The following is a 70,781-nucleotide window of genomic DNA, read 5'->3' on the forward strand; positions in this document are numbered from 1 at the left end:
CTTATAACCGTACGGATTACACACGTGTGCCCGTGGCCACGCCAGCGGTTGTAGCACGTGTGACCCGCGGGGTACTACTGTACTCCGCTACGGGCGCGTGCAAGCCCGGTCGCTACAGTAGTACCCGCTCTTCCGTCCGGTTCACATCTCCCCGGGATGGTCGTGGTACGCAATTGTACTACAGACCCCCTTCCTTATTTCGCGACACGTCCTCGTCGCGGCCGAGTTGTGCCATGACAGGCTTGCAGAGAGTTCTCACCGTACGGAAAAACCCGCGCCGACCGCGGGCGCGCGGTCGCGTGGCGGCCACCTCCACTGGGGAGCCTGTGGAGTTTTTGGTATTTAACCGCGGTGATTCTTCCCATGCGGTGGCGGATCCCCCCACGCTTTCAACATTTCCCACAACTGACCCAACGCTTCTCCCCACGACTACCACCAGCCATACTCTCCCTCACACCTCATCTCCCGATTTACTCCCTTCCCCACGGATGGAGAACCACCGAACGGACCGGGGGCAGCCCTCCTCTGAGGGCTCCCCCTTAGCGACGCCCGCGCCAACTGTCGCTTTTCATTCAGTGCGGCAGCGGAGTGCCGGTGATCTGCCCGCTGCCGCTTCCACGCCTGCGGAGCGCGGGCCGCTACCAGTCCCGCTGAGATCCATCCCGGTTCCCCGCGTTGGCGGTGCAACCGCGGTGACGCAGTTGCCCGACCGGGTCGGAGCCGGGGGACCCTCGGTAGTCAATGAAGATCCACATCCGACACGCCCCGACCCCTATGCAGGGACGTACCCGGCGGCGGCCATTCCGCCCTCCGGATGGCTTCGTAACGGTGTTCGTGCGGTCCGAGGCCTGCTCCCCGGGGCCGACATGGACCATCGCACGGCTCGAAGTGGGCGGAACCCCTCACGGGGTCAACCGCCAATCTCCGTCGAAGCCTACGTCAATGCGGATTATCCGGACGCGGCAAGATTCGAGGCGATACCGAGGCGGCGGGGCATTCGTACGCCCTCCCCTCGCGGTCGTATCCGACAAGAGAACCGCTCGGCAGCTTGGAGGACGCGCTGTCTCCACGCCCTCCACCGGTCGGTGACTGTATCCGGCTCGGACCTCCTCTATGTCCGCTGTGCGGGTGAGGATGAGTACCATTCGCGGCTGCTGAACCTCCTCGGGAGATTCGGCGGGGAGGTGGACCCCGCACCTCGTGTGCAGCTAGTGGCCTTCCCCCGGCCCCTCGACCGATGGTATAGCATCGCCGACCGTGTTCGGTGGGGGGAGAACTCCGCCAAGGAGAGTCGCCTGCGGTGGCGCCGTGGAGACGACTACTTCCACATGTGGCACCGGACGGAGTTTTTCTCGGTGCCCCCGGCGTCCCGGGGGCGACTGTACCCCGCTTTACCGATGGACTGGCACACTCTCGAGGCCCCGCAGTACCTCTGCGTTCCCACCCCCAGCGCGCTGGCGTACGTTGCCGCGCGCTGGATGGCTCCCGGTTCGCTCGGGAGAGGCTCGACACCTCAGACGCGACGGTTGATCGACGCGATCTTATTGTCCGAGTGGGCGGTGTTGGCGCTACTGTGCTTTCTGCACGCCGCGCGGGACGGCCTCCCGTTCTTCACCAAGTGCCCGGATCCCCGCTTGGCGAGCCGGAGCTCAAACGAGCCCGGAGAACGGGGCTCACTCTTCCGACTGTCCTCGAGGCTCTTGCAGCTCATCCGGTCGGTCGGGGTGGCGGCCATCCTCGAGGGCACTACCTTCGACCTGGTTGGGGCCGAGGCTCTGCTCGATTTCTCCGAACGGTTGGACTGGTCCCTCTCCGAACGCGGCGACTTCGTCTGGTACAGTTGGGCCCGCGGATGTTCCCTGCGGATGCCGCACTGGGAGGGTGTGTCCACAGAAGCCGACCAGTGGTATGAAACGTTACCGGACACCGGTACACCGTCGTACGGGGCGGTCGTCGCCTCGGGCGACGGGTGGGGCGCGGCGGTTTCCTCCGCCGGACGCCCCGTCGAGGCGTCAACCGACTCCCTGCCGGTGACAGCAATCCCGGTGTTGCCACCGCAGAGCGAGGTCGTCGCGATTGACCCCGAAGCCGGGACCACAGAGAATCCTCCGGTCGGTCCCTCAACACCGCCCGCCGTAGACGTACCCACGCCCGCGGTATCCCCGCGCAGGGTTGAAGGGGAACCCGCTGCGGAGCCGACACAAATGGTGCCGCTTCACGTGGCGCCTGTGGTAGAGCCGGCGGCGGTAAACCCGACCGGGGTAGCCCCCATATCGGTACCGGGCTCCGGCGCTCCCCTCGTCCGCGACAGGAGCGGGACGGGGACTCAGATTCCCTCGGTGGCTTCTGGTGGGGCCCCTGCGGACGCGCAAACCGAGGAGGTACCCGCCATTGCCCCGGACGCGCAGGCTGCCCTACGCGCGCTGCAGATGGAGTGCGGATACGCGGGAGTGCCCGTGCCGCCCACTCTCGCAGCAGGTTTGATGTCCGCGCGCGCTTGGCTGGTCGAGGTGACCCAGCTCAAGGCGCGGGTGGCGGGCCTCCAGTTTGCCATCCGCCAGCACGACACCGGCGATGACCTTATGCAGGGTGAGACAATGACGCGTATCCGCGCCGCTCAGGACCACCTTGCAGTATTGAGTGCGCAGGTGGCCAACAAGAGGCCGTATGGTGCGGTCGAGACCGACCCTGCGACCGCGACGCTTACGGGGTCTGAACCCTCCGCGAAGCGCCAGCGTCGCGATTAAGGTCGTCGGGGGCGGTGAGGGTAGCGAACCGAAGCCCCCTTCCTTTACGGTAAAGTAGTCTCCTCATTCTTCTTCTCCTAGCTCCCCGAATGGTCCTTGTTGGTCTCAGTGCCCCGCCGGCCCCTGCGGGCCGCGGTGGATGACCTCGCGGTGGGTGCAGCGCGGTGCTGCGGAGGTGGTTTCCCGTCCCTGCGCAGCACGAGGTGCCCATCCCCACCGACGGTTTGCCGTAAAATCGGCGTTTTTCTTAGTAAAACGTGCCTGAATTTTCAGTGCGGCGGGTGGCGTTTTGCTTTTTTGACGAGCTCCCCTTGGGTGCTCCCCAAAATCGGTATTTTTTTAAACCGCCGCCCGGGCGCTGAGGGCCACACATGCGCGGATCTGGGGTCTGTACCCCGTTTGGTTGCGGTTCACACCACTCCTGGGCTCCCCACAGGGAGTTTATCCTTGACGGTTTGACGGCGCCGGTACCCCCATGCCCGGGCTGGTACCTTGTGGGCGGTGCCGTCCTCGAGAGGGGGCTACAATTTTTCCCCATCCTCATGGCGGGCAACTTGTCGCCCCTGACTGTATACAGTAGTCCCTCGGGCGACTGAGAGAGAACTCAGTCGCGGGGGTACTGTAGGGTGGCCTGCTTCGCCCATGACCGTACGGGTTGCCGGCTACCCCCGTGGGGCGGTTTTCGCCTCATGCGAGGGGTATAGCCGCGCGTAAACAGCGGGAGAAATCCCCAGTTTCGACTTCACCCCCGAAGGGCTGGCCGTTTTTCCAAGATCTCCTCTTAGTTTTCCTCCATAAATTTGCGGAGGCGTCACCGCACAGTCCGCCACGGTACGTCGCGCGCCCTCCTGGTGGGCTACGCGCATCTGCCATCCGAAAGGTAGGCAAGAACCGCTCGGTAGACCACTTCCCAGTGACTCTGGTTTGGAAACTGGAAGAAACTGCAGGAAACGAGTAGAAACCGTTCTGGTTTCCAAATGGGGTCTTCCATGTTTTGACACCCCCGGGTCGGCAACGACCTCAGGAGGACGAATCCGTTCTCGGAATGGGGCTACGATTTTTTCCCTATTTGCTAGAGGGAAAAACGTAGCGCTTTTTCCGGTACTGTGTCCTCGTGAAGGACCGGGCGGAAATTCGGGTCTGCAGGGGCAGCGGAGCAGCCCGCGTCACTCAAACCGTACGGAATGGCCAACCAATGTCGTTAGGCGGCTTCCGCTTGCGCCGGGCAAGGCCTAGCCGGTCGCGCGGAAGTGTTTTTCCCCCAGCCCCGGAGGGCTGGCCGTTTTTCCAAAAACGGCGCTCTTTCACCCGCGAGACAGCAGGGTGTGTGGCCGCCAGCATGTCCGTGCGGTCACCGGGGAGCTTCCGGCGGCGGTAGGCTCTGCCGTTCGTCCAAAACCGGTCGGTAAGTCCTGCGGTTGCCACTTTCCGCGGAGGCGCGATTTGGAAACGGAAGGAAACTGTAAAAACGAGCAGAAACAGCGTTTTTACAGTTCCGGTTTCCAAATCCGCCTGTGCCTTCCCAAAGTCGGATTTCCGTCTTGGGACCTCCGGACGCGGGCAGACCCGGGGAGTACAATGCCGTTAACGGGAGGGAGCTACAATTTTTTCCCACCCTTCTAGGAGGAAAAACGTAGCCCCCTTTTGGGCTTAATTAAAAGCCGGCGACCGGAGTCGCCTCCTTGCCGTCCAGGGCCCTTCCGCGCCGGGTTAATCTGGCACGGGGCAATGGTTGCGCGCGGTCGCCCGCGCGCCATGCGGTAGTGAGTAAGCGGTTATGGGCGGCCTGTAGCACGTCCCCCTCCGCGCCACCCGGGGGGCATCCCCACCAGCGACTCAGCGGGGAAATCGGCTTTTTCCTTAGTAATTTCTGCCTGCTTTTTCCTTGCGGCGGGTGGCTTCTCGGCGGTTTGACGAGCTCCGATTGGGCGGTCCCCAAAATCGGTCGTATTAGAAACCGCCGCCCGTGCTCTGAGGGCCACACACACCCACTTCCTGGCTCTGCTACCGGTTCGGTCGCGGTTTACCCCGCTCTTGAGCCGCCGACGAGGGCTCGCCTTGACAGTATTTCCGCGTCGGTACCCCCCCGTTCGGTCTTGTCTCCCGTGTGCTAACCCGGGCTCGGAAGAGGGCTACACTTTTATCCACCCCGAGGGGGGTGAGACGTAGCCCGCTCGAGGGTTTCCTTGGCCATCGCCGCGTCGGGTCGCCCCGCGGGCGGGTCCATTCCATCCGCGCCGGGTCTGTCCGGTGCGGTTTTAGCGGTGGCGCGCGGTTGCCCGCGCGCGCCAGAAGCAGTCGATGAAGGGTTGCGGGAGGCCTTCGGCGGGTTCCCAGGTATCGTCCGCTGGGGTAAAACCGTACCAGCGGACCTTGTACTGGCCGCCGCTGCGGGTCTCCCGGTGGGCGACCAAGTTGTCCACCACGTACTCGGCTGGCGGTTCGGGTGTTCCCGCCGGCGGGTCCGTCGTCGGTGCGGCCACAGTAGGGTCGTGGGGTCCCCGCGGCATCTTGGTTACCCGATCGATGCTCACGCGGTTCGAGACCCCGTCTTGGTCGACGACCACTGTGGCCTCCGTAGCGGATCGGACCCGAAACGGGCCTTCCGTTTTCGGTAAGAGCTTGAGGGAGGGTCCTCCTCCGTCGCTTGGCAGGTCTCCGCGCTCGGCGCTCGTCAACGGCCGCGGTGGACGGTCCACGTAGACAAAGTCTCCCACTGCGATGACCGGACGGAAGCGCACCTTCTTATCGAAGTCGGCTTTGTACCTCCTCTGCGCCGCGGTTAGTTTCACCCGCGTGCGCTCGAAGGCATCCCGGAGCTTCCGCAACGTCGCGCGCTTGTACTGTACCGGGGTCCGCGGGTCTTCCGTGGGGGATCCGGCGTCCTGCGGTACAGTACCGGGCAGTGCCAATCCGGCCGGTGGTCGCGTCAGCACCAGGTCGAACGGGGTTGTCTCCGTTGACCGGTGGACCTGCGTGTTATACGCGAAGGTCAGGGGCTGGATGTACTCGTCCCAGTCCCTCTGATGCTCCTCGACATAGTGTCGGAGGTGCTGCACCAGGGTGCGGTTGAACCGTTCGGTTTGCCCATTTGTCTGGGGGTGATAGGCGGTAGTCAGGTAGTGCCTCACCCCCAGCAAGGCGCACACCGCGTCGAAGAACTTGGCGGCAAATTGTGGTCCGTTATCGGTTAGCACGTAACGAGGTGCGCCGTATACGTAGACCCAATTGTCCAGGAAGGCGTTTGCCACAACCGATGCGGTGGTTGTCCGTAACGGGATGCTGCGCGTCAGCTTCGTAAACCGGTCGGTCATGACGAGCACGTGGCGATTCCCGTGCGCCGTCTTCGGTAAAGGACCCAGCAGGTCCATGGCGACAAAATCCAGCGGCCCTGCCGCTGGGAATAGCTTGAGGTCCTTCTGATGCCGCACCAGGGTTCCCCGGGTGGCGGCGCACGAGGCGCAATTCCGTACGGTACTGAAGGCGTCGTTGGCCATATGAGGCCAATAATATTCCCGCTGGAGGGTATAATACATCCTCGTACCGCCCGGGTGTCCTGCCAGGCGGGGATGATGGGCGAGGTACAATATCTTCGCCCTGAGCCGTTTCGGTACAACCCGCTGCAGGGTCCCATCGAGAGGGGACTTGCGGACGACGAACCCGTATCGGTCAACGTCGTAGCGCGAGTCCGGATTCCCCACGGTCTCGGCGGCCGCCCTACAGAAGGGGTCCTCGGCCTGTTCTCGAAGGAACTCTTCCACCGTTACGGATGAGACGTCGCGTTCTTCGGGTATAACCGCGAACGCGTGCTCAGCTCTCCTCGGGTCGACGGGGGTCTCCCAGTGCACGGTACCTTGGCGGGGGTTATGCTCCTCCTCTCGCCATTGTACCGCGAAACACGGGACCTCGTCGTCGACCGGTTTGGAATTTGCGCCCTCAACTCGGATGCGTGATACGCCATCTGCGAGTTGATGCTTGATACCCGGCCGGTACTGTACGTCGTAGTCGTACTCGGCTAGGCGGAGACGCCAGCGCGCTAGCCGGCCGGAGCTATCCGCCAGGTTGAGGACCCATCGGAGGGCCTCATGATCCGTACGGAGGTCGAACGTGTTCCCATACAGATATGGTCGAAGCGTGAGTATACTCCAGACGACAGCGAGGCATTCCTTCTCGGTAGTTGTATAGTTCTTCTCCGCGTCCGTGAGGGCGCGGCTCCAATACCCGATCGGTAGGCGGTCTCCGTTCGGCTGCTCCCGTAGTAGGGCGCAGCCGACCTGGTACGCGCAAGCGTCCGTATCCAGGGTATACTTCTTTCCGTGACGGGGTAACGCGAGAATTGGTGGTGACACGAGGCTTTTCTTGAGCTCCACGAACGCCTCGTATTCCTCATCGGTGAGTACCTCGAACTCGAACGGTTGATTTTTCCCCGTCTTCCGATTTAACGGTGCGGCTATTTTTGCGAAGCCCTTCACGAACCGACGGTAGACATTGCACATCCCTAAAAAGGACCGCAATTCCGTCTGGTTCTGGGGTGGTCGAGCGCGCTCGATGGCGACCACGCTGCGGCGCTCGACCTCCAGACTACATGGTCGAATCACGTGTCCCAGGTAGGTGACTGAAGTGTCAAAGAAAGCGCACTTTGACAACTTCAGCGGCACACCCGCATCCCGCAGCAGGCGTAGAACCTCGCGGACGTGTGCGAAGTGTTCCGTTACGGTCTTGGAGTAGATGATAACATCATCCAGGTACACCAGTGCGGTTTCCCATTTTACCCGCGACAGTATAATGTCGACGGCCCGCTGGAATGTCGCGGGGGCATTCTTCAAACCGAACGGCATGCGGAGGAAACAGTACAACCCGCAGTGCGACGCGAACGTCGTCTTGTCGCGGTCCTCCTCAGCGATTTCTACTTGCCAATACCCGCTGTTGCAATCCAGCGTGGTAAAGAAAGTAGCGTCGCCGAGGGAATCGATGCACTCGTCCATCCTCGGCAACGGATAGGAATCCCGAACGGTGACTGCGTTGAGCTTTCTGTAGTCGACACAGAACCGCATGGTACCATCCTTTTTAGGGACGAATACCACAGGGCTTGCCCATTCGGCCGTGGCGGGTTCGATTACCCCTGCCCGGAGCATGCGGTCGATCTCCGTCTTCTCTTTTTCTCGTGCGGTTGGTCCGGCGCGGTAAGGCGCCTGGTAAATCGGGCGAGCACCGGGCTTGAGCTCAATCCGGTGCTTCGTGGCCCCGATTTTTCCCAACCGGCCGGTCCACATCCCCTTGAATTCGGACAGTACCTCGAGGACCTCCGAGCGCACTTCCTCGTCCTCGGCACCGATATGGACGTCCTCCCGCCAGGAATTGGGGTCCTCCTCAGGGGCGGCGGTGTCTTCGGGTTTATCCGGTCCGTCCGCCCCGAGGGGCGCCCTTGGCAGCGTGGCTTGTTCAGCCACGTTCTTGTCCGTGCGGTTGTCGATGGATTCTCCCGCGCCATTCCCTGCGGTTGAGAGGTTGGAATTAAATATCCCTCCCCCTTCCTTAGCTTCGGCCGCTTCCGCGGCCGACTCGCCAAGGGTCTGGATGTGAGTGGTCGACGGTAGGGCCAGGCCGATCACGGTATGCTTCGGAATGTGCACCGGGCGGTGCCCGAAGTTGCTGAGCATTACCGAGAACGGTTTTTCGGGGACCACGGCCATGACCCCCTGGGCCATGAGTGTCAGGTTCTTGTGCGCGGTTTTTGGGGGGTTCTGCAAAAAGCATAGACCCCCTACCGGCGTGGCGGCCCCCACGAGGGCCTGCGTCATCGGGGGGATTGTCACCCCTTTGACGAGGCGGATTTTCCATGACGGTGTCGTGGTCGGGAATGCCGCCTGCTTCCGCCCGGGTTTTTCCGACGGCGGTAGGTGTCGCACCGCACTCCTCGAGGCCATCTTGCCGTCGTGCCTCGAGGGGGTTGTCCCGACCAACGCCACTGGTGGCGCGTCGTGGAACACGACCTTCCGTTGCGGTGGGAGGATCGCCTTGACGTGGTGATCGAGAAAGGTCGTACCGAGGATACAGTCCACGGCGAGGCTCGTCACCACCAAGAACGGGATGCGCGCAATAAATTCATCGATACGGATAAACAAGGAGATCTCTTCTAGAGCTTTCATTGCGCGGTTTGACGCGTCAATGAGCGCTGGGCTCCGAACCGGTTTTATCGAAGGTCGCCATGACTCGGCGACACACCGCAAATGGATGAGGTTCGGGCCGGCTCCTGAGTCGAGCACTGGCGTGATGGCGACCATCAGCGCCTGCTTTTCGCCAACCGTGGCGGAAACCTTATAATTCTGCTTCTTGAAGAAGCAGATGGCCCGGATTTCCGTTCGGTTCCCCGGTTGCGCTTCCACTGGCGCAACCGGTTCGGGGGTGCCTGAGCTCCTGAGGCTTGGCACGGGGAGAGACGTCGTCGCCTCTACGCGTCCTCCCCGGCTTCCCCCGTGAGCAGCAGGTCTTCGCGGGTTTCCTCCGCGGCTTGCACCACGTGGTCTTCAGTAGGGCCGTGGTGAGGCTCTTCTATCACGTTCACGCCCGCGGGGGCCGTCGGACGCTGGTTTCTCCAAGCGGACGGCCCCTGGCGGTTGAACGGGGATCCCGGACGGAGGCCCTGCCGGATGCGTAGCTTCTGGTAGTTGGCCTCTCGTGCCTCCAGAAGCTTGGCCCGCGGGCCCGCATCGGCAACGACGGGACACTCCTCTTGTCGGTGCGTAGTGTCAAGGCAGAACCGACACGGCGGCGGTCTGGGGAATCCCCCACTGGAGAACCGGATCCGTGGGTTCTGCCCCTGCCTCCCGTACGGTCCTGCGCGCACATCGCCCGGGTTGGCGGGCGGACCCGCGGCGCCTGATGCCGAGGCTGCCGGCGACAGGTAATAACTCGTTGGCGGCGAGCTTAACGAGCTCGGCGTCGCGGTGTGGTCCGTCACGGCCAAGATTTCTTCTGCCACGGATCCTCGTGCTGTCGGGATGTCGGATGCCGACTCAACCGACAGCACGGGCCGTGTCCTGGCGGTACGTTCGAATCTTCTGGCCGCTCCGGACGGCTCCCGGGATGCCATGGCTGACATCTCCTGCCGGCAGGAAGCCCGATTGGTTTCCCCGATCGCTTGCACGTATCGAGCCACGGATTGGTAATCCACATCCGGGTGCGTAGCAAGGTAGTTGCGGACCTGCGCGCACCTGGCGGGAAGTAACCCCTCGACGAATAGGGACTTCAACCGCCGGTCGGAGAATACCGTACTGCATCGGAGGGCCTTGTCCCAGAGGTGGTTACTGTAGACCTCCTCCGTCATGTTCGAACTTTGACGGAAGGAGGTCACGTCACCAACCGCTTCGGAAATTACCTCATCGGTCGCATAGGTACGCAACAAAAAGTTGACAACCTGCGGGTACGTCCTGAGCAGTTCGCGCCGCTCCACGTCAACCGCCATGGTGTTTCCATTGAGACGGGACTGGAGTAGGGCGTGAGCCTGACCGGTGAGGTAGAATTGGAAGCACCACACGGCGGCTCCCTCGGTGATCCCGTTGTGGTCGCACGCCATCTTGAGGCGTGCGAGGAATCCCAATACCGCAATCGGATCTTGACCACTGAACGTGTGGGACCTCATCTGCACGTCCAGTTTCTTCCGGTAACGGTTAATGTGCCGCGCTACTGTAGAGTCGTAGCGCGAGCTACGCCGCTCCAGGCGGTAGGTCTTGTAGTTGACGGCCTTGGTAAACAGGTCATTGAGCAGCCTGATTACCGTAGGCCGTCGCTCGTCGCCCCTTGGCGCAGCCCGGCGGTGTCTGCTTGAGCGACGACGCTCCTCACCCGACTCGGTACTGTAGTCTTCCGAGTCGGACGGTTCTTGCCGGTGACGGTCTCGGCTTCTATCGCGGCGTGCCCTGTGGCCCCGTCTGCGCGAACCTTCCGAACCGGATTGGTCGTCATCGGAGGGGTATCCTCCCGCTCCGGCATCGCGGTATTGCCCGTGGCGTGCCTCGCGGTTATCGCGGTATCGCCAGCGGCATTCCTCGCGGTTTTCATCCGTCCTGTGACGGGGGTCTTCTGCGTCGGAATACCGAGTGTATTCCGCTTCGGTTCTGCGCGTGCCGGGTGCACGTCTTGTGCTCAACCGGCACGGGTCCCGATTTTCTGTCTCGGGGAGCCCCAGGCGGTTTCCTGTCCCGCGGGGGTCACCTGTACCGGCGAGTATGGGGAGGACATTTTCTGTAGTCCTCCCTGTAGCACCGTGAACGGTTGGGAGATAGATGGCTCTACCCTCCGGGTGAGGGTCCATCCTATCAATCCCGGGTACGGCGCCGATCGGATCAGCGATATAATTGCTTGAGCCCGGAACGGTTTCATGGCGCGGCGCCGGCGGCGGTGCCGCGCCTCCCGTTTCGGTTGTAAATGTCGTGGCCAGACGAATGGCCACGGCGGAGCTAATAGCTCCCTTTAGAGCCAATGAGGTGGGAGATTCGTCCTCCTCCGCGGCGAGCGCGGCCACCACCTCGTCGCGTACGAGGGGGCGATCTTCTCGTCCAGCAGGGCGCGGAGCGCGGCGTCCGCTTGCTCCGCCACCAGCCCGGGTACCGTTCGGTCGAGGCAAACCTGGACGACCTGGGGTAATTCCTCAGCGAGGAATTCCTCCATCCAGGTTTGTAATCGCGGGAGTAACGCGTCGTACAGTACTTGTACGCGGTTTCCCCCACCAGCCGGTAGCCCGGCGGTGGTGTCCGAGACGGAAGGGGTCTTCTGGCCCCTGGTAGACGGCGGGCCTAGCAGGGCTTCCGGATTGTCGATCCGGGGGCGCTGTGCGCCTCTGCCACTGCGGGTACTTGCTCGCCCGGAGGCGGTATCTTCTCCGGCGGAATCCGCACGGTTCATCGTCGATGATCACTGGCGATCGACGCGGTGATTTTCGACCTCTTTCAATCCGATCGGTAATTGCTCGCGCTGGCGATCCAGTGCGGGCTCAACCTCTGTAGTTAGCCCCTCCACAAGAGTACCAAAATGTGGTATAACTACCTTCGTCCCGACCACTCGGAACGAGGGGGGTTAGAGGTAAGGGAGCGCGCGCCGCTGGGTAACCCACGCGAGCGCAAACCGCACGGAAGGACTCGAAAAGAGGGAAGGCTCACGTGGCCGGTGACGCGCAGCCGGTCGGTGGTGTTAGATCCGGACGGCCGGTCACGGGTTAGAAGCCTGAGACTTAGAGGTAAAACCGGACGGAGTTAGCAAAAAGCCGTAAAGGGAAGGGAGGCGAGTCTGCCTCCTCTTTACTGGGACGGGGCAGGTGCCCCCGGTCTTAGCCCCTAAGTGGGACGCCAGGACACCTGTCCCGCTACAGTAGCTGTTACTTACTGTATACCAGCTACTGTACACAATTAATAAATTCGTGCCATTAACTACTAATTACTACTTATAGCCGTACGGATTACACACGTGTGCCCGTGGCAACGCCAGCGGTTGTAGCACGTGTGACCCGCGGGGTACTACTGTACTCCGCCACGGGCGCGTGCAAGCCCGGTCGCTACAGTAATACCCGCTCTTCCGTCCGGTTCACATCTCCCCGGGATGGTCGTGGTACGCAATTGTACTACAATATTCATCCTTCGTAGAACTTTTTATGAGCTGTCTCGCAAGATCCCCGAGCAGCTTGGCATTGACTTGAGTCCGGTTTTTCGAAGCCTGTCAAACTCTTCGAGGAGGTCGGCTTGCAGCGCCATTACCCAAGCAGACCTCTTCCGACCGCGGCCAGGCTTGGCCTTTAGATACACCCTTCTGAAGCCACAGCTTGTAACTCTGGTAATTGAGCGCGGCGCGCAAGTCGTCTCGTCTGCTTCAAGGTACTCGAGGTGTGCTTTCCATAAGCGACTTGCCTTAGAATTGTTCGCCTTTTCGTTGCCACGGAACAGATGGGGAAACTGGCGGACAGCTTTTGAGGCAATGTGTTGAGAACCTGCCCTGGAGACCTCCTCAGACATCCACTTGACAATCCTAACGCGATTTGATCGCGTAAGCACACGTTGGACCGCTCTTGTGCGGACCGCCGAGGGCGCGGCTGTGTTGGGCGGCGGTGCCGGAAGGCCGGAGTTGGGTTGGAGTGTGGCAGATGTAGGCGGATCCGCAGAGGAATGATGTGCATCTACAGTAGCTTCTTGTGTTGAAACTGCGTCTCTTTCGTTCCGCAGGCGTTCGGCATTTTGGAGGGAGGCAATAATGGGACATGCTGATACCGTCATGATACGCAAGCTGGATCGTTCGGACGGCGGGGTGCAGCTTTGATGTAAGAATGGAAAAGGTAAGCCTTTATATGTGCATAACCGAAACACCACAATGGCGTTTTGTTCCAGATTTGGGTTAGTATCTGTCAAAAATGACGCGCAGGACAGCGAATTGGCTGCCTTCTGAGACTGCACTATTAGATGTATGGTTTGCAATTATTGCGGACCGCAGTAATTGCGCCATCGGCGATAGGCGAGAAACATGATTTACTGCGGTCTGCACTAATTTCGAACCCGCACTATATTTTCACCCGCACTATTTGCAGTACTCGGGTGTACAAGTCATCGCGTGATCAAAATAGTGGTACATAAATGCATTGAGATAGGCATTCTGCGCATTGCGAGTCCCCTGGTGATCATACAAAGTCTTTTTGCTTTTGTAAAAGAATGAACATGTGAACTAAACAAGCCAGAAGCACAGAAAGGGACGAAGTTTGTTTAAGGGTTCTTTCTCGCAAGGCCATCGTGACACTTGTCAACAGGCACGGCGGGACGGACAAATTCTAAAATTGAGAAAGTATTGAGAACCTTCAATATTTTGAGCAATGATTTAAAATGGACCTCTGTTTAGACCGAGCCTAGCTAGCTATGATGTTCATAGTTCTCGAAGTGCTGCCAAAAGCAAGTTAGACCTTAGTGTCTAGCCGACAATCAAAAATCCTCAATTGAGCACACGTGTTTTCCTCATTTGAGCCGCATGATCCGTATGGTATTGTAGTTACTACTAGAGGGATAAATGGCATCATCTAGTGCTCTAATTCAACATGTACGGCAAAACAGTCCCTGACAGAGCGGTTGCTGCAAAATTAACGCTCAAAATTACCTTGTTCCAGGCATACACTACAAACTTCTATTGACTTGTGCCTCTTGCAAGACCCACATCTTCCGTGTGATGCGTAGTTGCTGTAGTTGCCATCAATTTTGCGACGCTTTGACGTCCTAACTAGACACGGGCTCCGCGAAGCTGATTTTGTAGAGTTTGATTGTTCCCCAGACGAGGAACCTGGGCTGTGATTGCGCACTGTGGCGATGTTGTCGTATTTGTTGTCGATTAAGGCCTCTGAAAGAGCTTCATAGAAGTCACCTTCTAAAAACATGCACTGTTCCGCATGCACTGATTTGTAAAGCTTCCACGCGTCCACGATACAGTACCCCACAATTCCAATATTGAATCTCTTGTCCCATTTCTGGACGCGAATCATACGTTCGAGCTCAAGGTCATCCTAGCGGCACCTGGTGTGCTGCTCAATAATTGCACAAGTATCATAGTAGCGTTCCACGACTTTTGGCTGTCGTATGAAAAGCTGAACTCTACGTGGACCAGTGCTGGTCTGACGCCACCGCAATGGATCGCACGGACTTTCATCGGTGCTGTTGCTGTCAGTGGCGATAAAATATCGTCTATTCCGGTCCACCCATGCCAGTGCCATTAACAATTTTCCTATGTCCTGCATATCGCATCTTAGAGTATTATGCTGTCCCCTTCCGTCCATTTCCACTTCACTTTTAAAATGCATAAGAAAAGCCCGTGTGGCGGTCTTTACCACCCCTATAAAACTCAATCCAAGCTGTAGAAGCTATACTGCTGACTGCACAGACGCGAAGTATGTAGCATAAACACCCCCAGACGACTGAGAGTGTATGGGCAGTCCGACGAAGACCCCGTTCGAACGGGAAGACGGGTGAAGCACCAGCTAACGAGGCAGGGAAGCGGGCCCTGGTAGCGGTGTGGTAGAGCGGGACGGTCGGGGACGACGCGTACGCGCGGGCCGATCTACGCCTCGACGCCCCGGAGCAGCGCTGGGTAACGTACCAGCGCTGACGGGCGGAGGCGGATCTAGGCTCGCTCGGGCACGCGTGTGTGTCCACTACCCGCTCCCTTCCTCCTAACGCGCGCGAAGGCGAAGGCGCGTAGTTGGAATAAGCTGGGTGCACTGACCTTGGCGGTCGGTTGAGGACAAGTCCGTGCTTGTCCACCTCCGCCGCCGTCGGTCCGCTCCATATTTAATATACAAAACAATATATCATAACACTACCGGACCGAGGTACTGTAGTGGGCTACTGTAGTGCAGGTCGGCCTGCACTGCAATACTGTCAGCTATGTCGAGGCTGACAGTACACGTATTAGCCGTGGTGCGTGCGCGCTTCGTTCGCGCGTGGTACACGTGTGCACGTGTATGCGCGTGTCTCTTGTCCCCGTAGTGTACACGTGGACCCGCGCGTTTGTACTGTAGAGCGTCGGGCTCTACAGTATGGGATCCCGTTGTTGATCTAATCTAACTAAAAAAGCCCCAGGGGGGGTTATACCACGAAGTAGGAGTCAGCACATTTGACACGGTCTGAATAGACCTACGGGCTCACGAGGCGTTTGAGGACAGCTGTCCCGTGGTTACAGCTTCCCTCGAACGCTTTCTCCTTTTCGTCCGTCGCACTAGTAACTATTTCTATTCGTAGCATAATTCCGCTCTCCCCACAAGCCAGATTTTGAACTTCACATCCATCTTCAGCCTTGCGCTCGATACTCACGAAGTGTGGTAGGCCAATTTCAATCCAATCGCCGCCCAAACCGTACCATCGTATCATAGACTCATCCATGCAAATGTGGTCGGATGGTGTTACGTTTCTGTACCGGTTGTCGTTAAAAGCTGCAACAAAATCGTTGACAAGAGCCCAGCGATGTTGAGCAGAGCTCCATCCAGCCTCTGTTGGTTGAGAGCTAAACGTCAGTGAGTCGAATAGGGCTTCGAAGCGGCTTCGCCCCATTATCTTCGAAAGGGGAGGACGAGCAAAGTACTTGGAGGCCGATTTTGCTTCTTACAATCTCCGACGATCTCCTCTGGCGTATCGTGATATTAAAATTAAAATTCCAAAAAATCGTAGAACCTCACCACCCGATGTGCCTCTCTGATGCTTTGATAGCAGGTCATTCGATGCCAGCTGTACTATGCGCCCCAGAAAGCGTATTGGAAACATCGAATAGAAATAGTATTCTATTCCCTTCCCTGTTGGTGCTCCTCTTCCGCGTATGTCGGACCCATCAAAACCGGCCACCTCCCAATGTTTGACAGGGACAGGGCCGTTGATGTCTGAAAGTACTGAAGCCATGCGCCATAGTTTGTCATGGACCTCAACGGTTCCCTCATCAGAGAGACTGTAGTTGTTCGTCGTTGGTACTGTACTCGGAGAAGTGTGGGCGACAGTTCGGTGACGCATTGAGTTGGACGGGACAGGTGTATATTCAAACTCTGTAATCAATGGTGCTGAGTATCACTGTCATGTGGGAGCTGCTGGACATTTGGTAAACCTACTTGTACAAAACAGCCTGCTTCGCCGTTTGGGGGTGGTGTTTGAGCAGCCTGAATCGGTGATGAAGGTACAGGTTGACGCCCAATAAAGTCTGGCTTTCCGTCCGGTTGGATGGGAATTGGGCAGGAACCAATCTTAACAAACCGCAGCTGAAGAGCTTTTCTTATTTTTTGTGATCCTACTGCCCATGCTCCGTCAATAAACGTGACACGATTTTTCCTGCCCTGCTCCTGTCGAATGTTTTCTACAACACCGGCCACTGTCCTTGTTATCCATAGGGAACCGTATCGACGCTGACACTCAGCGTCGCTGGTGACGTAGCGGGCTTTCGTGTGCACTTCTGCACCAACACTAAGGCGAGAGTCCTTCCCCATTTTCAATGAACGGCGCTGATCCACCGAAATTTTTGATTGCAGTCGTAAGAGTGGAAGGGTCTGAGGAACAGGTGGGTTTTAATATTCACGAGACTTCATCAGTGGAATGGTTGCACAAAAAGGCGGGGCACTGACCTATACGGTCTCTTGTTTATGTGGTGTTTCGGTATTGCTACAGTCTTTGCGCCAAAACTGTGTATTAAATCATGCAGTTTTTCCTCAATTGAGGAAAATTGTCGGCTAGACACTAGCGTTGAAGAGAAATGACACCGATTCTATTAAGTCCTATGGCATCTCACAAAAGATCATGCTATGAACCATGATAGAAACGGAAAAATCTGTCCTCCAGCACTGGATAACAGGTAGTGGGTGCCCCCTGGATATCGGAAACATTTTTCCAAGTGAGGATCGCCACACTTTATCTCTATACTTTCAGGCATTAGATCAATAGCCCTATGCTCGAATTTTGTGACGTTTTTTTGCCCCATTTTGGGGCAGTTTGACGCAACTCCTTCGTTTGACGGGGTAAAGACTGTGAGTAGATTTAATGGAACGGCCATGGCGCCCTGATCACGTGGATATAAAGCTCATCCAGTGAAGTGCAGTATGAGAGCAGTGGCGGGGTTTGGCTTTTCAGCTTAGGGCCGTTTGGAGCACTGGGCCAAAAGTATCACAAAAGGTGCTTGAAATGGTAATCTTCCTCTCCTACAGGGGGCTGCAGTGTTCTTACGAAATCAAGCCTGTACTTCGCAGGGAGAGCTTTCGTAGAGAGTTAGAGAGATCTTCCTTTGCAGGGGGAACTTTTACGGATGTTTTGTGAGACGTTTGTGAACCTGGTGTACCAACTCACTCCAGTAGTATTCCAACTCAGTAGTACATCTACAAAACTCACCTCAATGCACCCTTTAATGTGCGCAAAAATATATGCAAGCAGTGCCTGGAGCTAGGCCTCTCGCAACATTGAAAAATTATGCAAAGACTTAAACACTACGGCGTCTCAAACTACGCAGAATCTGTTCAAAAGAACGTTTCTCGGCGGTCGTAGGCTTCCTGCGCTTTAAGGTATCTCTTGAATGCCAATCGCTCCAGCTGGCAGTGCAAATTGCTTGCTTACAAACCTCGCACCATTTCACCTGCCTAGAACCTTTTCTTTCAATTTTCATCTTCCCGTCCTTTGCCCACCGCAAAGACCATGAACAATGTACACAATCGGTAGATGGACCAGAAATCTTCCTGTGCTGTATTCAACGATTGAACAGCCGAGCCTTAGGAGTTCCTAGATTGTATCGTTCCGCCGCATTTCTGGCAAACATAGGCTTGCAAGTCTTACTACCACTGTCCTCTTCTACATCCATGTCTACTGCATTTCCGGACTTGCATTCTTCAAACCACTCTTTGGCCAACTTGCGTGCAAATGCACCAAACGATTCGCATTGCGTAACCCTGTGGCGCACAGAAGCATAGCCATTTTTGTGAGAACTCTCAAACTCCTCGACAGACGGTAGAATATGCTGCGTTCTAGCTTTATGCAGGCGAAAGGCGACGGCTGCATTATTCACCTGCATTGAAAGCAGTCGCGCAATTATTGAAACGACTGTATTCTCACTTATATTGCTTCTTGCCTGTGTTCGAAGGTATCGGGAGGTCACGTTCACACCTCCCTTCAAATTATTCCCATAAACCACCGGTGTTAGCCGAATCATTCGCGCCGGCGGTATTGGTTCACCTCTGAGCCTCAATTCCTTTCGAATGGCTTCACTCAGTCCGTAATAGGACGCAAAGCTGTACAAATCTGAAGCTTGTGAGTTCTTCAACATAACGTCGTACTGCTGAGGAATATTTGCAGACTCTCCACCCACCCAACTGACACAATCCATGACACAATCCATCGAGATGGTGTAGCTATGTCGCAGTAGTTCTGCGAACGTAATATAGCAAACATAAAGAATGCTTCCATTAGTTATTGAACCTCCTGTCCCAACGACGTACATCCCTCTCTTGATACCAAGGGTGGCGGCATGGTGGAGAACTTGGCAGCAGTACGGTACAGTGGGAACAAGTTCTCTGAACAGAGCGGTGCTCTTTTCGCTCATACCGACACTGTCCAAAGCAACTATCGGGCCATACTTTTCACTGATGTCCTTTGCTGCCTCTACTGTTGAAACTGAGGTCATCGTCTTGACCTCCACCGCACAGATCTCCAAATTCTCTTCCTCATCCTGCATGGCCAGTGTGGTATAACTACCTTCGACTCGACCACTCGGAAACGAGGGGGGTTAGAGGTAAGGGAGCGCGCGCCACTGGGTAACCCACGCACGAACGCAGACCGTACGGATAGACTCGAAAAGAGGGAAGGCTCACGTGGCCGGTAACGCACAGCCAGACGGTGGTGTTAGATCCGGACGGCCGGTCACGGGTTAGAAGCCTGAGACTAAAATGGAAACCGGAACGGTGTTAGCACTTAGCCGTAAAGGGAAGGGAGGCGAGTCTGCCTCCTCTTTACTGGGACGGGCAGGTGTCCCCGGTCTTAACCCCTAAGTGGGACCCCAGGACACCTGTCCCTCTACAGTAGCTGCCACTTACTGTGTACCAGCTACTGTACACAATTACTTAATTTGTGCCATTAACTACTACTTACTAGTTAGCCACCGTACGGATTATAGACGTGTGCCCGTGGCCACGATCTCGCCCAACGGTTGTGCCACGATTTACCCGGGGCCACGCCCGGCGCTACCGGTTGTCCCACGTCGGACCCTTGCGGTACTACTGTACACGGCGGCGGGCGCGTGTACGCCCGCTCGCTACAGTAGCACCTGCCCTCCCGCGCGGTTATCATCTCGCCGGGGGGTTGTGATACGGAATTGTACTACAGCCAGCACTGCATCGGGACTGTCGGCGAGCATAACACATCGCCGGCTTTCTAGTAGTCTAGTGCAGCGAATACGCTTAATTCTACAGCAGAAGGATTCATCCCAAAAAAGGTTGAAGACCCAATGGGACATCTATATGAGCCCCGACTGTCCTTGAAGAATTCTGGAAGTGCTTCAACAATATTTTGCTCATTACGTGTTCCCTCTTTCAACCCCGCCGTAGCCACAAGTGGCTTCATGACCCAGGCGTCCAAAGACGCCTCACGAAATGCGTTGGAGACTGCGTTTGCAGTCTGCACCCCGATGTCCTCTTCATTCTCGCCCGCAGGGGAACCTGCGTCCAATTCGACGGCGTTAGAGACAATGACTCCCTTCAATCGATTGACGGCGGAAATAAGTTCAGACTTGGGGACGCGAGTATCCAGAGACCTTTCAAATACGGAGAGGATGGACTGTAAATCGCTTCTTGTGGAGTTAGATATACGTGAAGGTGTCATGTATGTCAGTCTATCTGCCGCAGCGCGTCGCGATGAAGGCCTTGGCTGGTCAACTAACTGCATACCGAGAGCGCTCGTCAGAGTGTCCCATTTCACCTTAATGCGCAAGCGCACTTCATCCGCATCCTGGCTGAGCTCTCTCACCCCTTCTGTGAGATTTTCGCCACGTAGCAGCCAAGCCATTCCCGCATTGAAGTGACGTAGTTTCGCGCGACAGCGGCTATACATCCATGCCCTGTTCTTGAGTGAACCTGAAGCCCGGAGTAATAACCAAATTTGGTTATTACTCCGGGTTTTCATACCTTCACTCAGAGGATCCCGTTAACGGGATCCTCTGATTGAAGGTATGTCAACGCCATGACCCTGCCAAGAACCTGCTCCACTCTATTCCTCCCGTTTGTGGCCGACACAGGGGGGAGTTAGGCGTCATGGCTCGCGTCCTGGGTCCCAAAACGGAGGGAGCTTCGTCATACAGAACCATTGTTTCTCCCAGCTTTGTAGTAGCGGCCTCATCGCGGTAACTGTCTCTGAACACAATTGTAAAACACCGAGACGGAAAGAGAGAGGAGTTGTTATGTATTAAAGCTGCTAAACGTCCCGAACAGCTCTCTCGGTAGACACAGGCGTCAACGGCTCGAGCACGTGACGCCCGGCTTGTGCCATTTCTCAAACGCGCAGTGTATACTGCACGACATCCCCTCCCTGATATCGCCATTCCCTTGTGGCGACGAGAGATGGGACCGTCACCAAAAACATATGGGTACCACATGTCTCTTTTGTGTGTATCTAAAATGCTAGCACCAAGAACGGTATAGACAAATTCAATCGATTCCCTGGAGTTATGTCCTCTGTCTGCTGCAAATATAACATCAGGCAGAGGCCTCAACGCACCTGTTGTCAAAACGACTTGCAGGAGCTGCGCCAGTCGCTCCCAGGTGTGTAATACCTTTTCGCCGCAGCGCGTGAAATGGCACGCCAGAAAGAAAGGGTTAAGAGCACTGCAGAGGGCGTTTCCGACGGGGCCTAGGCCCTTCTTCGGGATGTTTAGCTGTCTCAGATAAGTCAACTCAGTGACTCCACGGGACGCCATCCTCAGATGGTCGTTGTGTAATGAAAGAACAGTTGCCTTGGGGACGAAAAGGAGGTCTCGATTGATTGCTGCAGTCTCGGACTCGACTTCAGCAATTAGCGTAGTTGACCTGTTTGCAGTACGGGACCAACCAGTGGCCGACATGTCGTAGGTGCTACGCCGTTCTTTAGTTCCGCATAGAGCCCCCCAAACTAAGTGATATCGTTCTGCAGTGAGTCCAATTTGAAAAAAGAAATCGCCCTGGGACACGTCACAAACTGTAGACGGTGATTCGTCATAAGCGGCAGAAAGGTGTACCAAAATGACGGATCTGCATTAGATTTAGATTTGGATCACTAACTGCGAGCGCACGACGCTCCGCAGTACTGACGCGCGTGTCCACGTGTACCCCCATGTGTACGGGGGCACACGCAACCACATGCGCAGACGGGTAATACACGTGTAGGAGGCGCGTACCACCGCGCGCACAGTAAGCGTCGCACACATGTGCTGTCAGCCCCGACGGCTGACAGCATTACAGCGCGGGACGACCAGCGCTACAGTAGGTTACTACAGCTCACCGGTACTGTAGTATTATGATAGACGCCTTGTATATCTTAAATACGAGCGGGACCGGCGGCGGGGAAGGGGGACAAGCACGGACTTGTCCCCGACCTACCGCCTAGGTCCGTCCTCCAGCTTAACTAACACGCGCGATCCGCCTTTGCGCGCGTTAACCGGGACAAAGCGGGTAGGGGACACACGCGTACGCGAGCGAGCCTAGATCCGCCTCCGCCCGTCAGCGGTGGTACGTTACCCAGCGCTGCTCCGGGGCGTCGAGGCGTGGATCGGCCCGCGCGTACGCTCGTCCCTGACCGTCCCGCTCTACCACGCAACCAGGGCCCGCTTCCCTGTCTCGTTAGCTGTATGTTCTCCCCGTCTTCTCGCCCTCCTCCGGGGTCTCTGTCGAGCTAAAGCATACAACCCTCTATGTCAGGGGGGTGTTTATGCTACGAAAGGACGTGGAGAACGACGAGACCCAACAGCTCCTCCTTGATCGTGAGAGTCTTCTTCATCTGATGAAGCACTCTATTTGCGCCATACCTGAGCTTTTCAAGTACACAATCTGAGATTAAAGTCTTCAAACAGCTGAGAGGAGTAACTAAATCACCTTTATCACAATCCTCTTCAACGGACGCGGACCTGGTTGTGATTTCTGACATGATATTATTCAGAGCCGTATTAGCCTCCAATGCAAAACGCTTCTCTAGATTTTCGTTGACATCGTCCAGTCGGACTGAAATTTTCGCAAGGTGATCGTCATAAACCCAACCTTGTAGCCCCCTGGCGCGCTTTGCTTGTGACCTTGCTTCTATTTCCTCCGGGGTAACGGTGCTGCGCAAAATGCGCTCCTCCTCTTGTTGGACATCTTCCCACGGTCCCACCGCAAATCGCTCATCGTCATACTCGTAGAATATGCGACTATCCAGATCTTTGCACAGAGATGCACCTGATTCTCCGCCCGTGGCACCAAATGTCGCCATGTAGCCTAAGCTTCCCAACCCACCAGCCTCATGACGCGTAACCGTGCCTTCGAACTCCTCAAGCTCTTCTGACTGTACAGTACTGCCTTCAGAAAAATCTGGAATAAGGACCCTTCGGAGGAAGGACCCTTCGGAGGAAGGACTCTCTGTGGAGTCAAGGGAATCTTGGTTAACTAGATATGAAGGCAAAGACGGTTAATTATGCAGACGTAGGCTACCTGCAGATGGGGCTGTTCTATCACCCAATACAATATTTGGGAGTCTTTCAGAAGAGAGAGAAGCTCTGTTATCGTTTTTGAGAGATTCGGCTGGGGCTTTTCTGCCTGACCAAAACATTGCTTCCATATGTGCATCAAAGGACGGAGCTAATGGTACGGATGCGTTCTGTATCTGTCACGCGCGTGAATTATCAGCCATTTCCACATCGATTGGATTGTTTTGATTCTGAGCGCAGTTTCTGCTGGCCTGTTCCATAGCTTGGGAGGAAACAGCAAAGGCACCGATGTCTGGGACGATTTCATCTTCAGACAAGGGCTGCTGTTCAAACTCGACAGAACTTCCGGTGATCAGTGTGGCTTGAGGGCAGGGACTATGCTCATCGGAGCATATGATTCTTTGCGACATTGAACGGAAGTACCGAAAAGGATGGCAATAACGCCCAGAAACAGTGCTTCCAAGGCGATTTTTGATGCGATGCAGGAAGAGAGAGGATATATCAGGCACTTTTAATTATGACGGACACTCTTTAAGAAGATATTTTTGATAACGATTGGAACAGTCATCTTTCACGTCACAAAAAAGGATCCAAAAATTAAGGAGATCTTGTGTTTTTGTGATGTTGTAGACGAGCTAGGGATACTCACCCAGGACACGTCACAAATGGTGTCCAAACTCACAAACTATTCAAAAACGTGTTTGAAATAGGAGGCAGTGTTGTGCACTGTTCCATCAATTTAGAATGCTCGTCCATCGCTGGAAGTCCACTGTACGGCAAAATTCACCAAAACCGTCACAAATTTTTGTGACCCCCAAAACCACCACAAACGGGAACATAGGGATAGGTATGGAGATATTGAATCCAGTAGGACAATTGGGAGGGCCTAATGCAATCGAATGGGCGCAACTTCCGTGCGAAATTGGTGCAATTAGTCGAAAACGTGTCGCACGTGCTTGACTTACTACTAGAACTGGGCGGAATAGGGGCTCGCGGTCCCTAGATACTGTGGTCAGTTTCTTCTTTCCGGAAGAACTAAGTTTCCTATACACAATCGGTAGACTACAGTTTTGTGAAGACCAAGAATGGAACGATGCAACTTACAAGAGTGCCCGTAAAATCTGCGGTTTGAAGCCGCGTCGCGCATATTTAGACATCGCTTCGCTCTCATTACGTTATGAAGAAACATCTTGCACAACATCAGGATGTGAGAGTTTCGAATACAGTATAATTATAATTGAAACCCCAAAAAAGTCAATGAGGTACAAGGGTACGATCCACAAAAGCCATGTTGAAAAGCGGCTCCTTATTAGAGCACCTCCACCGGCGGAGCCTAAATCCTAAAATCGCCTGCCACATGTTTTACGTTTACTGGTCAGCCTAAATTCAATTTTTTGGGGCGATTCTCAAACGTTTTCTGCTCCACCGGTGATTGCTCATTTAGGAACACGCGATGCTTGCATCGCCAGAATAGTACCAACACGTGTGGTACACCTCACACGTGTTGTTGTGTCAAACAACCCAAAGAGAGAGGTCGGTATTTCTGATCGCGCTACCGCAGTGCAATTTCAGCTCCGCGTTGAAGCTAGACTCAAATGTCGTCGTCGGGGAGTGAGGAGGAAGTCTTTATCGCCAGGGCAGTCGCGACTTCTGCAGCAATCGCTAATCAACTTCTCGCACGATCGCAGGAACGAAAACATGGAGGATCCCTGCCCGGAAAAGCTCCAAACAGAAATGAGCTTCGACACCGCATAGCAGTTCAAATCGACCGAAACTACTTTTGTAGATTCACACAAGGCGTGCCTTTCTTTTCAGATGCGGAATTTGAACGACGCTTTAGAATGTCACGAGCCGTGTACGAAGAAGTTAGAGATGCGGTCTTGCAAGCAGACGACTACTTCGTTCAAAGCCGAGATGCCACTGGCAGGTTGGGAGCTACCTCAGACCAAAAGATCATGTCAGCGCTTCGACAGCTTACGTGTGGAATATCCGCAGACGCTGTGACTGAAATAGTCGGGCTAATGGAGTCCAGCAACGCTGTGTGCCTTAAGCGTTTCTGCGAGGCTATAGTTGATACATATGACGCAGAATGGTTGCGGTCACCGGATGAGCATGAGATTCAGGAGATTGAGGCTGCTTACAAGACACTGGGATTCCCAGGATGTATTGGCTGTCTCGACTGTGCCTCCTGGGAATGGGACAAGTGTCCGGTCGGATGGCAAGGAATGTACAAGGGAAAAGATAAGAAACCGGTCTATCTGATGGAGGTAATATGTGATGACCGTTTGTATATTTGGCATGTCATGTTTGGGAGTCCAGGTTCTTAAAAATGATATCAACATTATGCACCAAAGTCCATTGTTCAACTCTATGATATCAACATTATGCATCAAAGTCCATTGTTCAACTCTATCAGGACAGGGGCATGGCCCCCGATCAGACCCGAGACAGAGGTAGCTGGGATGAAACTGGATTGGTATTATTACCTTACAGATGGGATTTACCCGCAGTATAGAATCTTTATGTCATCAATAAGTGAGCCAGTCACGAAGAAGGAGAAGCTATATTCTTCATACCAGGAGGGAACACGTAAGGCAGTCGAAAGAGTTTTCGGGGTTCTTTTTCAACGCTTTCGATTACAGTACCAACCCTCAAGACTTTGGTGCAAAGAAGATATGAACTCGATCGTGAGAGCGTGCTGTATTTTACACAATAAGATTGTCAAGAGTAGACTTCATACGTACAACGGAACGGCAGCTTTGAGGTTTACAGATGAGGAGACTACTCTTCCAAGTGATATTCAAATTGTATCAACAGGAGAAGGAACTTATGAGCAGGCATCGTTCTGGCGCAAATACATTGATCCCTTTGAGAAAACTACAGAGCATGTGAAACTGAAGAATGCGCTCGCTGAGCACATATGGAATCACATTGGAGACGAAAGTGATTCAAGTCAGTGAATTAGTTGCTGCACTCTGACGTATGTTGTAATTTCTCAATCGCCCGTCTAGGTAAAGTACTGCGCACTTGTCTCATTATTCCGCCTGCACAATCTCACTATCGTACTCCCGAGGCGGTTGGGTGAGCATGTCAGAAAGGCTAAGACCACGTGGGCCAACATGGTACCATTCTGAGGCTCAGAATCTTCATCGTCAGTCATACTCTTTCCATTGCTTTCCACCCTCGCCCTTTTGGTAGTCTGGCCTGACCTCTCTGCGGGCCCAGCTTCATGATCTGAAGTTTGTCCATTTATGGTTGGGGCTGACGCCGGGGCTGACGTCTCGATATTATCGGGACTCGCTGCCTCTGACCGCTGCTCATTGACATCACGATTGGGAGGTATATCACGAGAGGCATCTCGAGATGACGAGCCACGGAGCTTGTTACTGCAGGTTCCTGCTATGCCCTGGGCATTATATCCCTCATTATCTGCTTCATTCATTGAAATTAAAAGCCGTTTGCGCAGCAGCCGCTTACCCATCATCCGTTCCTCGTCAGTTGCATCAGAATCCTTCGCAAAAAGTAGAGATTCAGCCATATTTCAGTCCAACCTCCTCTTTGCAATTAACAGTTCGCGCTCCTTGGTTGTCGCTTTGCGCTCCTGGGCGGCACTGTAAACTTCATTGAAGTTTTCTACGGACTGTGCAACCCTACCTGCACTTGATTCCATGGAACTTTTCTCATTCGATTCCTTTTGCTTGATCCTCTTAGCGGCCTTCCTCCCAATAGGACGTTTGTCACACCTCTCGACAGCAGCTGTATCAATACAAGCATCTGTTTGAATGCCGGACTCATCCGCCTCCCCATCCCCTGGACTCTGATTTGCCGGCGTTCCAACATCTCTATTCTCCGTAACGCCTCCAATTTCCAACATACTGGTGTGGGAGGATAAAAAGTCATAACAACTCTTGTATAGCAACGGTCTGCCGATTCTGTATTTTGGGTTACGGATAATGTCATACACATGAGACGTGAGGTCTCTGTCATTATAAACAGCAACCACACATCTCTCGACCTCAGCCGTTCCTGGCGCGCCAGTCAGGCTCATAGAGCTGATTCTTTTCACGGCGTCGTGGTAAGCAGTACAGAGTGATTTAACTTTGCTCCACATCTTTAAACAAAACTCTCGCGTTCGCCCGTTCCAACAACGTTCATCCAGCGGTCCTCCATTTCGACCACCGGAGCAGGCAAGCGGCGGCCTTTTATTGTCCTTCAGGAACTCCTCCCTTATTTTCTTGCTGTATACCGCTGACTTCATCCCTGCGCCATAAATAGGCGAGCCTCCGGCCACGAAAGCTGCCTTACAAAGGGCAAAAAGCTCCTCATCTGACCACGATAGACCCTTTCCCTTAGCATTCGCAGGTGACCGGGTGGACATGTTGTGTCTCAAGAGGTGTATTCGAGCTGTATTCCAATAAAAGATGGGAAAGATTGTGGGTTCACGCGCCGAGGGGATGAGTCTTGAGTTTCGATGCCGTCTGTCGAGAACGTCGGCGAAAGAAATAAAGTATAGCGAGCGCAGTGCTGCAGCTTCTCTCGAAAGTTTGCTACTTGCAGTGATCGGACACAGAACTCGTGATCCACGAAGTCGACAAAGTCGGCCGAGGTCGACCTATTTTAAATTTGTTTTATTGAAGCAAGAAATGGCCCCCAATGGTTAGGTTTGGGTGTCATGGTAGCCCAAAGTTTTCCATTTTAGGTCTGGAATTGGACCAAACAAAAAAGTTGGGAGCGCACCCCGCCACCCAGTGGGTTTGGTCCGTGCCGGTGGAGATTAAAAACACCAGGTGGCCCCCAAAAAAATCGTTTTACGTTTTAGGTGGCATGGGTGGAGATGCTCTGAGCCCATTACTATAAGTAAGAAACAATACGCGCTTCGTTTGACACGTGTTCATCATCTGAATGCGGCTGGAAGCTGGAATGGCACATTTGCACTATTGTAATACGTGTACACGTGGATTTATCGAGACTTAGTTGCAGCGGCACAATAATTACAGACACAATTACTGTAAGGTCGGATCATAGGGAATCTTGGAGCGGCCCTGATCCAATTCTAATAGTCTTTGTCTGTAAGCATTTGGCTTTCGCAACCCTAATTGGGTAGTTTTAGGAAAAAGTTTCGACCCAGGCGCACGGCGGCGAACACAGGAACCCAATGCAGATCCATTCGTGGGGTCAACACGCCAGCGCAACCTCTTCGAACAACTCAGCAGCATCCGTCGTATCACCTTCAACCATCCGCCACGCCTTTCGCTCCTTGCCGACTCACGCACGGACGCAAGAGGATCCAAAAGGTTAAGGCGTACGAGTTTCCAGAAACCTTCCCACCATGCCGGTATGTTTCTTGCTTTCATTTTTGAACTCGTGGCTGTAGGCGATTGAGGTCGTGCAGTTGCGACTACGACGGAACGGCGATATCGGCTGCGGGATTCTACATTTTCCAGGACGCGTGCAGAAGGCGAGAATGCTTCTGTTAGCTGCATAGCGGCAGAAGCATTCCCCGTCCCGTCTGGAAGGCCACAGAGCAGCTGCCGAAGCCCCACCCCCATGAAGAAGTTGGGTCGATTATCAGCTCGCAAGCGATCTAACGTTCCTCTTCTCATTCTCTCACCCCCTTTACACCTCAGGCCCTCGAAACCGATCTTTTGAACCCTGACCATGCGGTCGAAATGAAGAAGCACAAGCTCAAGCGGCTAGTACAGTCGCCCAACTCATACTTCATGGATGTTAAGTGTCCCGGTTGCTATGTCATCACCACTGTTTTCTCCCACGCCCAGACAGTAGTAGTATGCGGAGACTGCACCATGGTGCTTTGCCAGCCGACAGGTGGTAAGGCCCGCCTCACTGAGGGCTGCTCATTCAGAAAGAAGGTCGATTAAGGACAAATTTTTTGCTTTTCATGTGTGCTGTTCGGCTCCGGGAGATATGCTCACTTTTTTGAAGCGCTGGGTTAAACAGAATGGTCTAGACTTGCTGTCGGTTGTCTGAATGGCGGTCTGAAGAGTTTGTTGCGAGGATGTGATAGATTGTTCCACTCTACGTGGAGCTTTGTGTTTGTTAACCTATGCGTGGTCGAGCTCTTTATAGTCTTACTCCCCGCTCTTACTCCGCGCCCTTGTAGAGTATCCTGCGGCCGTACGGCTGTTTTAGTGTGGCATTGCAAGGACAGGCTGAATATTACGTAAAGAAAGGTCGAGAGGTATTGTTTTCACCTGACACCAGTTTCACGTGGAGCCGCGCATTGCTACGATCGAAAACAAAAGCGAATGCAAGCGTTTTCCTGAACATAGACGACGCAATACATGCTGATCTGACTTGCCATCGATGCAGCGGACAGAGCAGAGCAAATGCGGCGGGCGGCGGTACTACTGTATGAGGTTTACGCACGCCTTTGCAATCGTACAGGAAAGCAATTCACAGTTGAACCCGCGGCTTTCGGGCCTATCTGTTGCGAGTTAAGCAGTCGATCATGAATGAGTTGTTCTCAGCTACACTTGACATGTTAAAAATGGGTCTGTCCGAAATGCGTTTGTGTGCAGGCCCACCTCAAAGCGTGTCGGAGGTCCAGTTTGGAGAGAGTATAGAAGCAAGATGTGTGCAGAGAGTAGATGAGAATTGGAAGGGGGAATATATTTGGCGGTGACTAAAAAACAACGCGTTGCTCGCAGCTCAGAACATATCGCAAACGTGCATAAAAATATCGTGCTTGGTGGTTTAATTTTAAAAACTTTTCTAAGAGTTTCAGTCGGACAACACCAGTCACGCACCACTCTGCCCCGATAACAAGAGACCGCGATTGTCTCCCGCACTTGCCCACAAGCGGCACTTCCGGACACGTCCCAGCGATCAACACCTTTGTAAGTCGCAACGATTCTCTCCCCGAGCCTCAAGCCGTGCCACTCACCCACCTTTCCAAAATGAGCTCCCCGGCGTCCGAATTCAACGTGACCAGCAGCAAAGAGAAGCCGACAGCGTCCGACTCGTTGATGAAAGTAACGAAAGAAGCTACCGGCCCCTTTCTGTCCGGCGTGATGCAGGGTTTTGCTCACGTGGCGGTAAAGCGTGTGCGCGAGTGGCGCGAGGAGCGCCGGAAGGTGCGAGAGGAGGCGGCGGCAGCGACGGCGACGACGGTGGCGGCGGCGGCGGCGGAGGAGATCGAGAAGGCGGAAATATGAGGCTGCAGAAGTGAGCGGCGCGAGGCAAGGAGTCGGCTCGGGGTAGGTGGCGAGGAAATGTGACGGTGGAGCGGGCGAAGGGGGCGGTCAAGAGGATTCGGGAGGGCGGACGGCCGCGCGCTTTTGGGCGCTGATAGCGAAGTAGGCAGCGGCGATCGAGGATGGGACTATCACGAGCTCCATCCAGGTGGCGGCGCGAGAGACATAGGAGCGGAGGTAGGCGGAGACCATGGTGACTTGAGAGGGGAGGAATGCGAAAGCGGTGGGATTCGATGGTGCGAAAGAGGGCTTGGTGGTGGGCGATGGCCAGAAGGCCGCGATATGGGAGGAAGATGCATGTAATTGGGCATGTAATTGGGCATGTAATTGGGCGGTGGAATGAATTAAGATTTACTGATTTTACTGAGTTTTGTGTAATTGCGTGCACTTTTCGCAATCTGGTTGCGCTCAGATGTTCTGCTTTGCCAGTTGGCGTCGGTGGAAAGGGTTTCAAAACCCTTTGGTTTTGACCCCTGGTTTTGAAACAAGCGATGCATGCCGCAATGATTAACAAACGCTTCGATGCGCGGGTTGTAAGATAGGGTTACCCAGCAGGCGCAGACGATGGTGAGAAAGGTGTGGACGCGGGACATGCCGTCAAGGTTGGACACCGACCCGCCTATTTGGTACAGTATTCTGTGTGCATCAAGAGAGATGAGGACAATACACGTGTACGAGATGGGCGGGCCCTTTTGCTCTTGGCCGATTGTTGACAACGTTTGTCAACAGCTTTATATTTTCCTAAATTACAGCAAAAACTTCGCTGTCACTCTTGAGCATTGCAAAAATTGATCCTGTCTCCCTCCCTCTCCCCGCTGTCTGCACCCCCATCCTCCGCACCGAACCTCACTCTCTCACCTCGCCCCTCACCATGGGCAGGAACGACGCCATCGACACGATGGACCTCACACTGTCCGACTCCGATGCGGACCGCCCTCTGCGCTCGCGCACCTCCCGTGCGCGCCCGCGCTCGCGCTCGCGCGCACGCTCTGCTCCGCGCACGCGGTCTCCGCCCCCGTCGACACCCTCGTCTCCACCGGACGTCGTCTCCCGTCTGCACGACCTGCAACTCCCAGGCCGCCCGCCTTTCCTCATGCGCAACCTCTCCTACGTCGTACGCGACCGCCACCGCGCTCGCGGCGCCCTCTGGGACATCCGCTGGCTCACGCCCTCCGCCCGCTCCGCCTCCTCCCCGCGCCATCTCACCCTCACCCTCCGTCCGTCCAACTGCCGTCTGCGCTTGGGCGTCGCTGCCCAGCTGCTCCACCCTAACCGTCCGATGTCCAAAGTCTTGGAATCCCCGTACGTTCCGCCCGCAGCCCAGCTGCGCGTTTCGCTCGTCCTTCACACGGACACGGGCCGCGTCGCCTTCGGGCATCGCGCCGTCACCGTCAGGCTCTGGCCTGCTGAGCATGTTGAGAAGGGCGTCGAGGTCCAGGACGTCGCCGCCGCGGTCACCTTTGACTTGTCAGCCGCTATTGCGCTGCGCGGCGCCACCCCGTCCGCCTTGTCTCTTCTACTCCAGCTGACTTCTAATTCCGACATGGCGAAACAGGAAAATGCACATCCGGCTACTCTCAGGGGCGAGCTTCTGCTTATTGATCGTGTTTTGGGGGATAAACCGGTCCCGAACGGCCGCGTTTCAGTCCCGATGAGGTTTGCATCGGCCGACGCTTCGCCCGTGCCGCCGAAGCCACAGGGCAAGACCCCGTTGTCGAGAGAGCATTTGCTTGATGAAGACTCATCGGAGGAGATCACTTCAGGAGAGGAGCGGGTCGCGTCGACACGAGCGCCTCGTGCGTCAGGGAAGGCGCGGGGCAAGGTGCCCAACTCTTCGCGGCAGCCGGATGCGACGATTGTGCTTGATGTCAGGGGCGCTATTGAACATGCCAAACAGGCCCTGGCGTCTCCAGAACGACCGAAAGTGTTCATCACGTGCTCGTATACGTCCAAGGAAAACCCGGTCTGGAATGGCTTGGTCAGGCACGACTTTATTTGTCCGTGGTGCCATCGCAACTGCTATCGATTTCGCACTCTGCTCAATCACTTCCAAGTTGAGCATGATGATATGGGCTTCGCTTTGGAGGGACTGCCTGGTCCTGGCTCAGGTCCTAGCAACGCGCATGTGCAAGGAGTACCCTTCACGCTGAAGTTTGAGGTTTCGGCGACAGGTTCGCGCTCTGAAGAGAGGGTGCGTAGAGAATCGCAGAAGAGGAACGATGGAAAAGATGGCGAGCGCGGTCTGAGCCATCCGATGAGTAACGAGGATTTCGAGGATGTTTATGTGAATCCATATAAGTACCCCTTTTTCGGAACTTCAACTCTGGAAGAGAAAAACGAAAGCGGAACGGATATTGCTCGGAACGGTATGGCAAGGGTATCGCTGGCAGATACGGAGGGCAAGTCGCAGAGCGACGCTGAATCTGTAGAAACAGACGTTGAAGGTGATGACCCAACGAGGGATGTTCCTGATATCCTGAAGGAGGAGTTGTGGAATAGATGCAAGAATTGTCAACGTGGACAGCCCAGATCTAACTATTTCGCAAATGACCGACAGAGCTTTTGCAGTGAGTTCTGCGAAATCATTTTTGCCAAGAAAATGGAGGATGAACGCGGCACTCCGCCCGCAGAGCGAGGGCCTATGCTCGGGCTCTCAAGCCTTCCAAGAAAGCCTCCTTTCAACTACCAAGAAAAACTTGGCCATCTCCAGTTGTATCATGTTGTAAGTGTCTGCGAGGCTAAAGAGGAGCACTACGATCCCGAGGACCCGGACTCTGAGGAAGAGGTTGATCACTCCTGGAGGCTTGATCTATCCATGGAACGAATTCGCCATCTGGAGAATGCCACACCGAAGGAGAAGTTATTGTGGATGATGTGGAATAAATTCGCACACGAGAACTACCCCATTCCATCGTTGTACGCTGAAAGGTATACTAGGTTTACTCTTGAACTGTTCGCTCTGGAGTACGGGAAGCAGGTTGCATTTTACAAGCTCAGAGTTCAGTTTGTAGGATTCTTGCGTGCCCTGCATATACATGGATTAATTGATACCACGGCAATTTTGTCCATTATGAAGTGCCTTGACGGCAAGAAAAAGAGGCGTGATCTAGGCGTCAGCACGAGACCAGAGATGGCCCGAGATCCAAATACAACCGGTGCAAGCAGTCGGGGAGTCAGTAGACCTAGGAAAGGTCGACGGAGAAACGGGCGATCGCGACTCGGATCAGATTAAGAGTGTTAGGTGTTTGTGGTATGAGACCGTCATCACTGCTCCGCAACCCCCACCGTGATGGCAAGAGTTGAGCCCGATTGCCCGAGGCCTAATGCTTGGGCTTACGAGCCTGCACCTTGGTCCGAATCGAAACGATGACAGATAACGAAGTCGTTTGTACCATCAGCGATGAGTCTGACATCATCGAAAGTAGCGGCACCAAGGTACTTCGTAAAACCTACAATTGAGTAGAGCCTCTGACGCGAGGCAAGTCCGAAAACTGCAACGCTTCCGTCACGGCTAGAGCTCACGACCTTTGAGCCATCAATTTGCACGGACATGACTGCTGCTTCATGTTTAGGAAGAGTGCCCAACAATGTACTGTCGTTGAAAGACCACACCTTGAGATTTCCGGCGGCATCCCCGGTGACCAGGACCTGTGTCTCCTCCCAGAAAGCGAGCGCAGTCGTGTTGGAGTTGTGGCAAACCATAGAAAGCAAATGGAATCCGCGCTCGGCTTGATAAGCCAGAACCCTACCGCTTGTGGATCCCAACAGCAAATACCCCTTCTCTGTGAGTGTCATTGACAAGACGGGCTCTCCGACCCTTATCATCGATAGCTCCTCACCGGTATCCAAATGTGACACTCGCACCGTGCCATCAATACTCGCGCTGTATACTCTACTGTTCTTGACATCAAGACGTAAAGCGGAAATCTGGTCTATGTGAGTCTTGATTCTTACTTTGGGTAGAGTCAAGACCCCATCAACCGCTTCACCGCGTGCATCCAGCTCATCCCATAAAGAACGCTTTTCATACCGCTCCGTCTGCCACACAGCGACTTCACAATCCGATGCACCCGCGCTAACCATGTATGAATCGCGGTAGTGTATAGCCGTAACCTGGCCTGTATGAACATGCCGACAAGTCACGCGCCTTCCCGACACTAAGTCAGAAAAGACGACTCCCCCCGATGCCGTTCCCATTACAAGAAAGTCATCCTGGAAAGAGAGCTTGCGGACGTAGTCACGAGTGACAGCGGCGACGACGGAGGCGTCGTATTGTCCCGAGCGCCAATTGCGAGCAATCGTACGATCGCGTATTACCTCCTTGTCACGAAGTAGGGCCAGGCGTCGCTGAAGTACTTGCCAGGAAGCGTCGCTGCTGGGACTGGGGGAAGAATCATCTCTAGGTGGCGGCGTGGCAGAGCACAAGGGGATGCGCGAACGCGGGCGACGTGCCGTGTAGGTGGAGAGTGGAGCTGAAATGAATGTTGGAAGAGACATGGCGGGGATGGATAGCTCAACGCCCGCAAGACTCCGGGACATCGAAGTTTGTGGTGCGGAGGCTAGGTGAGGAAGAGGACGCAACCATATTCCGTCTACTGTACTGAGATGAGGCAATGTAATGAAATCGAGCATGAACGGCATGAACGGCTGCGAAGGCTTGAAACGCGTGCGGGTTTGCCCTTCTCTTGATCTGACTTGAATACGGCTTTGTTTGTCTGGTTGCCCTCTGAAAAGCTTCTCGTCGAGCACGACTTGTGCGGTGCGAGTGTCAATGTCCAGAGAAATGCCAAAAGCGTGAATAAAAATATATCCAAAGAGATCTCGGCTTTGGAGCTGAAAGCACTGACCTTATGCATCGGTGTGGGCATGTGTACAGTATCTATCGTGCAGCGACCCTTGTGTGAAGACCTGGAAATATTAAACAGAAATCTACAAGTTGAAGACATCAGCCCTTGCTGCAGTTTTTTATGAGGGGCAATGGATACATTACAGTACGTTGCTGTCGGCGATGTTTCTCTTGTTTTGGCCATTCCGTCATAGTTACAGCCTGTAACTTACAGATGGCGTCCTCATTGGGTGCGTATGATACTTTGCTGGGATCAATGCGAAAAACAGCCGAAAACCGTGATTTCTCAATTGTCGGAAAGTACTTCTTGTTTTGTTCCTTGTTTGGGCCCCTACTTTACAGTAACTTTACAGTGCCCTTGCATACAATCGATTAAGGCTTCTCCCTCACGCCCTCCTCTCTAGCTAGGATACTGCCAATGAATTCTAAAATACGTTGTGCATTGTACTTCGCTACTTCGTATCACCCGCCACACTCGCTTCATCACCAGGCATCGACGCATCAAGGTCTGAGCTCTAACACCACAACATGGGACGCGGGAAGCCCTTCACCCAATCGGTCAACAGATTAATCAACGCTGGCGTAGTCCCGCGCCCGATATGGCTTTCCACCGTCGAGAACACGAGGCCAGTCTTCGAGCCCATTCGCGAGACAAAGTCGCGAAGGATAGAGTATCCCGAAGATCGCTTGCGACAAATCTTCATGGATCGCAATCCAGATGCCCGGCGCAGGCCCATCGATCTCAAGGCCCGTTCAATTCCCGAGCGACATCTCGCCGATAAGTTCGTCGCCATTCAGAAGAGGTTCATGGAGGAAAATGATATGGCAGAAGAGGAGGCCTACAATTCTGCCTATCGGATCATCAACGTGGATGGCATTCAGGGTGGAGAGAAAGAGGAGGTGTATGGACCGCTCGTCAATCAGGCGGTGCAGGACGAGGCTGCTAGGCTGTATGTGGCTTCTGTTAGGGACTCGATGCGCGACCAAAAACACTTTCGAGCTTTGTTGAAGCAAACAAAACAGGAAACTTGACGCTTTATGGTCGTTCAACTTATTTACTCTCGCCAAATCATGCACTGAAACATTCCAACTGAATCGCGTCAGTATTCGGGCACCAAATTGTCCTTAAGTATCCGCTTGACTGTCCCCATGCCTTGTTTTTGGCTGCCGTTGCAAAGCCATGCTTGCATGTCTGGTCTGCCATTCATTCGGGGACTGGCATCCCTACACCAGTCATGTATACACGCCGCAAGCGCGGTGCAGGTCTGGAGATCTTCGTGATACAAATATGCATCCTTGTCGCACCTCTGATGACGAAGGTCTTAGCTGGCCGCTTTTTCAATGGTTATCAAGAAGTCCTGATCTAGCGGGAAGAGCAACTACTTGATGTCTTATATACTTTTGTGACCATTGAAGAGGAAGAAAGCTGTGTTTTCTAGACGACCTCTCACTATACTTTACACAGGAATGCTCCTGTCTATATGAAAAGAAGAGTGGAAGAATCTCTATAGAATTCAGATGCTTCTCGTCTCAACAGAACCTGTGTACTAAAACTGCGTTTGGTGCCTAAGAATGCGAAATCCTGCTGAAAGAAAGGAGTTGGTGTTATATAAGCGGTGGTGTGTTGCTGGGACCAAAGGGAACAGAAAGATGGACTATTCTTCCACTTTGCAGGCAATAGTATCGCATCACGTCGGGCCCCCAGTAACCCGGTTTGTCGTGGAATCAGGCAGTGGTCATGTGGTACAAAACGAACGTGACACCACATGTCCGCGATCTTTTTCTAAGTATGCCACGCGAAACCTTCGCGCTATACAATGTTGACCTCTAATAAATGTATCCCACTGACCAAACTATTTCACTAGATGCTCGCAGGTGCAATACTAGCTCGGTAATTCAGCCAGATTCTGGTACAAGCTCGACAATAGTTCTGATCAAGGCATTCCCTATTGGCGCAAGCTTCGCTGCATTGCTACAGCGGGAATGGTACTCTGCCAAGAAGGCCGGCTAGATGGTATGAGCATGTGCCCAGCCCGAAATCATTTAGGATTGTAGCAGAGTTTTGCTGGGGCACCTCTCTGAAGCCGAACACCAAAAAACAGAAAATAAGACGTACAGGTTGCCATTATCCACGGTCCCATAGAGACTGGATAATCACCCAACAGACCTTCTCCTCGTCAAATTGTCTGAGGATCGTCTTCGGCCAGGAGTACGCCAGTTCGTTTCCGCCTTTCCTCTATTCCTCCTTTGCAGTCTTGCTTCTCGTTTTTCCTTGCGCTCAATTCGCTCCTGCTCCTCCAGAGTGAGGCAAGTCACTGCAGGTTCCCAACGTATAAGCTCTTCAACAGGTCTGACTACGTCCCCTTCCGTTAAGACAGAGCACCTTTGCCGCTTGTCCCTAAACTCTCCCAATTCAACAAGCTGCTCTCGTATGGCGTGCGCAACGGCTGCGACATGCTCAAAATTGAGGCCTAAATCGGCGCACAACCTCTCTGCAAACGCCTCAGGAGAATTCTGAGGTTCGTGTAAGTCCCATTCGAACTGGTCTCGAATGACGATACGGCCAATCCTCAAATCCAAATGTACAACATGCCTGCATTCTCCCTTTGTCGAGGACGGCGGCGGCACGAAGGCCGAGATCTGTTCTTGCATGGCGTCAGCGATTTCATCGCGCCCCGAATCTGCTAAGCCCAAATCGTAGGCCAGCTGAGCTGCGAAAGACTTTGGAGTCATGTGCTTCTCTCGGAGATTCCATGTGAATGATTCCTGGACACGACGACCGTCCAAATTTAGATCGAGGCGAATTGGCACAAGGGGTTCGGTTTGCGGGCCGGCGTTCCTCACATCTTCCCCTTCAACTGATGTGCGTGAGCGTTTCGACGAGGAACCATGTTTTCCACCGGCTTTCATATGGAGTTTGAAACAAAAAACGCCAATCCCCCAAGTACACCGCCAAGGTTATTCGCAGGCATGAGCAGTCTCACGTCAAGGAGAAGCGTAAACGCGTAGCTGTTCCGTGCCAAAAATACTGGTTGAGAAAGGTCTTTCCACGTGTAGTACTTGTCCAACCACTCAGCACATTCCTTACTGATTTGGAGAAAAAATTTAGTTTATTTTGTTTTTGAAGTCAGTGCTGCCGGCATGTGCGAAATCATTTCAGTGGTTGTTTCTGAACAAGTCTCCACAATGCACATGATGGCTTCAGGCTGATGGCTTCAGGCTGATGGATTCAGAACATGAAGACCATGACGTTGAAACAAGAAACAGTCATAGAACACACTCATTGCCTAAATGTTCACCAGTTGATTGGTCATCTTCGGCCTTGGCGAGCCCCGTCCTCCGACGCCCCCAGCCCAAACCTGTTGTGCCCCCGAACATGACGCCTGTACCCCTGCGGGGTGTGTTCACCACGTGTTCGTCTTGTCCGATGTGACGAGCGAGCCCTACGTGTTTCAGCCCTGTATTAGGTTTCGGCCTCACATTCTGCGAGTTCGAAGACGGAGAGAATTTTCGAACAGGAGCATAAGTTATGGGCTCACGGCGTCGCCTCATGTCCTCTGCAAACCTGCGCAAACGGGACGCCAGTCCCACAGAAGACGTTCTTCGAACGTTGTTTTTTCTCTTGGCTACTTTCCCTTTACATTTGGGGGGATTCAAGCTCTCTTGTATGCTCATACACATAACTCTCCTTCTCCCGTCGTTAGAATTAAGCGGTAACATATTGAAGCGCATGCTTCCATTGTCGAAGTCTTCCATGCTTGAACTCCAACGCACCCTTTTCTTATTCTCATGTTCCTGAGGAATGCATGAAGCCCACTGGGATCAGAGAGCTCTACGACTAATTTATACTCGCTGTAGTTCAAGGCCCAAGACTCGCTGCTCTGGTTTGCGCCTTTTTTAACAACCCAGTGTCCGCTATATGTGGCATTTACTCTATCTTTTTTGCAGGCGTGAAACCTCCTGATTAGTGACTTCCACTCTATTGTAGAGTCTACTCCGCGTGAATAAAGCCGCCGTCACTGTACGCTTTCTGCGCACTTCAAATTTGCCAACTAGAATCGCACATGTCCTTGGTGGTCTGAGTATTCAGGCGTCATCCACGTCGGACAAAAACTGGAATTTCGAAACATTTTGCGTCCTCGAGACGCGATTTGCATCAAGACGCGGACGTGGCCATGATAATTGAAGTTGAGGCAACATGAAACACGAATTGCAGGTACCTCTTCTTCTTCGAAAAACTGCCATTGGACAGCATTTCGCTTTGCGTGTTGTAGTTTTCGAAATATTTCAGACCAATGCTACAGAAATATGCTCATATCGCCTTCCTTCCAGCTGCCCGACAGACTTGATATCAAGAGGCCCACGGCCACCTCAAGGTCGCATACATTTCCGCAAGCAATGACGCTGTTCTTCTCCTTCCATCAGCACGTGCGAACGCATTGGAAAACGTTGTGCGACTCATGAAACGGAGTCAGGCAGCCGTTGGCGTCGGTCAGCATGGCGCTGATATGTAAGGTATCTAAATTTCTCAGACTCATGTGTTTCGAAGTTAAACGCGGTATTTCTACATTTCGTCACTCAGCCTCGAGGTGTGGAACCCCTAAATGTGGCTTTCCCAATTGGCGCTCACTTTTCATCATCCTGCCTCACGTGAGAGGTACTGAAAGTCGAAAACATCACTGAACGTAATTCATCGAACAACTCGCTTTCTTATGCTCATAATCGGGCGTTGAGGCAAACTCCTCCTCCTTCTCCATGTGATCCACAAGCGGGACGATCAGAGAACTTGGTGTCATGCCAGTCGTGTGGAGAAGGAGAGCAGTGGGCCTGGAAGATCTGGGAAAGTGCTTGATTTCTTCCACCGCCCCATGATAATCGTCTCCGTCGTGACTGTCCACAAATTCTCAATCGCTATTTTATGCACGCGCGGCGGCTTCCACAAGGGCGGCAGTTCAATGTGTTCGGGCACGTGCGAGCGCATCTCACAGCAATGCCTACCAATTGTCCCGACTGATATTTAACTTTTAGTTGTTTTTGGTGGTGTTCTTGGAGCAACACTGTGTTAGCATTAGATGTCGGAAACTGTCGAATGGTGTCCATGGCCTGAAGTATAGTCCGCAGAAACACAAGAGTGTCCCAAATATGCATATTATTACAAAAATGCAATAATTATATTTTTGTATGGCACTCGAGTTTTGGTACAAGCTCCATGAGCCGTGACATCAACAAGCAACATCACCCATTTCCCGGGCGCTTCCAATCATCCTTTGTGGACTGAGTTGTGTGTGTGGTGTGGACTTTGCCTTGTTCTGTGTGCACGGCTTGTCCCCGGCGTTGGTGAAACTCAGTCCACGGGCAGGGCGCGCCAGGCATGTCGATCTCGCCTGGAACACGATGGTTTGGGCATATTTCAGAAACGAGGAAGTTCAACTCCTGCGGTGTGGAGCGAGAGAGTGCGGTTCAGCCGCTGGGAGCTGCGGTATATGGCCTTGGAGAGTACTCACCTCCTCGCTGCTGTTGCATTACATAACCAGAGTCTCGACGTACGAATTGCTTCACGATAGCAGTGGTTGGGCTGGTGCGGCTCCATGCTCCCTCTTGGAAACGCCAGTGCTGCCGCTCTGCAAGTTTATTGTGTAATATTTGTTTAGAGTCAGAATCAATAATATATATTATTGATTCTGACTCTAAACAAATCGCCTCAAGGTGGAATCAAGTCTAGTGATCTCGTGCTCTAATCGATTCACGAGGCCAATACAATATCATATTGTCATCTTGTTTGTTTGCTGAATGGTACGCATGATGCGTAATTCTGAGGGTTACGGTGTATTGCACTGTACTGAACATCTGCGGAAAAGGGTTTTGTAAGCAGTCCTGTTTGTTTGCCCACGTTCGTAATACCACAGGAAATCCACTTCGAAAGAACTAAGACAAAACGACAAGTGCAGAATGAAAAACATTTCATGCTTTTAACTGTATTTACAGTTTGCGAGTGTCCAACATTGTACAGTAGTTACAGTGCTTCTCCAAGCGCCAAACCCAATACTGTATCAGTTTTCAAATGAAGTCACTTTCGCCTCCTTCAATTCTTTGCAGTGTGGTTCCATCCGGATAGGACAACACAGTGGGTACAAGTAAGTAAGGCACAGCCACATAAAGTCACCGCCGGCCGCTCTCCCCGAGGTAGGAGAGAGCATCAGTGTTAATGGCGTCCACACACAGGATGTGGTCAGAGTGTAGTACACTGTATTGTACACTCAGTGTACAATTTATTTTAGATAGATAGAGGTTCGCCCCAGTAGCACAGTGCTGTAAGGCGTCCCCAGTGTGGAGCAAAGTAATGTCCGCAATACCTGTTGTGCGAATAAGCGCATCATGTGCTTTGACATGAGCTTGTTGTGGCAAAAAATGGAGACACTCATGCGGGAGTAGCACTAAAGAATATCATTACTGAGTTGACTAGAACGCTCATTATTAAACCAGTTGATTGAATGCACTCGTTTTCCAATACGTACAATATTCCATGTTGTACAATTCTGTACCCAAATTCCTACATCTCGGACATGGACAGAATAATACTGACCGCATGAGCCGTGTCTCTGAGACGTCAAAAGGATTGTGCACAAGGATCACAGCATTCTATTGGCTTAAGGAAACGACAAGGTTGCGCCCACCTCCACAATATCTTTATCTCAGGGAATTTCTCTCTGGAGAACTCCGTCAAACCGAAAACACAAAAACGTAGTGTGATTTCCAGACTTCTTGCAACGGCTTTCGTTGACTATTTTACGATAATCATCAACCCCTCAATGCATATTCATAAGAGTCGGAAAAGCTTCAGATGTAGCGAGTTATGTATGCTCATTGCTGTTGTTGCAGTTGTTAGAGATATTTGATGGTTGGTCTGGGAATACGATTTTGACCACTCTATCACCATACATATTTAACTAATCCCGCACAGATTCCACCTAATTTTGTCCATTGTTAAGGGAGCTCAAGGTTAAAGTTTCCTTTTTACGATCAGCGGGCCCGTAACGAGTCAGAGCTTGCCAATAGGATTCCATCCAGTGTTTTGCGATAATATAGAGTCGTGGAACAAACTTAAAGAGGGCTTTGTCGTCCTGTCTGCTTGCTAGACGCCCGATGTTCCAACATGTCAGAAGGGGCATGTCAGTACTTTGGGAAACACGGGAGAAGCGAGGGAGGGGAAAACGCGCCTTCTTTACCTGGTTTATTGTCCCGATCGTTCCTGTTCTTCCTATCGTCACTCTTGCTAGTTCAGCTCATCTACAGTGGCGGGAGTGCCCTCCTCGTCACCGACTCCAGTTAAACGGCAACGATGCTGAAAAGGCAGTAGGCACTAAAAATCGTAATGAAGAGAGAAGGGCGAAAAAACAACCAGTGATGGCCTTCAAAGACCAAAGAAAGCAGATGCAACTAAGAAGACCGATATATATATGCATCGCGAGCGTTGATGCATGACCTGAAGCAGAAATGAACACATCTAAGCATCTACACACAGAAACAAGGGCTATATGTGGATTCAGATTTTGTGTTTAAATGGCCCGATCCTTGTAGTTTATCGCGCAGATGAAGAAAATGACACACTCACATGGCCTCCACAGCTTCTGGGTCAAGCAAAGGGGACGTTTTTGGTTATCTCCATATGCCATCGTCTCACAACGCAAGATCCTCTCTTACTTTTATCGGGTGGCACTATGCAAATAGCAGCGAGTTTAATATAATGTGGTTCCACCCAGATAGGGCACCACCCAAAGATAGGGCACTGCCCTTAAGGCACCGATAGCTTTCACGCAAATAAAGCCGCCGGCGCTCCGACCACCTTCGGGGGTCGGAGGCATCGGTCTGATCTTGGCATCACAGGTTATGGGCACCAAATACACCACTGACAATCGATCCGCGGCATCCAGACATCACAGAGATATACGGGAAAGCTGTTGGCGAAATCAGATACATCGCCGACAGCACCCGGCCCTACATCGCGTTCGCAACCACGTCCCTCGCCCGCGCCCTGAAGAAGCCAACCGCGCGGCATTGGAAGCTACTGCAGAGACTGGTACAATACCTCCACACGACGCGATCGGAAGGCATCCTCATGCCCAGAGGCAAGTGCAACAGCCTCACGATACAAGCGTACTCGGACGCTGATTTTGCCAACGATGTGACAACCCAAAAGTCCACCACTGGTACTGTGACACTGCTCACCGCCGTGCCAGTGCAGTGGCTGGCACAACAACAACCCATCGTCGCCAAAAGCACCTGCGAGGCAGAATATATTGCCGCCGCTGAAACCGCCACGCTCACACTGTAGTTGGCCAGCATGACGAGTGAAACGACCATTCCCACACACTAACCAAAGCTGCATATACAAAACACTGCAGCAGCGCAAATGGCGCAAAACAAAGGAGCCACAAGAAGGAGAAAATGTATCAACATTCGCTACCACTTCTTGCACGAAACCGTACAAACCGGCAAAATCAAGGTCCGTCTCATACCGACGAAAGACCAAAAAGCCGACATCTTCACGAAACTGTTCAAGAACACAATTTATGCCAAACACAAATCCAGCATACAAATCCAAGCTCTCCCCCCCCCCCCCTTCCAGCACGAAGAGGCAGCCCGCGAGTCCGGGGGAGTGTGGATCCATCCAGAAAACAGCATGACTCGCGACCTGCCTCAAGTCACCGAAACAAGATGATACCACCCAGATAGGGCACCACCCTAAGATAGGGCACCGCCCCTAAGGCTCCTAGAGGTTACACTCAAATAAAGCCGCCGGCGCTCCGACCACCATCGGGGGTCGGAGGCATCGGTCTGATTTTTGCATCACATATAAACAACTTGTCACTAATCGCAAATTTTCTCCAAGAGCACGTGCAATTTGGGGAACCCCATCATTCACTGAACCGTGTGAAGTGTGATGCCAAGAACTGGTCCGATGCCTCCGGCCACGGATCGTGGCGGAGGCGACGGCGCCTTATTTGCAACTGAGTAAATAACGCCTTATTGGCATTGTCCTACCTGTAGCTGTGTCTTATCTGGATGGAACCAGGTATATTTTGTTTTGGTGGCGCGTTGGCGGAGCGTCGACTTGATTCTGGATGGAATCACACTCCCCCCGACGCGAGGGCAGCGTGTTCTTGATGTCCCGTATTGCTATGTTCAGCTTGTGGGCTCTGTAGAGGGTCGTCTTGACGGGTTTCGTGAGTATGTCGGCGTATTGTTCAGCCGATGGTATTCTACTGACTTGTAATTTTCCCTGTTGGACCGTGTTGTGGAGAAAATGATATCTGACGTCGATGCGTTTTCTCCTTTTCGTTGCTCCCATGCTCTTTGTAATTTGCACCGTTGCTGTATTATCTACATGCAGGGTGGGCGTGCGGGTGGGGAGGTGAAGTTCACAGACGAGGTTGTGCTGCTATAGTGTCAGGGTCGTGGTCTCGGCAACGGCGATGTATTCCGCCTCGCAAGTGCTTTTTGCGACGACGGGTTGTTGCCTCGCTAGCCATGAACCGGGGCTCCGTTCACTAGTGTTACCATGCGATGACCGATTTCCGGCATGTTGCATCGTTCGCATAGTAGGCGTCTGAGTATGCGCTGATGGTGATTTCGCGGTTTTTGACCACTGGCATGAGGATGCCTTCGTCACGAGTACTGTAGAGGTACTGTGCAAGTCGATGCAGCAGATTCTAGTGGCGCTGTGTGGGATTCTTCTGTGGGAAAACGGGTACCGACCAGTGTCGGTAAACATAACAACCAGGAGGGAGATCCCGTACGGGTGATCAGACGATACTGGAAAGGCAGGCGATAACTCAGCTTGTACACGGGGTGCACGTACCGCCACGAGTGACAGGTGGCGGTGGAATGGCCACGTGTACCGCCGTACGTATAACGTCCCGATAACGTACAGTACACTAGAAGGTCCTACTGTAGGGGCGTAGAAATTAGTGTATTAGGAGTGTCAACCGGGGGAGTCCTAACTAGCACACGTGGTGCGCGCTCTGCTTGCGAGTACAGGTGGCAGGAGTACAGCCACGTGTGCCGCTGTACAGATTACTCCTCGGTGGAGTACAGTAGAGGTACTCCACTGTAGTGATCCAAAGTAGAAGTGGATCACTACTGTACTGCCCGGCCGCCGGAGGTCGACGTACTTAGGGGCCGAGGCAGTACGCCCCCAAAGTAAAGGGGGCAGCGACCCCCTTTGGCGATAACTGAGGAAAAAGAGGCAGATCTTCCCGTGCGGGTTATTCTTGAGGGCCGGAAGCACACGCTCCCCAGTTTGGTCGTTCCACCGCCTGGTGGAAGCGTATGCCCATTCAGCCCTATCCCCTCCAGGGTCACAATTCCACTCGCCCGTTTACCGGAGTCATAACTGCCGCCCTCGCAGAGAGGTTGGTGGTGTTGTAATTTTACCGCTGCCGTGGACACCCCCTCCGTGACGGGGTAAAAACCGAACAACCGGAAGGTTCTATATTATTACATCTTCAGCGCATGTGCGAGCGTGGTTGCTGCGAATGGTGTGTCCGGGCGCGCGCCGTCCGCTATGAATCTTATTTCACCAACTGTTTTGCCATATATAGTGGCAATGTCAGCTCGCATTTCCTCTTCGTCAGTGGGCGGGTCCATTTTTATTCCGTCCAGATATGGGGTGGTCCTCTTGTTGCATCCTGTCTGCGCGAGGAGTGTGACCACGGTATCGATGTGCGACGGTTGGGAGATGTGTATTCCCTGAGGTGTGTGCCTGATTTTCCAGTTGAGGTACGAGGTCGGGCGTCCCATTCTTTTCACTGTATACTTTTTTGGAGTGTGTGGTACAGTGAGTCGATCATGGATTTTGTGAAGGCGATTGGTAAAAAATCGTCCATGCTTATGCCAACTATCAGCGTGTCCTTCCCTTCTGTTTTCGTGAAGAGGGACGTGTCTGAGCGCATTTGTTTGTACCCGTGACTCTTGAGGTGTGCATGCAGTTAGGTGCTGTAAACTTTGGCTGTGCCGTATACGTTTCCTTGTAGTTGCCCGTGTGTGGCTGCGTGCTTGAAGAATCCTTCGAACCGCCTTGGTTGCCATACGAACCCTTTCTTGTTGTGTTGGTATGCCTCGTGGAGGTACGCTCCAGATATGTCGAAGTGTTCGATCTCCATGTTGCAGGACGCAGCTATGGCGAAATGGGTGGGGATCGTGCTTCTGTCAGCCATGTACGTCGCTGTCTTCTCCGGATCGTTATGAGTGTGTGGCGTCATTCTGTCTCCGCGAATCGAGCACGGTGCAAGAGGGATCACACAGCCGTGTGATCCCTCTTGTAACGATATGTCATCGTCGTCGGGATGATGTCCCGTACTGTCTGTCTGCGATCGCCAGTCAATTGCCTCCATCTCGTCAAGTTGATTGAGTTTGGTGTCGTGTGCGTCTGCCCATTGTCTGGCGTCTGCGTATTGGCGCGCTTGCTTCAGAGTTTTAGGGGGGGTAGTGTTGGTGACAGTCGTCGGGATGTGTGCTGTTCTTGCAATTATTCTTCGGCGTGCTCTGTGTTCTGTCCACTTCCATGGTGTTTTCGCAGGGATCCTGCTGCCTGTGGTAGGCTCTGAACTCCGCTGCTCGCATTTTGCTGTACCTTCGGGTTTGAAGGTTTTCGACACAGATATGTCTCGTTCATTGCGTACATGTATCTCACTTGTGATGCCTTGCTGTGGAGTTTTGGCATGTTGGGTTTGAGAATGGGGGTATATCCCAGTTGTCCGAACGCCATAATTTTTTTGAGCTGTGGCTTTTGCCGATAGCACGGCGTGTGAGGGATTCCTTTTACCGCGTGGTGGTAAGTTCTGTTGTATTTAAATACAGCATCGCTCAAGGCGTCTTGCCAGTACACGTCGTGGAGTTTGCTGTGTGCGAGCGTGGCTCTCACTTTATCCATGAGTGTGCGATTGATGCGCTCGGCGAGAGCGTTCTCCTGCGGCGTGTATGTCGTTGTCAGTCGGTATTGGATTCCTCTGTGTTCGAGCTACTTCTGTACTTATTTGGCGAGGTACTCTTTCGCGTTGTCCGTCACGAGGAGTCTCGGTTGCTCTCCATTTTCCGTTGCTATCCTATCGATGGCTTGGATGATTGTGTGTGGCACTTGTGCCCTGTTGTGGAGGCAGAAAACCCATATATATCTCGTGTTTGTATCGATGACTGTAAGGAAGTAGCGACAGTTATGTTGGAACGGGGGGTGTATTTGGCCGGAGACATCCGAAGAGAGACTCTATCCTCTTTCTGCGTGGTGTGCGGTGCGTTTGTGTGGCCTCGTGGCTGTTTTCTGTGTATGCACCCGGTGCATGTCATTTGTGCACTGGTGTCTGGTAGGCCTTTTGGCATTCCAGGGAGTAACTGGTGTCGTGACATGTGAGCTATGGTCTTTGGGTTGGCGTGGTTGAGGCGGATGCGCCATTCAGCCATTTGCTGTGCTGCAGCCGTGGGGATTTGTCGTCGCGACTGTGTGGTGGGTGTGTTTGGCAGTGTAGGTGTTTGTCGTCGCGTTGTGTTGAGGGGTATTTGATCGCTGCGTCGCCGTGTGTGGGGGGATATGTGATTGGGGGCGCCTGCATTTTTTTGGGTGATGGTTTAGCAGAAGTTTTGCTGGTCGTTGTTTTACGGTTGTATGTCCTTGCTGCTTTGGCTTTTGCTTGTTGTTGGAGGCGGGACTGCCCGTCTTGGAAATGTGCGGTGAGTTGTGCTGGTGGCAAGCGCGTTGGTTTGTGAAGTGTTGCTTTGGTTCTGGAGAACGTCACGTGTCCGTGTGCTGCCAGGTCGTGTACCGATAGCAAATTTTCCTTGATGCTCGGCGCGTACACGGCTGGTACTCGTACGCTATTCCTCTTCCGTGATCTTGATTGTGCCGGTGTGTGTGATCGGGACGCGTTGGCCGGTTGCCGTGGTGGTTAGTGTACCTTTGCTGAGTCTCATACGCGCGTGGAGTGTAGCGGTATGAGTTAGATTTGCTCCGGAGTCGATGATGAATTTTTGCTTGCCTTCGCTCGTATCGTGGCGTGTTTGTAATTGTTCTTCGATCGCGTGTAAACGACCATGCAACTGGTGCATGATGTTTGTATCGTCGGCCTGTATGTCGCCGTTGTTGTGCGCTTCTTGCGCTTGTGCGTGGGATCATTTCTGTTTGTACCTACGCGCGTAGCAATTTTCTGTTTCGTGGGTGCTACTTCTGTAAAACGTGCACCATGGACCTCTGTATGCTATAGGTTTTGTGTAGTGAGTGTAGTGCAATATGGGGCTCTACAGGGGGGTGAAAACAAAGGAAAAAATTGGATATGACAGATGATCCGTATTGAGGGTGACACGTGTGAATAATTGCACAGTTTCAATTTTTAATTATTTTATTTAGATAATTAGTTAGCATTAATTTTCCTGACATTAGATTAGATTTTGGATCTAGCGCCGCGTGCTAATGTAGTGGCTCCGGCGGGGCGATATATACCTTAGCGCACTGGCCACCAAGTCAGTAAAGGTAACCCGAGTTGCCAGTGTCTGATATCGCCTTGGTCGAAGTCCGTCTTTCACAAGACATTCCTTTCTACTACAGATTACTTTATCCTTTGCGCTCGGGGGTTCCCTTTCCTTTTCCTTTATTTCCCTATCCTTTTCGATCTCTAATTCTACCTATTTTCCCTTATCTTGTGTTGGTTCCATCGGCCTCGGTTGCGACCGAACCGGTGTAGTTGTCTTGGCCATCGGGCGACACAGTTGACGTAGCGCTGCCACTGTGACCCATTTCCGACGGAGACTGTTGCAACGACGTCTCCCTCGAAGGGCTTTGTCGTGTGTACAAGCCACTGTTGGTGCCATCGGCCTCGGTTCCGACCGAACCGGTGAAGGTGTTTCGAGCCATCGGGCGGCACAGTTGGTGTACCGTTGCTACTTTCATTTCATCCCGTCGGGCTGCGTTGGGACGCCCCCGTCGAAGGCCTTGTCGCGTTACAAGGTGTCGAAGAAGCTCAACGAGCATTGGCCTTAAAACCCAGTGTAACCGGGGTACCTAAGTACACGCCCCACCCCACACTCGTCGAGCAGTTCTCTTGGCAAGTCTCTACCACATCGATCCCGGGCCGGGCTGTTTCTCTGTGCCCCCCTATCAAGGATCTGAGCTACTACGAGTCGCAAGCTCTTTTAAACGGAGAAGGGAGAGTCGGACACTCCGTAGCGCTGTGCCATCGGCAGTTCTTCTTTTTGTTGCTGTTGTTCTTTTTGCTGGACCATCGGACCGTGCTCTCTGCCTGACAGGTGCATTGCACTACAGTGAGGTTTGTCGCTCGCTGTTCTCCTGTGTTTCATTCTGGTTGTGCGTTTGCGCGGTTCTGGTGCTGATTGTTGGGTGTGCATCTGGGTGTGCATTAGCTGGACTTGGTGCACATGGTTGATAAACCCGTTGATGGTGAGGGGTGGGTTTCCTGTCATGATGATGGCTAGTTGTCCCATGTCTGGGTGCGCTGCCAGGCCCTGTATCATGTACCTCACTGTGGTGCGTTCCACATTGATATTTGGGAATTGCGCTACTTTCATCCTGTATCGGATCTCTCTGTGGTTTTCAACATAGTCGTTGAGCTCCTGTCTCTGTTGGTATCTGGTGTTGCCAGCTTCTGCATCGAGGAGCTCATGGTTCTCCGTCGACGATATGTCCACTGTATTCCTTATGATGTGACAGATCGTTTGAGGTTCGTAACGTAGGATGCGGGGTGGCAGGACTTTGATGACTTCGTTGGTGAGACTTTGCATTATGGCTTTCCGGATCATGTCCGCTTTCTGTTGTTCTTGCGGTGCGTCCGTGTTCGGCTCTGTGGTCGTGCTCGGTGGTGTGGTGAGAAGGTGTGCTGCCTTGATCGTGCGAGCGTAGATCTCAAGTGCTTCGTACCAGTAAGTGTGATTACTTGCTGTGAGGCGGGGTAGTTGTCCCGGGGCCGATGCTTGTTGATCTGTCATTGTTCCGTGGATTTCGAGAGCTGGGGACGAGGGTTAGTGTGGTGCGCGGGGTAGTGTTGGTCTTGCGCGTTTGTTGCAGTTGGGATTGGGGATCTTGTGCTGCGGCTCGGTAGTCAGTGGTAGTGTGTGGTGCCCATAAAGTGTGATGCCAAGACCTGGTCCGATGCCTCCGACCACGGATAGTGGCGGAGGCGACGGCGCCTTTATTTCCTACTGAGTAAATAATGCCTTATTGGCATTGTCCTATCTGTAGCTGTGTCTTATGTGGATGGAACCACATGAAGGACAGAAAGCATTTCAAATTTTTTGGAATTCGGCCGGCCGCACGAAGTATTCACACAATTGAAGTTAAGTATGTCTCTGTGGTTTCATCCAGATAAGACGAAGTACAGATAGGACTATTCCAATAAGGCGCTATCTACTCAGTAGGAAATAAAGGCGCCGTCGCCTCCGCTACGATCCGTGGTCGGAGGCATCGGACCAGTTCATGGCATCACACGTTATGGGCACCACACACTACCACTGACTACCGAGCCGCAGCACAAGATCCCCAATCCCAACTGCGACAAACGCGCAAGACCAACACTACCCCGTGCACCACACCAGCCATCATCATGACAGGAAACCCACCCCTCACCATCAACAAGTTTCTCAACCAAGTGCAGCAAGTCCAAATAATGCACACGCAGATGCACACTGAACAAAGAGCACCAGCACCACGCAAACGCACAACCAGAATGCAACACAGGAGCACAGCGAGCGACAAACCTCAATACACAAGACCTGCAGCATACAGAGGTCCATGGTGCACGTTCCACAGAAGCAGCACCCACGAAACAGAAAATTGCTACGCGCGTAGGTACAAATAGAAACGATCCCACGCACTAGCGTAAGCAGCACACAACAACGGCGACACACAGGCCGACGATACAAACATCATGCACAAGTTGCATGATCATTTACACGCGATCGAAGAACATTTGCAAACACGCGACGACACGAGCGAAGGCAAGCAAAAATTCATCATCGACTCCGGAGCAAATCTAACTCATACCGCTACATCCCACGCGCGTATGGGACTCGGCAACAGTACACCAACCACCACGGCAACCGGCCAACGCGTCCCGATCACACACACTGGCACAATCAAGATCACACGGAAGAAGAATAGCGTACGAGTACTACCCGTCCATGCGCCGAGCATCAAGGAAAGTTTGCTATCGGTACACGACCTGGCAGCACACGGACACGTGACGTTCTCCAGAACCAAAGCAACAACACTTCACAAACCAACGCGCTTGCCACCAGCAAAACTCACCGCACATTTCCAAGACGGGCAGTCTCGCCTCCAACAACAAGCAACAGCCGAAGGAGAAAGAACATGCAACCGTAAAACAACGACCCGTACCAAACCATCACCCAGCAAAATGCAGGCACCCCCAATCACACATCCCCCTACACACGGCGACGCAGCGATCAAATGCCCTTCAACACAACGCGACGACAAGCACCGACACTTGTAGCATATCCCTCTCTCGGAATTAGATTTAGATTATATCTATAACTGTAGAACACGAGCTCTACAGTACCTCAGTGCGCGCGCACACGTGTACCCCACGTGTACGGGGGTGCGCGCACACACGTGTACGACACGTGTGCTGCCAGCCCCGATGGCTGCCAGCACTACAGTGCAGGCCGACCTGCACTACGGTAATGTTATGATAGGTGACTCTGTATATTAAATATGAGCGGACCGCCGGCGGTGGAGGAACACAAGCACGGACTTGTCAAGGATCCTCCACCTTGGTCCGCCCGCTTACTATTAGATACTTCCGTCCATTTTACCTTAGAGTAGCACCGCGCGCAGGTTGAGGACGCACGCTACACGCCCACGAGCCGGCTCCGCCTCCGCCCGTCGGTACTGGATCGTCACCCAGTACCGCTCCGGGGCGTCGAGGCGTCGAACCGCTCGCGCGTGTGCACGTCCTCCCCGACCCCGCTCTACCACCGCTACCTCCAGCCCGTGCTCGGTACCGTAGGTGGGCTGTGCTTCTATCTTCCCGCTGATCGGGGTCTTCCCGAACTGTCAGTACTCACGCCCCTCGTCGTTGGGGGTGATTATACTACAGTCGTCTCCCGACCTAAAGACTCTCAAGATCGAACCGAGAGGACTATCGTTTACCTCCGCGTCCGTACGCGTCGAGATGAGTGGCGAATATCCCACCTTGATTCGCTCCGAGCCCGCCGATGTGCGAGAGGCCGCGCTCGGCGTCCGAGTCGGCGACGGCGACGGTGGTCCTCGAGACCGCGAACCGTCGCCCGACTTCTCCGAAGAATGCGCTCGCGCGATGTACGATCGCATCGCGGAGTATATCGAAGATGTCCGAATATCCCTCCGTATCGACGTCTCCGACAGCGTCTACGCCAGCTGTATGGATGAGTTGCGCTCCCTCCGCGAAGGAAGGTTTGAGCGCGTAACTCAGTCCTTGGAGAACCTGCGCGCCCTCGTCGACCAGCTACAGTCCCGTTTGGTACTCGTCGAAGAGGCGCGCATCGATTCCCGCGCAGTGGACGTTGCGGGTCAACCCGTGAGTGCAGACTCCGGGGTCCGACGCGACCCGCAACCGTTCCCATCAGCCGAACAGATGGGAGCGTTCGCGCACATGGCAGCGGAGCTCAACTCAACGCGCCGCCTTGCCCGTGAGATGGAACAGACCTCGGCCGAGAGGCCGCCCGGAACGCCCTCGAGTGGGCCCGGTGCCACTCTTCCTCCGGGCGCATCCGGAGCGCAGGAGTGGCCCCCGACTGGAGCCGTCACCAGTCGGAGGGCGGTGGACATCAAGTCGACGGCGGACGCGAACTTGGCGTCCGAGCCTCAGGCCCTTCCGTATGCATCCGGAAGCATGCGGCAGTCCCGATGGGTACCGAACGAACCCGACCGTGGCCGTGGAGGAGTCGCCCGCGGATTAGGGGACCCGATTCTCCTCTTCGATCCTCGCTGGGTCGGCTACCAGCCAGCGGGTCTTACCGCGCATCCCGGCCTCGTAGACGTCCGAACGTTGCCCGTCACGCAGTTCGGAACGTTGGGCCCCGCCGAACCCGGGCTCGAGCCCGTCCACACCATGATACAGGAGTTCAGAGCCGTCTTGAACTACCGCATGTATCAGTTGGACAACACCTCGAGGCTCGTTACCTCGGGTGACGCCGGACGGATCGCGAAGTACGTTCAACGCTGCCGTGGGCTCCGTCCCACGATGAAGAGCTTCCAGGGTACTGAGGCGATTTAGTTGCTCCCGTTCCTGAAGGATATCCGGACAACCTTCAATGCCCAGCACCTGACCGAAGGTGTGGCAATCCGTGTCTTCGCTCACTTCCTCGAGCGGGACGCGGAGCGGTTGTATGAGTTACACCATGCACGGCCTCCGCGCCGGCCAGATTCACGACGACACGAGCTGGCCCGGTCTCGTCAACCAATTTATCAAACGCGACCTAACCGACGACGTATTTAGGGAAACGCTTGATGCTGTCGCGTCGGCGCGACAGCTTCCTCACGAAACCAAGAACACGTTCGCAGACCGGCTGGAATCCGCCGCGTTCCGATTCACGGCCGTGTTCTCAGAACAAGCCTTCGCGCACTACTTCGTGCGGGGGTTGTCCACTGCGACCCGGGCCGCAGTGGCAGAGGCGATGCAAAGGTTGCTCGGAAAACAGAAGACCGAACTCTCAACGATTCGCCGTATCGCAACGGCAGAGGTACAACCTACCGCGCTCGCCGTGGGTTGCCGCTGCCGGACCCGAAGCCGGCAGCGAAGGGAGTCCGAACTCCAAGGTCGCACGGAACGAGTTCGCCGGCGACCGCCCTCCGCATTGGAGAAGATGAGTGGCAGGCAGACCCTGTCCTCATTACGCGAGGCTTCGACCGGGCAGGGGGCCGACCCCCTACGCCAGCTTCCACCGGTTCTACCGGAGGCTTCGCAACGGCGTTCGCGCACACGCCGACGGCCACGGGTGGTCCGAACCACAGCATGGCAGAGCTGGATATCTCCCGTAGAGAAGGGGATCGCGTGCCGCCTTACGTGCCTCGACTCACCGATGAGGAGGCACGCCACGCGGCGACTTTCGCGTCGACAGATGGCAGCGCGTACATTTGTTGGCTGTGCCGGACGTACGGCCACGCCATGTACGCGTGCCCGTTCCTATCGCCTGAACAACGTCAGTTCACGGTGTACAGGAACTACCGCTATCAGATGGAGACGCGCCCCGGAATGCGCAATCTCATCTAGCAGTCTACGCGGGCAGACCGAGGCCCGCGTCGAGGTGACCCGAGCCGATCGGGTGGGGGCGTCCGTTTTGCCCCTCATGAAGGCGGGTACCGATACCCAGGGACCGATCAAAGTGATCGACGTGACCCTCGTCGTATGGATACGCGATATCCCCTTCGAGATCGGCGAGGCGACCGGGGCCGACCCCCGTTGCCCCAAGGGGTACAGAACGCCATTATGTCCCTCCAAGATTGGGGAAGCGTACCCCCAGCCCACGGAAGGAGGCGGAGGAGAGCCCATTCCCTCCGCCCCTCGAATATTGCAACGGCCGGACGTTGCAATCCAAGGCCACGAAGTATCCGATTGTTTCGTAGAAGATGCCCAGTCGGGATGGGGAAACCGTCCCCATACGCGCGGCCAAGGGCCCGTCCACGCGCTAGCTAACGATAGCCAAGCTAATAGCACTGACAGCTCGGGTAATTCGAAAACCCCGTAAAGACGGTTACGTTCGCGCGGTCGCGTGAACCGTCTTGTCACACCAACCTAGACCCGCCTCTATTTGTCCCCAGCGGGGGAGGGGAATGTTTACCGATATTATTCCCCTCAACCCCACACAAGCGCACCGAGACACCCGTAAGCTCGGTGCGAAAGGACGAAGACGCTGAGGCAACCGTGAGCCAAGTGCCTAACAACAAGCGCATCGAACGCGCCGGCGGCCCGACCCAGGGGGACCCGGGGCCGCCAGAAAACTTCAAGCTGCGTACGAACGCAACTTGTCGCGGGGACTCGACCGACCGAAGGGTGCCCCGCGACCAAGGCCGAAGGACGCGGAAGAGAAGTCGGAACCGGCGCTGGCGGCCCAGGCGGAACGATGTCGCCGAGCCGGGCACGCCGAAGGTGGTCGACGGCGTCATTTGCCTTATGACGTCAAATATTTACAACGTCCTCGGCTCGATAGCCACGGAGGGAAATGCCTTCAAGCTCCGCACAATCGCCGTTGATACGTGCTCGGGGTACAATTTGGTGAGGAAGGCCGACCTTCCTCCCGATTCGTGGCGGTACGTCATCCGCGACGCGCCACTGCCCCGATTTGCAGGCGCGAATAGCAACCCGCTTAAGCTCTCGGCAGTCGTCCGTCTGACCGTGTGATTGAGGAACACGACGTTCCGTATTCCGTTCGTCTTGGCGGACCAGCTCGCCGTGCCGGTCCTCCTTGTAGTGCAATGTGCCTGGCAGGCCGCGAACACAGTCCGACGGTCAAACAAAAAGAAGAAAAACAGCAACAGCAACAACCATTGCCGAGGGCACGCGCTACGGAGCGTTCGAGACTCCCTTTCCCCTTGTGTGGGCTTGCAGCCCACGGTAGATCGACTCCGACGGGGGGGGATAAAGGAAAGATACCCGGCCCGCGAAGATAATGGTGGTACAGACTTGCGAAGACTTGAGTGGTCGACGAGTGCGGGTTGGGCTTGTCTACGAGAATGTAACTGCAGTTCGTTGGGTTGTAAGGCCAATGCTCGACGAGCGTCTTCAGCACCTTGGGTATAATTCAAGGTCTTCGACGGGGGCTCGATTAGCACTACCCGACAGGAACGTAACTATGTAGCAACGCTACGACCAGCGTGTTGCCCGATGGCAAAACACCGACACCAATGCGATCGCAATCGCGGTTGGTGGTACCAACACTGTCTTGTATGATAAGACCTTCGAAGGAGGCGCCGTTGCAATAGCCTTCCGACGGAACAGGACACTGTAGCAACGCTACGACCTACGTGCAGCCCGATGGAAATCACACCAACACCGGATCGGTCGCGACCGACTCTAATGGAACCAACATAATTAAGGGAAAAATAGATGTAGAGATAGAAAAGGTAAAAGGATAAGGAAAAGGGACCCTCGAGCGCAAAGGATAAAGTAATCTGTAGGAAAAGGGAATGTCTTGTAAAAGACGGACTTCGCCTAAGGCGATATCAAACTCTGGCAACTTGGGTTGGTTTATTGACTTGGTCGGTCAAAGGGCTAAGTTATATAGAGCCCCGCCGGGGCGAGTACAGTAGCTCCCGACTCTCGATTCTAGATCTAATTAGTAAATAAATTAAATAATTAAAATAATCGTGCGCTTCATCGCACACGAGTGTCCCCCAAACCCGGACTACAGTATCCAATTTGTTTCCTTTTTCACTCCTTTTCACCCCCCTCGTCAGGTGCGTATTGCACTACATATCCCCCTTCTGAGCGCTCTTGTACGCCGCTCCGCCATCGTATAATCTCCTCGCCGTTTCTCTCATAACCCTACACCGCCGTACCCGGTAATCGGTGAAAGTGCAAGAGCAAGACGGGCCTCATGTTTCTTTCATCCCCGAGCCATTCGAGTGGTAGTACCAAACGCAAGCGCTACGATGTGGGCTTTTCTTCCACTTCCCACGACCCTCTAAGTCTTCCTTCCATCCCTCGAGTACCCCCTGATTCCCAACGTGCTGGCACTGTTGGCCACATCGATTCCGATCCTCACGCTCCGTCCTCGCGTCGATACCCTGCCGCGTCGGAGCTCCACGATATGGCCATGCGCCTTAATCCTGAGCTTTTTGCTTCCGCTAAATGGTTCTCTGTGATCGGTGCATAACAGGGGTTTCTGGTAGATCGGTTTCTGGTGCAAAGATCGTTCTTTTCTTTGGTTATGTTATAAGCCCACCAAAAGTTGCTTATCCATTCCGCAGTCATTGAAAACACTAGACAATAAGTAATGGGAGCCCCTTAGGGGTTCTGCAAGTATTTTAGCGTCTTCTGCTTGCATTTTGACCCAGGGAGGTCTCTTGGTGCTCTTGTAGCCCTCTCCGTGACTGTCACGCCATCACGGTAGCCGGTAAGTGTATATTTAATACGAAAATTTCAACTAAATACTGTACATTGCAGCGCAAACCTTACGTACTGGACGTCGTCTTTGCTAGTCTCTTGTCCGGTCGTCGTCTTTATTGCCTCTTCCATTCCATCACCGGATGCCACATCCACATTTCCTTTATCGCTGTCGTCACCGATCGTATCTGCACCCACCTGCGCCACTTCCCTATCTCGACAAAGCGGTCCTGGAGCCGAAAACAGTCGAGGCCCGAACGAATAACGGTCAATCCAGTGGCTGAGATGTTTATGAACCGGAGTATAACTTTCGCATGCGAAGGGCTCATCATTTTTACAGCGATTTTATCACACTCGACATGATGAACGACTGGAACTCACATCGACGCGATCAAACGCCCATGACTACAAATCCTGAATTGACGCGGTTGGATACGGCTGCTGTCGCTGAGGCGCGGCGGTCGGGGGCTCATGGCAGTTATTTCGCTTTTGGAGATGGCAGCAGTGCTGGTGGTGGCGGTGGCGGAAGCAGCTAGTAAGGTTTTTTGCCCTCGAGAGTTAGATGTTGTGTATGTATTTATATCGACTCGGAGCGAGATTTGCCTATGTACCGTAGGTAGATATTACTTCGGGGGCAATCCTGGTCGTCTTTGCCCTCCCACAATATACGAAGATGATGCAACGTTTTCTCGTTGTTCAAAAAGTCATTTCCACGTTTATATATGTCTGGAATGCTGTATTTGACGTGCTACACACATAAGTCGAACTAGTAGTCATCCGAACCCCAACCATCTTCAAGTTATATCTACCAAGCATGAAGGCCCCCTTTCATGGTGCCAAATAAGTCGCATCTGCAGTGGCAGTACTCCCCGACCGACTTCCTGACTGCTCACTGACAGGAACACCGTCTTGTCACTTCTTAACCCCTCCTCAGCTTTCTCAATTGCTGGTGAAACTCATCTTTCTCCAAAGTTAGAATAGCGAGTGCCATTTTCGCATCTCGCAAATCACGCACGACATCTGAATAGACGGGCTCCCTTGAAAGCTTTACCTCCAGATCCCCTACATCTCGTCTCAGAGCTGTGTTTTCTGCCATCAGTTTTTAAGAGATTCTGCGTCTTCTCCATACCGGCTGTCCTCTAGCTCCCGTTCAAGCGATTCCTTGTCTTGAAGAAGTTCATCGTTCTGTCGCCTGAGCGCTCGATTTTCCCTACGCAGCTTGTCACACTCAACCCGTGATGGTCCCGCCGTGTTAATGGCACCGACGTCCGTCTCAGTACTTCTAACATGACTGCTGTATGAGGTTCCAAGTGACAAGTCAGTCCCTGAAAACACGGTTCTCGGTGACGCAGATGGCTTGCGTTGTATCTTTGACTTCTGTACAGGATCTCCAGGAGCGGGTGTATTCCCTTGACGATTAAGATTCGAGGGGTTTCTCAAGTATTGCTGCGATTTAGGTTGCGGTGGTTGCACGTTAAGGGTAGCATCGTCAACACCGATGTCGTCTAGAGAATCACCGGCATCGATTTCCGACCTTCGTCGTCATCTCCGACCGTAGATGACTGGTCATCTGATCCCGGATCGTAAGAGCCGAAGAGGGCTGTGCCGCGAGATGGTTTCCTATTTTTTGGCTCTGCGAGAAACGTAGAAACGACGCGCATGGCGATACGGCCACCACAAGAAAGCGGGGCGCCCACGCGCTTCGAGTATGACGGAATCTCAACATAATCGGCAAAAAGGAGCTTAATCTTGCCGACAATCTTACCACGCTGAGAGTTCTGACGAACGGCAAGCCTGTAGACTTTGTCTTCGAAGTTGGAGCCCTCCTTCTTCTTCTTGAAGAGAGTGACTTCTTGTGAAAGAACTTCGCCTCCGAAATGAGCGATGCGAGAAGACCTGTCAATTTTTGCAGCCTTCATTAAAATAACCTTGGCTCCCCGTTCCCAGGTAACGACAACATCACTTGACGCTATAATCTTGTCCACGGACTCGATGTGGAGGTCGAACCCCAACTTGTACTCGAGCTTGTTCAAATCGCGCATGGAGCTCGCCTTGCCGATGAGCTTTGAAGAAGAGCGCTTCATATTGTGATGGGAGGGTGAGACACTGCGAATGGGGAGAGGGCCAGGGGAGCTGGGCTGGGGATAGAGCAGGGTGCGTATAATAATAAATGTTGGCAGGCTGGGGGGAGGTGAATGAATTGACGGGGGCCGGCCTATCGTACGGAACAGCGGAGTAAATTAGAGGGTGACACAACGCACAACGCGGGCAACGATTGGGTGGGATGCGGTCGGATCAAAGCGGCGGATCAAATCCAGCGCGTGGACGTGACACAACTCTGCTGATGCCGCGCTAAAACCCCACTGCTCGCCTCGATCTTGCGCTTGCGGTCTTGCAGGACGGCGGCAAGCCCGCTTGAGAGGCTGATAGGCTTGGAAGAAATAGTGGCCATCTTCTTGATGCGCCCGGTGACCTGCTCCTGGAAAGCCCGCACTGTGGGCAGGTCGCAGCACACGGGTGCGGTCGCGTCGCGCGGCCACTGCGCCCCGAACGTGAACGGAAACGGGCCCGAAGCCAGCTTCAACTGCGTCGCCTGGTTGATCTGCCGCTCGTCCAGGATCACGCGCGACAGGTCCCAGTCCGCGCTAGCGCAGAGCGCCTTCGAGCGACCCGTGGCCAAGCGCTCGCGAGAGGCCCGCGCAAACGCGCTTTCAGCCTGCCCGTCCTTGCGACGCTTCTTCATCCTGACCCCCTCCCAGCTGCCCCACCCTGGCAGCACTTCTGCGCCCAAGTCCACAGCCTTGGGGGAGAGTCCGTCCGATTTCACCCTCCTTCATCGCATCAAAGTCTGGCTTGTCAGTACCCCCTGCTCCGAAGAATGCCTTTGCCACCAGATTCATCCGTACCATGTCGTCATCTCACTCTCGTCCTCAGCATCATCGCGTCTGACATCCGCTTTCGTTTCCTTCCTGTGCGTCGTTGTCTTTGCTTCCTCATCGTTTTCATTTTTGAACCTCGTTTCTTGCTTGTAATCTACTACCGAGGTCGTCGGTGTTGTCCCCGTTCCGCTCCTCTTGCACGTCTTCTTACCATTCTGCTGCAACGCAGTAGGGACCTAACTGAGAGCTGAGAAAATTGACAGCAGAGCTGTGCTTACTGAGTGCACTAAGTCGTGATTTATTCTTCGTTGTCAAAGCGGACCATTGACAGATGTCAAGGACTTCAGACAAAAAACATCCTGCACTACCTAAAGAGGCCAGGAAGAAACTTTTACATGCGGGCTGATCTCGCTACCATCTTCCAGCATGTGAGGGAGCAGTATCCCGGCTCGCCATTCGCTGGCTCGCTCCACAAATCCAGCTTCTTTGCCGCAGTGCTCATCCATACCTTCCCTGCACACATATCATGCAGACGTCCACCGCCATTCGCATCACTCGCGCACGCCATGTTCCCGCATTTCATGTCAAACGTCAGCTCATCATCACTGAGAACTGCGCAGATGGAGGCTGCTGCGCATCTAAACCCTCTGGCAGCTGTCATCCTCCGACCCCTCCTCTTGCGCATCAATGGCAAATTTCTGCTCGAAGACATTTGATCAAGTAGCTGCAGAAGTTGCTGATCCGTGTCAGCATCGCCGCCGGCAATCTCCATCTTTTGCTTCTTCGTAGGCGGCTCCGCCTCTTCCCTTTCGTCGTCTTTGCCGATTTTTATTATATCGCAGCCATCACGAATTGCGCTCCTTGCTCCTTCACCGCTGCCTGGCTCAACATTTGCATCGATTTCGCTCGCATTTATCATGTCTTCATCACCAGCGTGGCTCTCTTGTTCAGAAACGGATCCTAAATGGGATGAGACCTCGGCTTTTTCAGGTCCTTCGTCGGAGGAAGACTCCGGCAACGTGTTTTTGCGACGCTGGAGATGTTTCTTCGCTCCTTGCATCATCTTACGTTTCTCTAGAAGCTGCAAAAGCAGCGGTGCGGATGCGTCAATACAGTCGAAGTCAATGTCCGTCATTACAGCAGGAGATCCGAGTTCAAGCGCAGCAATCCCGGCTGTACCTGTTCCGCACATGCAGTCGTACCAGAGCCCGCCGGGCTTGCAGTACGCAAGACCCAAGTCTTTCAGGAGGTCTATCGACTTCTGCTCAGGACGAATTTGCTTACGGCGCCGCGAGCCGCGCGGCGCACGGAGCCCAGAGGTCTGAGTGCTGTAGACGTCGTCCGTATCGAGGTATCCCTCAAAATAGGAGTTCCACAGGAACTTACCCGAAAAGGGACGGACATGGTCGATAATATTCACTGTTCCAGCTCGCGTCGTATGTTTAAGATATGAATAGGGCTGGTCCAAATGCGTAAATCGATCGATGCTTTTGTAGAGCACAAGAACCAGTTCCTGTCCGTTATCCGGTCTCATCATCTTCCCAGGCGCTCGTCGCCGAAGCACTACTTCCCTTTCGATGGTAATTGGTATTATGTTGAAGTAAACCGGACAACTGGAGCCCATGTTCTGTAGCGTTGTCACAATTAGGACATAGGTCTGCCATGAACAGAAAAGCAGTATATTCCCACGCGTTGCATAGGCCTCTGCTGCATGAGTTACGACTCGCTTCACATCTTCCGCCCTAATAAAGTCTCTAGTGCCCTTTGATACGCCAATATTATAGGGTAGATCGACAATGACGAGCATTGCTCTGCCTCGAACATGATCTCCAAAGTACGATTTTGATGAGAATAATTCGAACGACTCGCGGAACATTTCGATATTCATGCAAGAGAGCTTTTCTCTTGCTACAGCGAATGCTTCGATGTTGAGCACCTGCTTCCCTTTCGGTAGGGGCATCTGTAGAGCCGTGGGTGAGCCTGGAGTGTTTGGATCATTGGGTAATCCCGGCGTATGTGGAGCACTCTGAACATCGTAATCAGAAAGGGGGCCTTCCCCATCAGATAATTCTGGCTGAACCGGTGCAGGACCACCGGTTTCGCTGTCGCCCATTTCATTTTTTTCTGCGACCCCGTTTCGAGACACCTGAGCGACGTTACTCCTTCCCTCAGCTACGCGGCATCTTGTCGCGCTGTCCTCCCCCCCGCCCGTGCCGCCTGCAGGAGTGCGGGCGGGATCATGTGGGAGGTGTCAGCAGCTGTTCCCTGGTCTGAAATCTGCTCTGCAATCAATTTGTCTGCCGCGCCAGTGTTCACCATATGCAGCAGCTCGCGACGAAATTCACCCGTCGGGGTTTTCTCTGGTACTGTACAGTTCTCGTCCACTGCCTCGAGGCCAGCATCATCGTTCACGTAGACATTGTAGCCCAGATAGCCGAGTAGCCGAGAAATATGCGTGGACGTTACGGTCATGGCAAAGCTAGCAGCATCCACCTGTGATTTTGTCACCGCCCCGGTATCTTTCTTGAGAAATTTCACGCGCGTAATCAATCTCTTTTGCTGTAGGCTAGTCAGCTTGTGAATCCCAGCTGCCTTCGTGTTTGAAGACGTCCAGAGATTTTCGTATCCGATCTCCGTCATCACGCTCTGCATGAGGTGGAGCGCCGGCCAATGAAACTTCCGTGCAATCTGTAGGCGTTGCCGAAATGTGTTCTCAGATTCAAATCCCTGAGCGGGAGAAGAGGCAAACTTGGAATTGTCCGAAACGTGGGCATAGGCTGCTACATCCTTTCTGCGGCCATTACTGGCAAGAGAATGATACATGTCCATGGCCCGTCGCACGAGGTGTAACTCTCCATCTACAGCTCTGACTTGGTCGAGAAGGTGCTTGCCAGCCACAAGCATATCCGCGTAGGTGAGCTTCACGCGATTGGATGACGCGGCATTAAGCATCGTTCCCAGCATAACCATGGAATGCCTGCTGCACGTTCGGAGCAGTCGGGCTTGTGGCCGCATCTCCTTGAAGTCCTTGCGATCTTGTGGAGTGGGAGCCTCCTCTGCCAGCATAACCAGGGCTTCGAGCAACGCGGCGCCATCGCACACACCATACCATACATTTCCCGTCTTTTCCCCCTCTTGGATTGCGCGCTCCGCGGTTGGGTCGTCAACGGCCTTGCCGGCTTGAACGAGATCCGACGGCAGCGCCTTGTACACAGTCAGGGCCGCGGAAGCTGACACAAAAGACAGAGTTGAGATGCTGTGGGCGAGCGCACGTACACGAGATTTAGAGACAGCGCGAATGCGCGCACCAGGCACACACCTCGCCGGGTCAACGTGCACGAAGCCGTCAAACATGTCGGCGAAAGACATTGCGCTCTCGGCCTCATGACCATCACCGGCCGGCAGGCTTTCCATTTCGCCGACTTCGAGCAGATGTGCGATAAATCTAGCAAATTGCTTCTGATCGTAGTCCTCTGCAAGCGAGCTGCTGCGCGATGCGTCCTCACTCGATGTTGTAAAGGATCCAGTGCCATCAGCACAGTGAGATGGCTCAGCTAGGCTGAGTTGGCCTGCTTCATGCGAAGCAGGCCAGCACAGCCTAGCCGACGCTGATCACCACGTGACCGTCGCCACGTAGAGAAGTTGACGTGTTCATCAGCTCATATCCATATCCCCATAACACTGTCAGCAAAGAACGAATAAACGATACTCGGTGTTTGGAAGAGGCAAAAATATTAGCCAAGGCAAAGAATATCGACATTTCGGGATATCATACCCTTACTTACAGCGATCTGAGAGTTATGACAGTGTTTTTTTCCGAAGTTTTACGATTTCCTTCTGCCAACAAATATATTTGGACCTCTTATGACCTGAATAAACATTATCGGGTGCTTGCTGACAGTGGGTTCAGTCTTCGTCAATCGAAACAACGGCAGCGTGGATTCCGAGCGAAGAAATGTAAACAGTGGACAGGATTCGGCTCATGCGTCTGGGAGGGATCCTCGCGAGCCAAAAAATGTGAAAGTTGAGTTCGAGAAAGTTGGAGTGGAGCATTGTACACAGAACACTGGGAGCCATATATTTAATCTTTCACCCTTCCCCCTTCCTAGCCCCTCTTTACTTTTGATATTCAATTTCCAAGCCTTCCGTCCCCGTCTCCGCACTTGGTGCGTTTCCGCCGCTATCGTCATTCCCTGGTCGCCTTCCAATGCGTGATTTGCCGGTGACGGCGTCCCCGAGCACCCACACATTCGCTTGAGCTTGGCGACCAGTTTTTCCGCCTCGCCTTCCTCCATTCTGCGCCGCGATCCTGACGTGCGTTGCTGCACTTGATCGATCTCCCGACATCTCCGTTTGAAGATGAGGACTGATATGGCCTACCTAAGCAGGATTCCATGTATTATTCATAGGGGTATTTGTTCGTTCCCTCTCACGGGAAGTTTATATGCGATTGCTGGGGATATACAACATCTCTGTCACCCGTTTATAGTTTGCCGGGAACTGACAGATGTTGACGCATGGAGACAGTTCAAGCAGGACTAATGTGCTGAGCGAGGTGTGCATATAACAACAACATGGAACTGGATTTGAAGATAACGACATGAAATCTCCCTTCTTATTTCTCTCCAACTCATAGTCAACTTCGGAGCTCCGGGCACCATTTTCGTCATAGAAATCCGTCTCTTCCTCCCACAAACCGTTGTAACTATCATCCGCAAATCAAAAAACCGCTATCGACGGCGTTATAACGCCGTGTGCAGAGTCTGAATATTCATAAACTGCACTAAATCTCCGCGAAAGCCTCGGTCCGTCATTTTTAATCCATGAGCGCGCTGCCGAATACTTTCTATCCTCGCTTGCTGATCTAGCCACCAGCATCTCGAGATTCACACGTGACTAACGTCCTCGATATTTCTTTTTGTACTTTCACTGGGAGCTGCCCGCTCCGGAGAAGCTTAGGAAATTTGCAGAGAACGGAATCGACATAGATTTCGTCAGCATCGCCAACTGCAGGGCAAAATTTGGCTGTCAGCTCTGCGACTCCATTTTCGGGTTCCATCCATTGGACCCACAACACCGCGATGCGTTGCTCTTGCCCAGGAACAGGATTGGTCTTTTTCCGCTTCACTATCGCTCCAATCCAGAATCTCCCGAACTTGAGCTGGGTGACGTGCGGTCGGACCACAACAAGATCTCCCACATTGTACTCCACGCCCGCGATCGGTATCTCATCCATGTCGAAGTCATGCTCCTCATCTTCAGAGCCTGGCGAGAGCGACTCTCCGCATCGCCCATCAGGCAGCCGTTCTCTCATGTATACTGCATCGCGTGTGTAATGCCCGTTCATCTCTGGACAAGTGCTTAGGTTCCAAGGGCATGGAACTTCGCCACCAAGTGTCAGTCTTGCGATGAGAGTTCTAAGAGCTTCCATGCTCGCCTGGGAACCGATCCGACGTTCAACTGCCTGAATGCGTCGCGTCATCCTGTGCGCGTCTTCTGTAGTGCTCTTCTTGCGTACAAGAGGAGGAATTGTCATTTTTCGTAGGTCCAAACCTAAGCCTGGGCGCAGAAACCCCCCCGGCAGCCCAGAAGACAGTAGAGACACGGAACTCTGCGAAATTGGCCAAAGCTTGACCTCACACGTAGAGGCACCTGCTGCGTCAACTGTGAATGAGAACTCGTGGTACACAGTAAATCCACTGAGCTCTGAGGACGGTCGAAGAAGCCTATTAACCTCGAACAGAGCTTTCGTGTTGATAGTTGAGTCAATATGTGATATGATCGGCTGCGGAGTGAAGCTCTCTCCAAGCGCGGCATGTAATTCAGGAATAGTGCATATGTTCTTATCACGGATGCCTGCCCCAGTCCTAGAAAACATCTGATCAATGTCCTCATGAGTGTGACCTTTAGGCAGATAACGTGCCACTACTTTTTTGAATACTCCTCGAACGACAAGCAGCTCAAAATACCCATGAGTCAACGAGTTTTTGTTCTCGCGGGTGCAGTTGTCGAGTTGAACAAAGAGCACGGGCGGTAATATGAGATCCAAGGCTTGTAATCGGTTACTCTCTGACGTAATAACTCTGTGAATCACCTCGACTACAAGGTTGGATCCAGTTAGATTGTAGTCCTCCGCAGTGAACAAAAATGCTCCGGCACCAGCTGACTTCCCTCCGTGGTTCAGTACACCAATGAGATGTATGGGAATACCCAGCCCAATTGAAGAAGCCTTCGATTTGCTCGCAAAATGTGGCAATGCATACTTCACTTGATCAGCGCCGTCTACAATCAAGGAAATCGTCCTGTCAGAGCGGAGCTGCGCTTCGTCTCTTGTCGCGTAGTACATGGCACGACTTGCAAGTACGAACTGGATATGCTCTCCGCAGCGTATCCTCTCTTTGCTCCGCGGTCAGAGGTCCATCCAAATCTTCATCAAACTCGACGCATGTATCACACCTAGCAAACCCGTGCAGTCGTCTCGTCTTGATCTCAGGTGCAACCTCCTTCCAGGTCCGCACGAAGTGCGTGTAACAGCGTGGGAGGCGACCAAGCGCCCTCTCCTGTTCACAGTAGTCTTCCCACACCTCTATTTTGTTGCGTTGTGGGAGATGGAAAACATCGCGCTCCGGACTGTGGTCAGCGTCTCTAGATTTCACTCCGAGAAGATACGTATGTCGTGCCCTACAGCCACGGGTGGCGGCTGTAGGCAGAGCGACGCGCGTTCGGACGCGTAAGGAAATTCGGGAGACCACCCGGTGGATGACCGGAACCGGGATCCGGGCGCGGCTTGCGCGGTAGAAAAGTAGCAACGTAGTCAGCAATAAAGAGGATGAATTAAAGGAAAAACAGAACTAACAGAACGGACAGCACAGTAATTAACGTAGCGCTCGCGCGGTTGGGGTCGACGCGCGCGGGGAAGGCAGTTGGGATTCCAGGGGTGTAGATGGCTCGGTCGGTATGGGCGAGCCAGTACCGAGTCGAGGCTACAACCTGGAATCCAGAAACTAAGGTAAAAGACCCGAGGCTTCGTGCCTCTTTACTTTGATCATCATCGGGTTGACTATATAGTCCCCGTCGCCGTCATGGCGAAGCTAAATTATACTGTAATTTAGAGTAACTAGAATATAACGGGTGTAGCCGCGAGGGACCAAGTAACGGCCCCTATAGACCCGACAGGTGGCAGAGGGCTCACACGTGTCCACCGGTATGGTCCGGCAGAGAGACAAGAGTCCACGTGTACCCGTGGTACACCTGGTGGCGGCGAGCGCGATTTTGGCGAGATTAGGACAGCTGTCCCGGTACCGAGTACAGTGCACTACAAATCCCCCTTCTTAGAGAACCACGCGTCCCCGCGTACAGGTACTGTAGAAATCATCGCCGAATTATCGGGGGGGTTTCTTTCTTTTTGGACCAGCGGCCGCGGGTAAACTGAAAGCGTGGGTTTCTGCAAGCCAGCTTGTCGGAGGCGGTCTTCCTCAATATTCCAACTTTCCATCTAGCGCGGCCGGTTTGTCTTCGCCTTCCTCTTGTAGTTTCCTCCGCGCAGTCCACGCTGTCACGGTACGCGGGACGGAACGAGTTGTCATCGGAGAGGCGTCTTGCCCGGGTCGGGGCAGCGACGATGGATCGGTTCCGCAACCCCTACGGGGATGCGGGGAACACGGAGGAGGTAGAGTTGCGGGGGTGGCCGTCCCCTCGATTGCTGCGTGGCAAGGGCATGTCCGACGATCCCTTGCTATTCGAACGGGCTCCATTCCTTGCTCCCGAGGGGTTACGGGACACACATCTCGTGCGGTCGTGCGCGGATGTGACCGGTGCTCTCCCCCGGGGTCTCAGCCTACGAGCTGTATGGTCACGCAATTTTTGCTACCGTCTCGTAGTGGACGGCGAGCATGTCTGGTCGAAATACCGCCGTATTGGGCGTGATCGACGTCAGAGATACGTAGCGTCGTTGGTTCGTCGGCTGTCGAGGACGCCGTGCAATCGCCCAATTCCCGTAGAATGGGACTTTGATACGTGGGCGTGTCGTACAGAGGGCAATCGCGGTTACGTCGCCAATCTGCGGCGATTGTTAGATCATCTACCGGAACGAGTTGAGGAGCCGGGGATCGCATACATGGCGTAGGATAAGCCGATCCTCCCACCTTGCTACGAGAGATACGTAGAACGGGAAAGCAACCCCGGGTATCACGACAAGCTCAAATACGAGCGTCGGATGCGCAACGCTCTCGGCGTGTTTGTCGCCTATGAGTGGATCGAAGCGACGAATTTCGAGCCGCGTTCTCAGTATGAGCGGTATCCTCAGATACCGCATTGGTTTTCGCAGTACGAAGTCCCGGCGGACTTCGTTGCGGAGGTCCCACCTTGTCTGGTGTATTTCGGCTTGAGTCTGAATGACTCGCCGCAGTCTCCGCGTTGGATGATTTTCCTCAGCGAATGGATCGCTATCGTGGCGAAAAGGTTCATTTGGTCATCGCTGGACGGCCGGTTATACGTGTTGCCGACCATGATTGTCCGATGGTTGCGCAAGCTAGACTTGGAAGGGGTCCTTGGTGGGGCTTAGGTTTGCGAGCAGCTGAATACGCTGCTCGATCTTCATGACCGGGTTGACTGGCCACGGGTGCCTTATTGTCAGGGCCACCATTACGATCGCTCTGATCGCGCGAACGCATCCCCGGGAAGGCGAGACGACGCCGGCGAACCGAACGCCGGTAATTGGATCCGGCTCGACCCGGGGTCGTTTACGAGCCTTCAACCGGAATTAATGCAGGGGCCTCTGGTCCCTGTGTCAACGGCAGTAGTTGCGCCGCACACACCCCGCGAGGGTCAAGACTCGGCAAGTCAGCCGGGCGGACCGGTACGACCGGAGGCTCCCCTGGGGGGCGAGAGCCCGACAGTTGGGGAGCAATCGCGATCGGTGACTTCGAAAGGGGAGTCGGGTGTACGGCGGCGTATGTTTGCCGAGTTGGGCGTCTCCGAGGACGAACTCTTGAAATTAGTGAGCAACGCCGAGTTTGTAGCGGGAGTGAAGCGCCTCAAGACGGCGGTGGATGCGGGGGTTACCACGGTCGTGGTGGACACCCCGATGGGAGGGACGGCTCCGGCGGTGGCGACGGTCCCGGGGGACCCCCTCGATTCTGAGGAGGGGTGGATCCCTTCGGATGCACCAGTGGCTCCTGTCGCCGGGGTCGAGGATGATCTCGTCGACTTATGAGGAGTCGTGGTATGTGGCGGGTGTGCGTCCTCGTAAAGGAGCACCCCGGGGTAGCGCGTAACCCACGAGTCGGGAAAGAGGGGAGATACTCCGAGGGAGGTGTGATGGTTAGCTATAAATGGGACCTCTCTTCTCAGGAGTGACTTTTGTAGACGTTCGCGGATACGCGGAGCGGCGCGCGGTAAGTTGGGGCCGAGATGCACGACGTGAGGGCCCGAGTCGTTGTCAATGACGTTGATATCGATGGGCTCTGTACGGGGAGGGTGGTCCGCGTCTCCCCTTGTGGTAATCCGACTCACGGGCGAGCGTCGTAACGACAGCACTCCGGGAACCGTGTTCCCGCGATACTCGTATGCGACGCGACAAATCGCTCCCTTTTTCGTTCCCTCTCTCTTTTTTTTCTTTATGGCGAGTGACGGTTGTCTCCGCCAGGGGGGTCGAAACCAGGGACGGGGTCAGCCCTCTATGAGGGTCACGGCAACGTTGACCGCTGCTTATCTCGTGTGTCGGGCTCCAGAGAGGACACACACTGCGGGGGGGGGTCACTCCGGCCAGCCGCTACAGCGGCGACTGCGAGACGTCACTCGCGAGGACAGGAAGGTCGGAGAAGCGCAGATTTCACGTAACGTCAGCGGGTTGCCGACCGGTAGAGGTAGGGGGAGTGACGTGACCGCCCTAGTGCAGGATCCCGGGTTGTCGCGCGCGGAACCCAAAAGGGGGTGCGAGGATGCCATATGACGGGGCGTGACTTGAGGCGTCACCCCCCGAGGAGCAAACACGACTCCTAAGTCGGGGGGGGGCGCCGGTCGCGAGGCGTGACCACGCCGGTTGGGGCGTACAACCGGTTGGACTTGACGTCCTCCCGACAGACCAGCGGGGACGTTACGGCTCTCGGCTCACGTAAGGCGGATGACGGACGTGCTATGACACGAGGGCCCGTGTGCGGTCGATGGGGTCCGAGACGGAACGGATCACCCGTACCCTGGGGAATGGTACTGCCGCAACCGCTAGGTGGCGGTTGCCGCGACTGGGGCAGGGTGAGGGCCGTCGTCAAGAGAGGACACGGGGCGCCACACCAACAACTAAACGGTGAGCGCGTGAGCTAGTTGTCGACCCCCACGCTGTCCGGGGTGGACCACAAGTGGAGTTCCGGGGTGGGGAGACGCTTGCGCTTGCAAAACCGCACAACGGTATTGTAATCGATGTAATTTGCGGGTTCCCAGGTGTCATCGTCCACGGTGCACCGTACGGATACATGTATCCGTACCAACGGACTCGGAAGAGTGGTATCCCGTCCGGTCCCGGCTTGTGCCCCGTCAGCGCCTCAACCACGTAGGTCTGCGGGGCCTCCTCTGTAGGGGAAGGAGGTCGTTTCGTCGCCTCAGCCGGCGTGTTTGACGCGTGGTGATATGAGGAATCAGCCGCGGTTGACCGATGAGGAGGGCTCCCCGGGGACAGGGGGAGGGGTTGACCGAAGGTACACATAGACGCAAATTTAGCGACGTACCTCCCGGCGATCTGCTCTGTACCCGACGGCGTCTCATTGGGGCAGCGAGTGGAGACCGCGGTCGCCGCCGGTGCGGCGAGGTCGGTCAGGGAT

The 70,781-nt window shown here is 54.0% G+C and overlaps 5 protein-coding genes; 2 read left to right on the forward strand and 3 right to left on the reverse strand.

The window, feature by feature from the left end:
• Positions 1-28,115: 28,115 nt before the first annotated feature.
• On the forward strand, positions 28,116-29,152 carry CHC_T00007530001 (hypothetical protein). XM_005711169.1 is given in 4 exon segments: positions 28,116-28,254; positions 28,255-28,260; positions 28,553-28,804; positions 28,805-29,152. 2 exon segments carry the CDS (start codon positions 28,255-28,257, stop codon positions 28,802-28,804), a joined length of 258 nt encoding a protein of 85 aa, XP_005711226.1. The 5' UTR covers positions 28,116-28,254; the 3' UTR covers positions 28,805-29,152.
• Positions 29,153-29,617: 465 nt separating this feature from the next.
• On the reverse strand, positions 29,618-30,732 carry CHC_T00007531001 (hypothetical protein). XM_005711170.1 is given in 2 exon segments: positions 29,618-30,483; positions 30,484-30,732. The coding sequence occupies 1 exon segment, from the start codon at positions 30,730-30,732 to the stop codon at positions 30,484-30,486; it is 249 nt and encodes an 82-aa protein (XP_005711227.1). The 3' UTR covers positions 29,618-30,483.
• Positions 30,733-31,418: 686 nt separating this feature from the next.
• On the forward strand, positions 31,419-33,371 carry CHC_T00007532001 (hypothetical protein). Its single transcript, XM_005711171.1, has one exon. The coding sequence runs from the start codon at positions 31,419-31,421 to the stop codon at positions 33,369-33,371; it is 1,953 nt and encodes a 650-aa protein (XP_005711228.1).
• A 101-nt stretch (positions 33,372-33,472) lies between these two features.
• On the reverse strand, positions 33,473-34,780 carry CHC_T00007533001 (hypothetical protein). The gene has a single exon (XM_005711172.1). The coding sequence runs from the start codon at positions 34,778-34,780 to the stop codon at positions 33,473-33,475; it is 1,308 nt and encodes a 435-aa protein (XP_005711229.1).
• A 2,359-nt stretch (positions 34,781-37,139) lies between these two features.
• Positions 37,140-37,895, reverse strand: CHC_T00007534001 (hypothetical protein). Its single transcript, XM_005711173.1, has one exon. The coding sequence runs from the start codon at positions 37,893-37,895 to the stop codon at positions 37,140-37,142; it is 756 nt and encodes a 251-aa protein (XP_005711230.1).
• Between the last annotated feature and the right edge of the window lie 32,886 nt (positions 37,896-70,781).

The sequence above is a fragment of the Chondrus crispus genome, genomic scaffold (assembly GCF_000350225.1).
Source record: "Chondrus crispus Stackhouse genomic scaffold, scaffold_77, whole genome shotgun sequence".
In the NCBI taxonomy this organism is placed as follows: domain Eukaryota; phylum Rhodophyta; class Florideophyceae; order Gigartinales; family Gigartinaceae; genus Chondrus; species Chondrus crispus.

What these genes read in the sequence shown, in the direction of transcription:
- CHC_T00007534001 (XM_005711173.1), bottom strand. Translation starts at nt 37,895, where the DNA reads ATGAAAGCCGGTGGAAAACATGGTTCCTCGTCGAAACGCTCACGCACA.
- CHC_T00007531001 (XM_005711170.1), bottom strand. Translation starts at nt 30,732, where the DNA reads ATGTCCCGCGTCCACACCTTTCTCACCATCGTCTGCGCCTGCTGGGTA.
- CHC_T00007532001 (XM_005711171.1), top strand. Translation starts at nt 31,419, where the DNA reads ATGTCCAAAGTCTTGGAATCCCCGTACGTTCCGCCCGCAGCCCAGCTG.
- CHC_T00007533001 (XM_005711172.1), bottom strand. Translation starts at nt 34,780, where the DNA reads ATGCCGTTCATGCTCGATTTCATTACATTGCCTCATCTCAGTACAGTA.